The 72089-nt window shown below is 44.1% G+C and overlaps 3 protein-coding genes across 3 annotated transcripts in view; 2 read left to right on the top strand and 1 right to left on the bottom strand.

The window, feature by feature from the left end:
• The window catches only part of LOC149290412 (uncharacterized), a 17397-nt gene extending 2028 nt beyond the window's left edge, over positions 1–15369 (top strand). Inside the window, exons 2-3 of the mRNA XM_089489325.1 lie at positions 449–1655; positions 13729–15369. Coding sequence (XP_089345451.1) covers positions 449–1655; positions 13729–15016 — 2495 coding nt within the window. The 3' untranslated portion in view covers positions 15017–15369. The remainder of the gene's footprint in view (positions 1–448; positions 1656–13728) is intronic.
• A 32243-nt stretch (positions 15370–47612) lies between these two features.
• On the top strand, positions 47613–52450 carry LOC149290411 (uncharacterized). Its single transcript, XM_089489385.1, has 3 exons — positions 47613–48141; positions 48872–48992; positions 50907–52450. Exons 1-3 carry the CDS (start codon positions 48070–48072, stop codon positions 52142–52144), a joined length of 1431 nt encoding a protein of 476 aa, XP_089345511.1. The 5' UTR covers positions 47613–48069; the 3' UTR covers positions 52145–52450.
• A 14993-nt stretch (positions 52451–67443) lies between these two features.
• LOC149290410 (uncharacterized) overlaps positions 67444–72089 on the bottom strand; it is a 5181-nt gene continuing 535 nt past the window's right edge. The window contains exons 2-3 of the mRNA XM_089489202.1: positions 71310–71430; positions 67444–68842 (exon numbers count right to left, since the gene is read on the bottom strand). Coding sequence (XP_089345328.1) covers positions 68040–68842; positions 71310–71430 — 924 coding nt within the window. The 3' untranslated portion in view covers positions 67444–68039. The remainder of the gene's footprint in view (positions 68843–71309; positions 71431–72089) is intronic.

Below are 72089 nucleotides of genomic sequence, written 5' to 3'. Positions count from 1 at the left end.
CAAATATTTGCAAGCTCTCCTCTCCGACTTCCATCAATTTCACCATCTCTTGTACATACAACTCCAGTGCAATCCACACCAATCCACATGTGAGCTGCATACTGTATTGATTGTGAGTCATCTCCTGGTGCCAAACAGCATGAAGGAACCTCTGCAGTTAGCTTGCATCATGTCTTGGCTCTGACTCGGGACTCAATGGCAGTCTCACAGGATATGATGACACCTGTCAATCAAAGTATTTTTGCACATGGTTAATAGAATATTTTTGCAACAGTCCTTTGACTATCTGCTTCCACTGATTCCCTCAAGGCAGTCCCCATTCTTTGCTAGCTCCTATGAGTAAGAATACGATCAGTACATGGATTTAGGGGCATAAGCAGCAGGGTCATGCTTGGGTTACTTACAGCAACTTTCTTAATTTCATCTTTAATAAGGAGGGGTTAATGAGGGCTAAATTGTGGGGTAACACCCTCCTCTCTTAACTCTGATTTTCAGTCTTATCTGTCATTGTCGTTCTTTACAGAAAAACATTTGAATCATGAGAGAGTCCACACAGGAGAGAAGCCATACAAATGCCAGCATTGTGGGAAAAGGTTTTCTCGGAGGTCACACCTAGTGACACATCAGAGAGTCCACACAGGAGAAAAGCCATACAAATGCCAGCATTGTGGGAAATGTTTTCCTTGGAACTCAAGCCTAGTGACACATCAGAGAGTCCACACAGGAGAGAAGCCATACAAATGCCAGCATTGTGGGAAAAGGTTTTCTCGGAGGTCACACCTAGTGGCACATCAGAGAGTCCACACAGGAGAGAAGCCATACAAATGTCAGCATTGTGGGAAATGTTTTCCTTGGAACTCAAGCCTAGTGACACATCAGAGAGGCCACACAGGAGAGAAGCCACACAAATGCCAGCATTGTGGGAAAGGTTTTTCTTCAAAGTCAGACCTAGTGACACATCAGAGAGTCCACACAGGAGCGAAGCCATACAAATGCCAGCATTGTGGGAAAGGCTATTCTCGGAAGTCAATCCTAGTGACACATCAGAGAGGCCACACAGGAGAGAAGCCGTACAAATGCCAGCATTGTGGGAAATGTTTTTCTTGGAAGTCAATCCTAGTGAAGCATCAGAAAGTCCACACAGGAGAGAAGCCATACAAATGCCAGCATTGTGGGAAATGTTTTTCTTGGAAGTCAATCCTAGTGAAGCATCAGAAAGTCCACACAGGAGAGAAGCCATACAAATGCCAGCATTGTGGAAAATGTTTTTATTCGAAGTCAGACCTAGTTAAACATCAGAGAGTCCACACAGGAGAGAAGCCATACAAATGCCAGCATTGTGGGAATTGTTTTGCCTACAAGTCAGTCCTTTTCATGCATCAAAGAGTCCACAATGGAGAGAAGCCATACAAATGCCAGCATTGTGGGAAATGTTGTTCTCAGAAGCCAGACCTAATGAAACATCAGAGAGTCCACACAGGAGAGAAGCCATACAAATGCCAGCATTGTGGAAAATGTTTTTCTTGGAAGTCATACCTAGTGACACATCAGAGAGGCCACACAGGAGAGAAGCCATACAAATGCCAGCATTGTGGGAAATGTTTTTCTCAGAGGTCAAATCTAGTGAAGCATCAGAGAGTCCACACAGGAGAGAAGCCACACAAATCCCAACAGTGAACTAATATTCTTTTTGTCAATAAGGAATATAAAAAATATATTTTCATTCAAGTGGTGCTAAGGAAAGGCCTTTGTGATTTTGTTTGTAAGCTTTGTCTATCTATATGTCTATGTTTTAAGGTTGTATTTTGTTAAGTTTGGGTTTTTATTGGTAACAGTATATGTAGATAATTACTTTGGGTTGTAAATTGAGGGTCGTGGTATTGGTTAGGTAGTTGGGGGGCTGGGAGTTGTTATATGTGAGTTATGGGAATGATAGCTTTTGGAATTTGTGGGATGTTGGTTGAAGAAATTTGGAGTCCGGTATTAAAAGAAAGGGCTAGTTTGTGGGAATGGCAAAGGGGGCCTTGTTACCTGAGGGGCATAGACTGTGAGAATTGGAGGTGGGGGCTACATTTGGAAGAGTGTGATATTTTAGGTTTTGGGGTTTTAATATATTGTTTGGATTGGAGTGGGCAGTTCTGGATTAAAAACTGAATTTCTATGTTTTCTCAATAAAGTTCTTTGGTATTTCAACACACTGGACTCTTTGATGCACTGAAGTTCTGAATTTGCCCAAACTGAACCTTTCTTCTCTACTCAGTCCTCAGCTCCATTGCCCAGCAGAGGCAAATACACACACAAACATACAGGATACACAGAGAGAGCTATATTTCCAAATCAGAGCCTTCCTTTCCTGACTTTCCCTCCTGAGTCCAGCTCTGCACCTTGGGCTCCATTGCGGTCTCTTCAAAGGAAGAAAGGAGGGAAGGAAGGGGAGGCCGCTGACCCCCCGGCGCATACCTTCCTTTCCCGCAAAGGCCGCCAGCGGAATAAGTAACAGCAGCTTTGCCCTGGCAATCCCTGCGCATGCTGAGGAGGGGCCTTTGGGGGCATCTGTTCATGCGCAGTCTCAGCCCCTGAAGCCATTGCTGCCCTCACAATCTGTTCTGAGGGAGGGAGGAAAGTGGGGAGAACCCTTGTTGATTCAGAGGAATGGCTGGAGCATCTTCTGGGGGACACTTGGGGGTTATTAGAAGGAAGGAAGCCCCTCTTCTCCCTCCAAAGAAAGGCAGGGGTCCTGCCAGGCCTCCTCTCCCTCTTTCCTTCCCTGCCCCCTCCTCGGGAGATTCCTTAGGCCCCAGGTGTTTGGGGGGTTATTATGTTAAAAGGGGGCAGGGGGGACCCTTGGAGAGAGCTCCCTCCCTCCTGGAAATTGGGGCAGAGGAGAGACCTTTCTGATGCCTCATTTGGAGAAGGGTTTTGTGCCAAATAGAAAGCATCACACAGGATAGGGTTCAACAGCATTGGAAGCAACATTTTTTTGGGGGGGGGGGGAGAGAAGTTTTCTCTGGAGTCCTGGGGGACGGGGGTCTGGGGTGGGGGAGAAGAGCTAAAATCTAGGCCAAGGCCAAGAGAAGGGAGAGAGAAGATCTCAAAGCTCTGGCAATCCCCTGGCAACCTGGGAACTAGGTTTAGAGGCTCACAGGATCTGGATTGGGCACCCCCCCCCACATACTTACCTTTTCCTTCACAACAACCCTGCAGAGGAGGACCAAGAGAGAGACCCACAGCCCGAGAAACACCCCCCCCCCCGGTTCTGGGAGCATAGTGAAAGGGCATTAGAGCCCCTTGAAGGGATGTTGTTATTATTATTTATTTATATTCCGCCTTTTCTCAAAGGAATCAAAGCGGATTACAGTAATAAAATAACATACAATTTCAGAAATACAATTAAAATTCCAAAACTCCCAACCCTCCCCCCGATTATAAGAAGTATTAATCAACCCCTAAAAAGCTAATAAACAGCAAGAAAATGTAAAACATCCAAAACACAATACAGTAAAAAAGTTTTTTCGGGCAGGAAATGGGTCATTTTCTGAAGGTGAGAGGGGAAGGCAGGAACAACACATGAATAACAATTTCCATAATAGTAAAGATTGCAAGGGTAAGGGTCAGGGGGAGGGGGAGGCAAGTCAATAGATCTAATCTAGTCTGGAAAGGCCTGCCAGAAGAGATCCGTCTTCATAGCCTTCCTAAAGGCTTCCAAGGTGGAAATATGATGGACCTCATCCGGAGGTCGTTCCAGAGCCTGGGAGCGGCTGATGAGAAGGATCACTGCTGAAAGTCTGGTCTTCTTGAGTTGCAGCAGGTTCTTCCCAGAGGACCTGAGTCTGCGGTGGATTGTATGGGAGGAAGCTCTCCCGCAAGTAGTCAGGACTCAAGCCATGGAGAGCTTTACGGGTTAAAACCAATACCTTGTATCTTGTCAGGAAACTAATGGGCAGCCAGTGAGGGATTTAAGAACCGTTGTAATGTGGGCAGTTCTAGAAGTGCCCATAACCAACTTGGCTGCCATATTCTGTACCAATTGAAGTCTCTGAACTTGGCACAAGGGTAGTCCCATGTAGAGTGCGTTACAGAGGTCTAGCCGAGAGGTGACCAGTGCATGTACTACTGTTTCAAAGTCTCCCTGCTCCAGGAAGCGGCGCAGTTGGCATATCATCCAAAGCTGATAACAAGTGCTCCTGACCTTTGCATCCACCTGAGCTGTCAGATGAAGTGATGAACCCAGGAGCACTCCCAAACTGCAGACAGAGCCTTTCCAGTGTGACCCCATCCAGAACTGGCTGATATAACTCCATTCCCAGATTAAGGTCCCTCTTACAAGTACCTCCTGGATTCCATTTGACTATGTTGGGATAGCAGGGTGAATGGAAGGGGAGATAGATATTTGTCAGGCTCCTAATTGCAGTCCCTCTTCCAACACAAAAGGCAGTACTTTGAAAAAGGAACAGCTTGTATTGAAGATAAATGCAATAGAAGTGACTTTTTTGTCAGGAATGAAAGTATAAACATATCACTTTTATAACCATATCAATTAACCCCACCCCATTAACCAATAAAGCTAATTAATTGGATAGCCTGTTCCCGCGCAGTGTTCTCCCATCCAGGATTCATGATTAACTATATATATATATATATATATATATATATATATATATATATAATGAAACCCCATCAATCCCAATGTAATATGATACCATATGAAAATATAATAAGCACAAACCCATAACAACATAATACAATATAAAACTACTAATAACTCTCTATGTTATAACTATCCCATTGTGACTTCAGGCTGATGCTTCTTTCCCGAAAGACTGGGGATGGCTCATTGTGACCTCAGGCTGATTCTTGTTGCCTGAGAGATTGTGACTTCAGGCTGCTCCTTCCTTACCTGAACACATGAGACTGGCTCATTGCGATCTCAGACTGATGCTCCTTTTCTGAAAGACTGAGACTAACTCATTGTGACTTTGGGCTGATGTTCCTTCCCTGAAGGATTAAGATGGGCTTATTGACTTCAGGCAGGTGTTCCTTACCTGAAGGATTGAGCCTGGCCCATAGCGACCAAAGGGTTATGATCCTCGTCTGAAGCATTGAGGTTGTACCATTGTGATCTCAGCCTGAGGCACCTTTCCTGAAAGATTGTGATGGGACTATTATGAGTTCAGACTGATGCACCTTGCCTGAAGGATTGAGACTGGTCCACTGTGATCCTTACCTGAAGCATTGAGATTGTCACATTGTGATCTCAAAGCCATCCAGTCCAACCTCCTTCTGCCATGAAGGAAATCTCAATCAAAGCATATCTGACAGATGGCCATCCAGACTCTGTTTAAAGGCCTCCAAAGAAGGAGACTCCATCATTCTCTATTGAAGGAGTGTGTTCCACTGTCAAACAGCCCTTTCTGTCAGGAGGTCCCTCCTAATGTTGAGCTGGAATCTCTTTTCCTGGAGCTTGCATCCATTGTTCTGGGTTCTCTTCTCTGGAGCAGCAGAAAACAAGCTAGCTGCCTTCTCAGTATGACATCCCTTCAAAGATTTAAACAGGGCTGTCACATCACCTCTTAACCTTCTTTTCTCCAGGCTAAACATCCCCAGCTCACTAAGTCTCTCCATTTTGGTGGCTCTCCTCTGGACATACTCCAAACTTGTGAATGCTGATCCTGTCCTCTGGGGTATTAGCTACTCCTCCTAGTTTGGTGTCATCTGCACATTTGATAAACATGCCCTCTATTAAAGCAGGGCTGCACAAGTTGTGGCCCACCAAAGGATCAAAAGCGAACGACTCGACAGAACGGAAATACAGAGTAATCATATTAATTCCCCAATAACTAAAAAAGAGGTAGAAAGAGTAATACAAGATTTAAAAGGAATTAAATCTCCTGGCCCAGATGGATTTGCATCTATATTTTATAAAACCTTTAAAAATGAACTGAGTGAGCATATGACTAAAAATTACAATGAAATATTGGATAATAAAATAATCCCAGAAACACGGAAACTATCTGAAATTATATCAATACTTAAACCCAATAAAGATCCAGCCAATTCCGAATCTTATCGTCCGATCACATTAAGCAATCAAGATTATAAAATATTAATGAAAATCCTAGCCAATAGATTAAAAAGAATATTTACCTACTTTAATTAAAGAAGAACAATATGGATTTGTGGAAGGCAGATATGTTTATGAACCGATAAGGAATATATTTAATATACTACATCATGCCAAACAATACAAAAATAAATTAGCTTTGATAAAACTAGACATTTACAAAGCATTTGATTGAATAAATCATGAATATCTATATAAAATCTGTAGGGATTTTGGAATTGGGGAAAGGTTTAGTGAAACCATCAAAGAAATATATAATGATACAGAAGCACAAATCATGATAAATAGAGATAAATCAAGAAAATCTAAAATGAAAAGTGGAGTAAGTCAAGGTTGCCCTCTTTCCCCTTTATTACTTATATTAGCAATGGAAGCGTTTGCAAATATGATTCGGGATCAGAAGAGATAAAGGGACATGAAATAGATAAAGAAGAGATGAAGTTGGATTCATTTGCAGATGATGATCCTCTGATAATGACACAGAAACCGAATGAAGCTGTAATCAAGTTACTGGAAATATTTCAGACATTTAAAAACATTTCTCGGCTAAACTTTAATATGGATAAATCAGAGATAATGCTTAGGAATACAAATTGGCCAGAAGAAAAAGAAACCCAAATTGTGTCAGGATTGAAATTGGGGATTAAAAATATGAGATATTTAGGTGTAAATTTACCAATTAAGTTAGATAATATTCTACAAGGTAATTATAGTCAATTAAGGGGGAAATTAATAATCAGATTTCTAAATGGACAAGTAAAAATGGGGAAATGTTAACAAAAATCAGAGTGTTTAAAACGGTGGTATTACCAAAGATTTTATATTTATTTCAAAGGATCCCAGAAATAATCCCTAGTAAAGTTTTAAAGAAAAGGGAAAAGTCAATATGAAAATGGATATCAGGGAATAATAAAGACAGATTATCTAAGGCATTATTATATGAGGATCAAAGTAATGGAGGATGGGGAGCTCCATCCCTCGAATGATATTTTGAGGCGGTTCAATGGCTAAGAATGATAGAGGCAGAATAGAACCATGATATAAAGTGGGTTGAATTAGAAAGACAGAGCAATCAAATGGAAAATGTCTCTGTCTTTAAGGGGAAAATATGGGGGGGGGGAGGTTTGATATGAATTTTAAACATGAGGAGACTCTGAGGGGCTGCCATTGGCTGGAATCCCTGTCCCTCCCACCATCCCTGGCCCTGATTGGCTGGAATCCCTGTCACTCCCACCATCCCTGGCCCTGATTGGTTGGAATCCTTGTCCCTCCCACCATCCCTGGCCCTGAATGGCTGGAATCCCCGCCCCTCCCTCCATCCCTGGCCCTGATTGGCTGGAATCCCAGTCCCTCCCACAATCCCTGGCCCTGGTTGGCTGGAATCCCCGCCCCTCCCTCCATCCCTGGCCCTGATTGGCTGGAATCCCAGTCCCTCCCACCATCTCTGGCCCTGATTGGCTGGAATCCCCGCCCCTCCCTCCATCCCTGGCCCTGATTGGCTGGAATCCCAGTCCCTCCCTCCATCCCTGGACCTGATTGGCTGGAATCCCCGCCCCTACCTCCATCCCTGGCCCTGATTGTCTAGAATCCCTGTCCCTCCCACAATCCCTGGCCATTTTGTGTTCCAGTGGCCATTTTGTTCCAGAACCTTCTCTGAGTCTCAGTTGAACAGAGTCTTCTCTTTCTCTCCTGAGGCTCCAGAGTCAGAAGGAGGCCAGGCTCCTTGGGCCAAAAGGAAGGAAGTGTGTCTCTTTGTGTGTCTTTTGTGTCTCTTTTCTGAGAGGTTTTTCTTATTACACAGCTCTGCTCCTTCTGGGGAACATGGGTTTTAAAAGGGATCAGAAATGGGAGGATAGTTTTAATACAAGCCTTATTCTTATTCTTCACAAACATCAATCTTTGGCTTCTAAGAGGAGGCTAGTCCCCCAAAAGAGGCCAAAAATGGCTCCTTTGGGAGGTTTTAAAAGTCTCCCCAGTTTCCTTATTAATAGATTTTGAGGCAAGAAGTAAGGAGACAGACCAGAATAACCCATATTACCAAGAATGAAACAAACATACAAACAAACAACAACAACAACAAAGATAAGGATTAGAAACTAAAACAAACTACTTATTTTTTTAAAGGAAATCCATTATTAGGAGGGTAAAAAAAAGGATTGGATGCTTCTACCATTATAAAACCAGCTCACGCTGTATCTGCACTGCAGAAATAACCCAATTCGAAACCGCATTAACTCTCCTGGCTCCATCCTGTGGAATCCTGGGATTTGTAGTTCTTTGTGGCATGAGAGCTCTTTGGCAGAGAAGGCTAAGTGTCCCAAAGATAAAATCCCAGGATTCCATAGCACTGAGTATTTAAAGTGGTTTGAGAGTGCCTTGTTTCTATAGTGCGGATGCAGCCTTCTTGGGAAAGGGGCTGATGCTGGAGAAAATCACTGGAGACCTCTGGAGGTTTCAGCAGATGATTTATTTGTTTATTTGTTTATTTATGATGCACTCATTTCACATCTAGCTACAGGGACATAACAAGGGCCCTCTCCAATTCCCCATCCCCTAATCCCCCTCCACTCTAAGAAGGCATGGAGTATCTGTTGTGTAGGGGAGCTGCAGTGAATCTATGCTAGGTCCAGGGGGCTTTGTTTGGTGCAGAGGGAGGGAGGACGGGGATGCCCACCTCTGCATCGGCCCAAAGGAGGCATATGTCACCTGCGTATGTCACCAGCAGGATCCTGTTCTCTGTGTCTTTGAATGCTGCAGGGTTTCTTGCCAAGCCAATCCTAACCCTGGTCCCTTTTCTCAGGACCTTCATCTCGGCCTCCTTGTACACGGCTTTGGGCCTTTCTTTCTGGAAGTGACCAAGTGCAAGACCACCAGGACCCCCTCCCCACCTGATGGCCGACACAGAGGCCAAGCGGAGGGAGTTGGGCTCCAAGAGAAAGAGGTTTCCAAGGTACAACAGCTCTTTGGTAAGTTGCAATCCTGACTCTTAGTTTCATCTGTGTCTGGTCCAGCTCATGAAAGCAAGCGGAGAATATACTGTCCCAGTTTGGCAGAAAGAGTCCTGGTTTATCTTCTATCACCTCATTTTTTCAGGGGCTTAGAAAATGTCCTATTTCACTCTCCTCCTCCCACTTTCCCCCTTCGCCTCAGGTCAGTTCAGTGGCTGCAAAATGTATTCCATGTTCACAAGAGCGTGCATCCTATCCACTCAAAAGAGGGGAGGGGGGGGGAGATAGGGGGACAGGGTCTTGCCCTTGCCAGCAATCAGAGGCAAAAGCAAACATCTGGACCCTTCCTCGCTTGTGTGATCTTTAGCATTAACAAATTTGGCCTTCTTGATTCCCTTCTGGTGTTGCTTAGTCACATGTGTCTTGCTTTCCCAATCTGTGAAATGCTGGGGGATATGGAAGAATATCTCTGGACTTAAATTGAGGGTGGGCCCAGTGGCCCTGAAGCCCAGAGGACTCCCCAGAACTGGTTTTTAAAAATGAAATTTGCCTCTAAAATTAGGTGAGATATGGCTAAATGATTCATTGGTGACTAAATGTACTGTACATGTTGGGATAGTCAGTATCTTAATCAATCAATAATATTCCAGAAATGGCCGAATTTATATTGTTTATCATGTTAAATATTATATTGAAAGGATTCAAGACAAACTGGATCTCAAAGTCTGTAACTTTTTGCTTTCTTGCAGAATTTAAAGTTTATTTCCTGGAATGAATTCTAAAGTGTTGAAATAATATTTGCAATGCATTATGTGCTTTCCTCCCCTTTTGTTTAGTCACTCTCTGGATGAGGGCTGTTTTCTGTTGCAGGTGACCTTTGCGGATGTGGCAGTATATTTTACTGAGGAGGAATGGAAACTGTTAACAAAGAAGCAGAAACTTATGTACAGTTCCGTTATGATGGAGAATTATGACAGTGTGGCTTCTGTAGGTAAGGAACCTGAATCCATTGCCCTTCCTGTTAAGACTGAGGGCCCTTTCATAATTCACTGTCAGAGCACTTTGATTTCACTTTAGAATTATATAATCAAAGAGTTGAAATAGACCACAAGGACCATTCGGTTCAATCTTCTGCCATGCAGGAATAGACTTTCAAAGCACCCCCGAGAGATGGCTATCCAGCCTCTGTTTAAAGACCTCCAAAGAAAGAGACTCCACCAAACTCTGAGGGAGTATATTGCACTGTTGAAGAGCTCTTACTCTCAGGAAGTTCCTCCTAAAGCTTAAGTGGAATCTCTTGTCCTTGTGGCTTGCATCCGTTGTTTCATGTCCTTTTCTCTGGAGTAGCAGAAAGCAAGCTTGCTTCATCCTGAATATGACATCTCTTCAAATATTTGAACAGGGCTGTCATATCCATTCTTAACCTTCTCTTCTCCAACCTAAACATACCCAGCTTCCTAAGTCATTCCTCAGAGAGCATGGTTTACAAACCGTTCACCATTTTGGTTTTCCTCCTCTGGACATGCTCCAGCTTCTCAATATCTGTTTGAATTGTGGTGCCCAGAACTGGACACAGGATTATTGCAAGTGAGCCCTGACCAAAACAGAATAGAGTGGCACTATTACTTCCCTTTAACTTGACACTGCACTCCTATTGATACAGCCTAGGATCACATTGGCCTTTTTAGCCGCTGCATCACACTGTTGACACATGTTCATCTTTTGCTCTACTACGATTCCTAGTTCCCTTTCACATGTGATTTAAATCTCATAACAACTTCCTGTGGAATCTTGTAATTTCTAGTTTTAGTGAGGCACTATTGTTCTCCACTTTGCAAGGATTCTAAATATCCAATCCTAAACTGCCAATTCTGGAATTTTGTGGGAAGGAGCCATGGAGATTAATGCTTTTTGCCTCTAAATGGTCCTCAGCCCTTCCCTGAGCAAGTTTCCTGGCTTTTGTGGCCCCTCTTCCAGCCTTTTGAGGCTCTGCAGAGGCTTTGTGGGAAAAGGCATCACTTGGCTCTGCACTGGTTCAAAGGTAGTCCAACAGTGGCAAAACAGCCCCCACCTCCGCTCTGAGAACACCTGGGGCCCAATATGCCCTCCCCCCCAAACCCCAACAGTAATCCATCCCAGTCTTGGAGATGTCTTAAAGCTGTTTTAAGGTGGACCCTGGCACTTGACCCGCACTAATATCAAAAACCAGGTACCAGACCCCTTGTTCTGCCTTTCCTAATGCATTAGTTGTATATTGATGGCTCTGCCTTTCTCAAGAAATGAGCCTCAAAGTGTCCCTTTATGCATCACACTCTGGATATGTGTCTGTGATAGAGCGATGGAGGCAATGTGAAAAACAGAAAGGCAGGAAAGAGATGCTGAAGGTGAAATGGTAAAGCAGTGCAGATGGGCAAGAGGGAAGGTTGGAGAGCGAATGGAGAAAGGGAAGGGGATCTGGCCTCTGGGAGCCAGGAGGGGAAGGCAGGAGCAAAGCCAGGATCGCCTAGCTCTGTGCGGAGAGGAAGGGACCTCTGGGAAGGGCCAGGAGAGGGGCCTTGGGGATTAGGAGGCAGCCACCAACCGGACAGATAATAATAATAGGTTTTATTTGTAGTTACCTGTAAAATAGCCACAAAACAACAATAGCATCCAATTTACACACAGTAAAAAAACAAGTTGCTTAAAACTCAGTTCGAGACAAATAAAAACATCGTATAAAATGCACAATTGCGATCAGAAGTGGGATTTTTCCTTAAGTTCTTTACAAGAGGTCGGGTGGGTAAGCCTGCCGGAAGGGATACGTTTTAAGTGCTTTCTTGAAAGCATCCAAGGTGGTGTTAAGATGGATCTCCTGCGGCAACTTGTTCCATAACTTGGGGGCCATGGCTGTGTATGCTCTGTGAGAAGTTGTTCTTAGCCTGACCTTTGGGTAATCTAATAGATTCTTCCCAGATGTTCTGAGAGTGTGGGGCGGATTGTGTAGGGAGAGGCATTCCCTCAAGTAGCTCAGGCCCAAACCATGTAGGGCTTTAAAGGTAATAACCAACACTTTGTATTGCGCCCAGAAGCTAATTGGCAGCCAATGTAGAGATTTTAGAACTGGTGTTATATGGTCTGACCTAGATGTTCCAGTGAGCAATTTGGTGCTGCGTTTTGAACTAACTGAAGCTTCCGAACTTGGTACAAAGATAGCCCCATGTAGAGCACTGAACTTAAGAAATGAACTTCAAACCAGGCCCTTGTTTCATACATATTAAGTGTTCCATTTAGCCGTTATGAGCTATGCATTTAGGGGAATTTCATACTTAGCTCAAAGGAGAGACTGAGGCAACAGTGACCTCGGGATTCACCCCAACTATACCAGGCCCAGAAGCACACAGAACTCCAGAGGCATTTCAGATAGGTTTTTGTGTTTTATTTAGGGAGAAAGCAAAATACACGCATACACAGACATATACACATATAGGTGTTCACGCATACACACAAGAACTGAGTAACAAAGGTGGGAGTGGCGAATACTGTGAGGCTTTGCAAATGGTAATACATTACCTAGATGGATCTTGATTCCAATTGCTGAAGGTCCAGAAAGGGGAGAGAAGTTAGTAAGTCCTGTGGCAAGTGGGGCTGGCGAGTGTAGTGAGATGTACACCAATGGACTGTCTGTCTGCAACTGGACTGAAACTAAAGAACAGCCAGTTGGGGCTGATATTTATACTGAAGTTGTTGCTTGGGGGCAGAAACCGAGCATTCAAAAAGGTTTAAATTGTTTTAGGATGTTTCCTGGGTGGGGAAAAAATTGTCTGAAACTGAAATAAGTGCAATGGGTGCTTGGTGAAATACTTCAGCCAAACAGGATTGCCACACTGGCTCTTAGGTCCTTCTTGGATCTGAATTCTGATCCGATTCACAAGCCAGTGTATAGCACAGTCTGAAGGCGACACTCCCAGAGCTCAACAATAACATAGCAGAGTACAGAAGCAAATCTCCAGATATAGGCATTGGCAATGCACAAACCACTTTCCACACTTAAAAATAACTCACAGACACAGTTGATTTCCTCCAAGTCCTTAGAGGTTCTTTATCTTGAGTTGCAACATAAAACAAATATTTACCAACTCTCCTCTCTGACTTCTATCCATTTCACAATCTCTTACACACCCAACTCCAACCCACACCAATCCGCATGTGAGCTATATACTGTATTGGCTGTGAGTCACATCCTGGTGCCAAACAGCGTGAAGCATCCTCTGCAGTTAGCTTCCATCATGCCTTGGATTCTGACTCAGCACTCTATGGCAGTCTCACAGGAAATGATGCCACTTTTCAATTGAAATAGTTTTATATACATTTAATGGAATATTTTTTAACTGCCTGACTATCTCCTTCCCTGATTTCTTCATGGCAGTTCCCCTTCAATCACTTCTTTGGTAGCACCTATGAGTAAGAATACAGTCATTATATGGATTTGGGGGCATCTAGAACAGGGTCATGCTCAGGTCATTCACACCAATTCTATTAATTTAATCTCAAATAGAGAGGGGTGAACGTGGGGCTAAATCTTGGGGTAACCCTTTCCTCTCTTAACACTGATATTCAGTTTTGCCTGTCATTGTCCTCCTTTACAGAAGAATTTGTCAGTCATGAGAAAGTCCACACAAGAAAGAAGCCACATAAATGCCAGCACTGTGGGAAATATTTTGCTTACATGTCAGTCCTAGTCATGCATCGGAGAGTCCACATAGGAGAGAAGCCATACAAATGCCAGCGTTGTGAGAAATGTTTTTCTTCGAAGTCGCACCTAGTGACACATCAGAGAGTCCACACAGGAGAGAAGCCATACAAATGCCAGCACTGTGGGAAGTGTTTTTATTCGAAGTCACACCTAGTGACACATCAGAGTGTCCACACAGGAGAAAAGCCTTACAAATGCCAGCGTTGTGGGAAAGGTTTTTCTTCAAAGTCAAACCTATTGGCACATCAGAGAGTCCACACAGGAGAAAAGCCTTACAAATGCCAGTGTTGTGGGAAATGTTTTTCTTCAAAGTCATACCTATTGGCACATCAGAGAGTCCACACAGGAGAGAAGCCATACAAATGCCAGCATTGTGGGAAATGTTTTTCTTCAAAGTCATACCTATTGGCACATCAGAGAGTCCACACAGGAGAGAAGCCATACAAATGCCAGCGTTGTGGGAAATGTTTTTCTCGGAAGTCAATCCTAATGATACATCAGAGAGTCCACACAGGAGAGAACCCATACAAATGCCAGCATTGTGGGAAATGTTTTTATTCAAAGTCAGACCTAGTGAAACATCAGAGAGTCCACACAGGAGAGAAGCCATACAAATGCCAGAATTGTGGGAAATGTTTTTCTTCAAAGTCATATCTATTGGCACATCAGAGAGTCCACACAGGAGAGAATCCATACAAATGCCAGCGTTGTGGGAAAGGTTTTTCTTCAAAGTCAAACCTATTGGCACATCAGAGAGTCCACACAGGAGAGAAGCCTTACAAATGCCAGCATTGTGGGAAATGTTTTTCTTCAAAGTCATATCTATTGGCACATCAGAGAGTCCACACAGGAGAGAACCCAAACAAATGCCAGCATTGTGGGAAATGTTTTTCTTCCAAGACATATCTATTGGCACATCAGAGAGTCCACACAGGAGAGAACCCAAACAAATGCCAGCATTGTGGGAAATGTTTTTCTTCCAAGACATATCTATTGGCACATCAGAGAGTCCACACAGGAGAGAACCCAAACAAATGCCAGCATTGTGGGAAATGTTTTTCTTCCAAGACATATCTATTGGCACATCAGAGAGTCCACACAGGAGAGAATCCATACAAATGCCAGCATTGTGGGAGATGTTTTTCATCGAAATCAAGCCTAGTGAGACATCAGAGAGTCCAAACAGGAACGAAGCCACACAAATCCCAGAAATGAACTAACATTATATTTGTCAATAAGCAATACTAAAGAATATATTTTAAATCCTGTGGTGATAAGAAAAGGCCCTTGTGATTTCGTGTGTTAGGTTTGTGTGTCCATATGTCTCTTTATGTTTTTCAGTTATATTTTGTGGAGTTGAGGTTTTAATTTCCATTAGTATAGATTATTGCTTTAGTTTATAAATTTGAGTGGGGATTATGGGTGGTGGAATAGGTTAGTTAAACAGAGGGGTGAGATTGGCTCCAGCTGGTTAGAACAGTTATTGGAATGATAGCATTTGGAATTTGTGGGATGTTGGCTGAAGAAAGTTTGGGACAGGCATTAACAGAAAGGGCTATTTTCTGGGAAGGGCAAAGGGGGCCTTGTTATCTGTGGGGCATAGACTGTGGGAATTGGAGGGGGGGGCTAGGTTTGGAAGAGGGTGATGTTTTAGGTTTTGGGGTTTTAATGTTTGGTTTGGGGAGGGCAGCTCTGATTTAAGCGCTGAATTTCTGATTATGTGTTTGCAATAAAGTTTGTGTTGTTTCAACACACTGGACTCATTGGTGTACAGAAATTCTGCATTTGCACAAAATGTACCCTTTCTTCTCTCCTCAGCCCTCAGCTCCTTTCCCAGTCATAAAAACAGAGGCAAACACACACACACACACACACACACACACACACACTCTCTCTCAGAGAGACAGAGCTATATGTACAAAGCAGAGCCTTCCCAGCCTTTCCCTCCTGAGTCCACCTCTGCAGCTTGGGCTCCATTCTGGAAGGAAGGAAAAAAGGCCATAGTCCTTCCCTTCTTCCAAAGGCCGCCAGAGGAATAAGCAGCAGCAGCAGCAAAGGCCTTACGATCCCTGCGCATGCTGAGAAGGGGTCTTTGGGGCATCTGCGCATGCAGACTCTCAGCCCCTGAAGCTGCTCTGAGGGCGGGAAGTGGGGAGAGCCCTCATTCATTTGGGGGAATCTCATGGTTCTGGGATCACGCTGAAAGGGCCTTGGACCCCCTTGAAGCAATGTATGTTAAAAGAGGAGAAGGAAGGAATAAAGGAATGAAAGTGCCAAGGGAAGAGAAGCATAAAGGGACTGCTGAAGTCGGGGAGGAGGGGGGGTTGGATCTGGGACCTGTTTCAGGCACCTTCCTCCCAGAACCCATTATTAGAGCCTTCCACAGCTCACTATGATACTTTAAATGACTATTTCACAGATAAAATCTCTCAGATAAGAGCCAAATTGGACATCAGCATTATTGCAGAGGCTATAAGTGAGGTGTCCATGAGTAAGATCATACTGGATCAATTTGAATCTGAGTACTGAGGATGTGGACAAGCTCCTTTTAAGTGTGAAGAGGAGAACTCGCCCTCCCGACCCTTGCCCTTTTTATATCACCTGAGATATATCATAGATGCATCTCTTAGTTAGGACTATTTTCCATCATGCTTAAAAGAAGCGGTGCTACGGCCCTTTCTGGAAAAGCCCTCCCTAGATCCCTTGGAGATGAACAATTACAGACCGGTCTCCCATCTTCCATTTCTAACCAACATAATTTTGAGGATAGTTGCTCTTCATCTCCAAGTGGTCTTGGATGAAACAGATTATCTGGACCCATTTCAAACTGGCCTCAGGATGGGATACGGAGTCGAAACTGTTATGGTTGCCTTAGTAAATGATCTTTGCTTCAAGGTGGGATGTAACTTACCAAACTTTAAGCTGTATTATTATGCAGCTTGTTTCAAATGGTTAGAAGAATGGTTCAAATTAGAAAACAAGAATTTATTGAATATAGAAAAAGCTAACCTGAATCTTGGTATACATGCATATATGTGGTATACAAAAGCAAAAGATAATGATACTTTTAACCATCATGTTATAAGAAGATCATTGCTTAAAGTATGGAATAAAATGAGACATCAATTTTGGGTGTCACTGCAAGAAGCCTATTACAATAGAACAAAGGACAAAGATACTTCATGGCTAAGATATGGAGATTTAATGAACAAAACACCAGAAGGAAAATACAATATGAAATCTACGGAAGAAGTTAACGAAAGAGGAAACATGAAGGATTGGTTTTTATACAACTAATTAAACAATCGTTTTAAGGCAGATAATAAAGCTCCTGAGTTAACGATGGATAACAATGAAATAGATAAAATTATGATGGACCCAAAAGGTAAACACATATCCAAATGTTATAAACTATTAAAAGAAAGAGATCTAGAAGATGAAATTATTAAACACAGCATGGTAAGATGGGCACATGATATAAATAAATCTATAACTATAGAGGAATGGGAAAATCATGGAAAGGAACAAATAAACAGGGCCAAGTGGGAATGGGGCCTTTGTGAAGGTGGGGGGACTGGCCTTCCTGGTGCTGGACCTCCAGGTGAGCAATGCATTGGGCAAGGAGTCCCTCTCGCTCATTGCCTGCAGCCTCTGGTTCCGCTGGAGGCAGGGCCTCTTCTCCAGCATCACCTGGAACAACGAACCAGAACAATGGACAACAATAGATGGATGTGTGCATATATGTATATATGTGGAGGCATCTCTATCTAAGTGCACTCAGACTTATACCTTAATCTGAACACCTACTGGCTGCAGAAATGAGCTCCAGTGCCTGAAGGCAACTCATAACCGTTGCAAGTCTCTAAACATAAATCTTGCATAGAACATGTCTTTGCATACATAACCATAGATATCTGTCTGAACGTGTGCATCTTCACACACACGTACTTACGTACATATGTGTATGTATATATAATTATATTTTATATATACATAAATGTGTGTGTATAGATATATATATCATATATGTATATATATTAACTCTGTGTGTGTGTGTGTGTGTGTATACATATATATACAGTGGACCCTTGTTATATGCTGGGGTTTGGTTCCAAGATCCACCGTGTATAACAAAATCCGTGTATGCTCAAATCCGATTAAATATAATGGCAGAACAAAATGGTGTCCCTTATAAAAAGTGGAAAATCAAGGTTTGATATTTGAAATTTATACTTTTTTGGAACATTTTCAAACTGTGTATGCTTGAATCCGTGTATAATAAATCCATGTATAAGGAGGGCTGACTGTATATATTCATAAGCCAACCTTCAGGGTGATGGCGTGGACTCCCATTGTCTTCCTCCTCCGGGCGAGGTGGACTCCGCATGGCCGCCCTGTGTCGCCTCCGCAGGTGTTCTGTGTGGAGGAAAGAGGAACAGGAGACACAAGTGCAGAAATGAGCTCAGGTGCCTCAAGACAACCAATCATAGCACCCCAGTACAGGAAATGTCAACAAGCAAGACTCACCCGCAATGGCATTGAGGTCCAATATAGGATGCCCAGCCAGCATCCAGAGATGCCACATCTCATAAAAAACCGGAGCTTTGTGTCATGTTGCGCAGCTGTTGCCATGCTCACGCATTGCAAGATAGAAGGCTGTCCTCATCACCTTCACTTTGGAGGCCACCTGCTTCTGTGACCTCTCAGACCCCTTCTCCTCATCTTCCTGGCAGTCTTTGAGTAGTTTGCCCTCTTAGGGTGGGATGTGGACCCCATTATGAGGTCCAGGTCCACATTCCTCTCCAGACAGTGATAGAGGTACTGGGCCTCCCCATCTGTCCAGCGATTCCACTCTCTGGGCATTGTCTCTGGGCAGAGTAAAGCAAAGAACACTACCAATACTCCCAGCCTTAGGACCCAAAACTCACCTCAGGAGTTTGGGCCTGTGATGGCAACCTTTCTATTGTGGCAGGTGTTTGGGACTTTTGTTATCCCACCACTGCCACCAAAATATGTGTGAGGCACACCAAAGATTTTAAACTATAGGTAGCATTGCTGTTTTTAACCTCACTATGAGTAGGGTTGCCATAACCCTCCTGCCGGCGGGACATTCCCGGTTTTTCACCACTAGGGGGCGTCCCTGCACGGTTTCCTCCTTGACTCCCGGTCTGTTGCCAATCTGGTGACTTTCACACCAAAATGGGTACTTTTCAGAGCCTTTGGTGTGATTTTGGTGCTTGGTTTTAATGGTAATTTTGAGAGTTGAAATAAGTTCCAATTATTTTTATTCAATTAGGGCTACGGTTTATTGCCATATTAACATTACAGGGACTTTTCAGGGATTTTGACTGAATATTTGGTGAGATATGGGGGGGGGATTTGGTGAGTTTTGGCCAAACGTTTGGGGAATTATCTTCGAGGCTTGTTGGAGGTTGCCAGACTCAGGAAGAGGAGCTCCTCCTCTGTTTGGTCCCAGCAAGGCAGCAGTTCGGAGAGGGCCATTTCCTTTGGCACCGAGGTGAGGATGATGAGGAGGAGGAGGAAGAGAAGGAGGAGGAGGAGGAGGAGGAGGAAGTGCATGGCCATTTTCAATATTTATGTTGCCCCTGTGTATTTTTTCTAACTTTGACTGCCAGGGCTCAATGCTCTGGAAATCTGGTGTCTGTGAGGCATTTTTAGCCTTCTCTGTTGGAGAGCTCTGGTGCCACAATAAACTACAATTCCCAGGATTCCATAGCACTGAGCCCTGGCAGTCAAAGCAATGTGTTTTGGACACAGATATCCTCCTTTTGTGAGTTAATGAATGAATCCAGTCCCTAGCCTTTCTATCTCTCTCACACACTGCAGGAGTAATAACTCACTTTGAGACTGCTTTAACTCAATGCTAGGGAATCCTGGGAATGCTAGTGTTTGGGAGACATTGAGACTTCTCTGTCAGAGATGGCTCTGAGGCCACAATAGACTCCAATTCCCAGGATTCCCAGCACTGAACAGTCTCAAACTGGACCATTTCTTCAGTGTGTGGATGCACCTGGTGAGGAATTCTGGGCACTGCAGTTCAACTACGTTTGGAGGGTTATGGGACTTCCTGTCAGAGATAGCTCTGGGGCCACAGTGTACTACAATTCCCAGCATTCCCAGCACTAACCCAGGACAGTTAATTCACTCTCAAACTGGATTATTTCCTCAGTGTGGCTGCAGCTTTGGTGAGGAACTCTGGGCATTTCAGTCCAGCATTGTTTTATTTCGGCAGTGTATTTTGGACCAGAGACAAGGTGACCAGGCATCCTCCTCCTTTTCCAGGACATGTCCTCTTCTGTCAAATTTCAAAAGGTCCTCCATTTTGATCATGCCTAAGAAACATGCATTTATATTAACATTTTTTAAAAAGCATCAATTTTTTCGCCTGTCCTCCATTTATTAAAACTGTGTCCTACATTTGAAAATGTTGTCCTACATTTGTCCCGGTTTGGAGGTCCTGGCTTATGGCAACCCTAACTACGAGCCAAGTGATGTTTAAAATAAAAACGAAGGCTTATTGTAATGCAGGATGGAATAAATATAACTCCTTTCAAAGCTTGTTCAATATGAATAAATAATTAGTGCTACCAAATTCCCTTCTAGGGCCCAAGCCCCATAGACTATAGACACAGTTAAGGTACGCAACCCATCCCTCTCTTTCGTAGAGTCTGTTTGCGACCCAAGTCCTTCCCTTTGGACTCAAGGAAAACCCCGTTTCCAGTCCCTCGGGAGGACTGCTAACAACCCAAGCCCTCACACTGCCTTGGCTAGAGCCTTCCCCTCAGAGTCCAAAGTCCCAACTGGACTCTTCTCCAACTGTCAGCCACCAGTTGGTTTTCCCCTCTTCTCAGCCAGCACCTGATTGGCTGAGCTCTAGCTGCCTTTTCATTGGTCAGCTTGAGGCTCTATTCGCCACAGGGCCTTCCCACGAAAACCTTTTGCTGGACAGCAGATGGCGCTGTAGGAGGCTTTTGCGCATGTGCCAAAAACTCCATGCTTGCTGGAAAAACTATTGATGGGTTTTAACGTGAAATATAGATATAGATATATGGATTATATATGATGATAATACACACACACACACACACACACACACAGTGGACCCTTGTTGTAGGCCGGGGTTTGGTTCCAAGATCCCCATTGCATAACAAATTACGTGGATGCTCAAGTCCCACTGACTATAATGAGAGAGCAAAATGGAGTCCGTAATAAAAACTGGAAAGTCAAGGTTTGATATTTTATATTTATACTGTTGTGGAACTTTTTCTGGCCGTGGATGCTATAAAAAATCCATGTTTAAGAAGGGCAGACTGTATAAGTATAATATATAGAAGAATATATAAGTACATATAATATTATCAAAGTCAGTCCTAGTTAGGCATCAGAGAGTCCACACGGGAGAGAAGCCATACAAATGCCAGCATTGTGGGAAATGTGTTTCATTGAAATCAAACCTAGTGAAACATCAGAGAGTCCACACAGGAGAGAAGCCATACAAATGCCAGCATTGTGGAAAATGTTTTTCTATGAAGTCAAGCTCCGTCATCTCCCTTGATCTTTTTAGGAAGGAATTAAAGACCTTTCTCTTCCGACAAGCTTTGGCCCATGTGCCCTGATTACATGCTGTTCTCCCCTGATATGCAATGGTTCTAACTAGCTAGTTTGTCTTCTTTGGTTTTAATGCTTGTTGTAGATTTTATAGTGTTTTAAAGTATTGGGTTATTTTTATGATGTTTTTATACTGTATGTTTTTATATTGCATATTGTGCTACATTTTTTTCCTTTGCTGTACCCCGCTTTGATCTATTTTTGGAAAAGTGGGTTATAAATAAACATTATTATTATTATTATTATCATTATCATTATTAGTGACACATCAGAGAGTCCAGACAGGAGAGAAGCCACAAAAATCCCAGTAGTGAACTAGCATTATTTTTGTCAGTAAGGAATGCAAAAATTATATTTCCAATCCAGTGGTGCTAAGAAAAGGCCCTTGAGATTTTGCTTTTATGGTTTGTCTGTCCATATGTCTGTTTATGTTTTAAAGTTATATTTTGTTAAGATTAGGTTTTAATTACTAATAGTAAAGATAATGGCTTTGGGTTGTAAATTTGGCTGGGGATTGTGGGTCATGGTATGGGTTAGGTAGATGAGGGTTGGGATTTGTTGCAGCTGGCTAGAATAAACACACACATTTATATATACTCTTCTACTTGCATACAATTTAAACATAAGCAAATGCATGGAGAAATATGGAGGTACATATGAATGCACATGGATGCACCTGCGCATGTATACACCCCCCATGTTCTGGTCAACATCAGGATGTATATATAATCATAACTGTGTATATGTTTACTTCCGGTCATAACAGCATAACTGCCCTGCGATTACTGTAATTGGAAATTTATACTTTGTGATGTTTTTATGATATGTATTTTTCACATGAATGCCTCCTGAGGACACTCTGAGGACTGCCATTGGCTGGAATCCCCTCCCTCCCACCATCCCTGGCCCTGATTGGCTGGAATCCAATTTTGTGTTCCGGCAGCCATTTTGTGCTGCTTGTGACTGTGGGGAATAATGTTCCGGAACCTTCTCTGAGGCCTCAGTTGTGTGAGACTTGGGATTGTTCTGACCAATAATCCACAACAAACTTCAAGTAAATCAGAAAGTTTATTGAAAAAGATAAGGTAGAAACATTCCTGGTCACGTTATTGAAGAATCTGAGCACACAAAGGGGAAGCCTTAATTTAAAACGACTTGTGACCCCCCTTTTTCCTTTCCCTCTCAGATGTCCTCCCCAAATCACCCCCCCTCTCAGCGGAGGCTTGGATCCCTACATCAAAGCAACCCAATGCGAGCATCATTTGGTCTCCGGACATCCTCTGTCTTGGGAAAGCTATTGATGCTTAATTGATGACTTGCATCTGTGGAACCTCTCTCAGTTGTAAATCTTTCTCAGGGTGTGAAAGGTTCTTTGTCCTGTTAGCCTATGTTTTGCTTACGTGACACATTCGATTACAAATTATGGCCGCAGATGGGCATTTCCCACAATGCTTATTCAATTGAGTCCTACATATACATACTTATATTTAATCCCTATATATATTGCTAGGACACTAAGATCTATATTTATACATAAGCATACACTGCTACCTCGGGTTACGAAATTAATTCGTTCCGCAATTCCTTTCGTAAGCCGAAAATTTCGTAACCCGAAACACATTTTCCATTGAAAATAACTAATGCGTTCTATGACCTCAGACTGAACCTGCAAGTCAAAACAAAGGCACAATAGAGGCCTATTAAGCTAAGTACCCTACAATACAAGTTGCCTGAGGCACTAAAGAGCTTAACAATGACTGGCAGGTCCATTCTAAACTTTCTAATGATCTTAACAATGACTGGCAGGTCCATTCTAAACTTTCTAAGGATCTTAACAATGACTGGCAGGTCCATTCTAAACTTTCTAAGGATCTTAACAATGACTGGCAGGTCCATTCTAAACTTTCTAAGGATCTTAACAATGACTGGCAGGTCCATTCTAAACTTTCTAATGATCTTAACAATGACTGGCAGGTCCATTCTAAACTTTCTAAACTTTCTAAAGGATAAAGAAAAAAAGTTTTTTTCTTATCTTTGATGGTTCTGGCATCTCAGAGTGAGGCAGGAGGAGGAGGAGGAGCTCTCAAATCATCACACCCATGACCAAAGCAACCCCATGGTCACACTCTCTGGCCCACATCAAATCAAGGCCAAACATGCAAAACCCACACCCCACACTCTCAAATCATCACACCCATGACCAAACCACCCCAGAACCCAAACTCAAAGGCCAGAAACCCCAAATCTAAAAAAGCAACCCCATGGTCACACTCTATGGCCCACATCAAATCAAGGCCAAACATGCAAAACTCACATCCCACACTCTCAAATCATCACAGCCATGACCAAACCACCCCAGAACCCAAACTCAAAGGCCAGAAACCCCAAATCTAAAAATGCAACCCCATGGTCACACTCTCTGGCCCACATCAAATCAAGGCCAAACATGCAAAACTCACATCCCACACTCTCAAATCATCACACCCATGACCATACCACCCCAGAACTCAAACCCAAAGGCCAGAAACCCCAAATCTGAACATGCAACCCCATGGTCAGGCCCATTCTAAAGGATAAAGAAAAAAAGTGTTTTTCTTATCTTTGCTGGTCTTGGCATCAGAGTGAGGCAGGAGAAGGAGGAGGAGGAGCTCTCAAATCATCATAGCCATGACCAAAGCAACCCCAAATCTAAAAAAGCAACCCCATGGTCACACTCTATGGCCCACATCAAATCAAGGCCAGACTTGCAAAACTCACAGCCCACACCCCACACTCTCAAATCATCACACCCATGACCAAACCACCCCAGAACCCAAACTCAAAGGCCAGAAACCCCAAATCTAAAAAAGCAACCCCATGGTCACACTCTCTGGCCCACATCAAATCAAGGCCAAACATGCAAAACCCACACCCCACACTCTCAAATCATCACACCCATGACCAAACCACCCCAGAACCCAAACTCAAAGGCCAGAAACCCCAAATCTAAAAATGCAACCCCATGGTCACACTCTCTGGCCCGCATCAAATCAAGGCCAGACTTGCAAAACTCACAGCCCACACCCCACACTCTCAAATCATCACACCCATGACCATACAAAAGTGTTTTTCTTATCTTTGCTGGCTGGTCTTGGCATCTGGTCCTGGCATCTCGGAGTGAGGCAGGAGGAGGAGGAGGAGGAGAGGGGCAGCCCAAAAAGCCAAATTTAAACCAATTCAAGCAATTTAACCACTTCAGCCAATTCAAGCAATTTAACCACTTCAGCCAATTTATCCAATTCAAGCAATTTAACCAATTCAGCCAATTTAGCCAATGCCACCAATTTAACAAAGTTAACCATTTTTTAAAAAAGAATTTGGTGTTTTTTTTAAGGGTCACCTTTTTTTTAAGGGTCACCTTTTGCCTTCTTGGATGACGGTTCTCCCTCTCTAGTGAAGAACTGGTCCAAGGATGTCTGCTTTTGCCGGCCCTTAAGCAGGTTCTTAAAATGGCTAAGGCAGACATTATCAAAATGGGCAATGGCATGGCTGGTGAGCACCTTCTCAGGGTGGTGCTTCTCCACATATGAAGCCACATTGTGGAATTGCCGCAAAATGTCTTTAATTTCTGCCGTTGGCAAAGATGCCCCCGCAGCCTCCTCCTCCTGGCCCCTGTCGAAATGGAGCACGTCCTCATCCACGGCCGAGTGTTGCATCGCCGCCAAGGCCTTCAGGTCCTCTGTTGTCAGGTCCTCGTTGTGCTCCTCGATGAGTTCCTCCACGTCCTCGTTGTCCACGTCGAGTCCCAGGGACCTTGCGATGGAGACGATCTCGTGCACCTCTTCCTCTTCACCTGGCTCAGCACCCTCGGACTGTGACCCTTCCAAGGAAGAAGCATCAGGCCACAGCTTCCTCCACGCAGCAATCAGGTTGCGCCTGGTGATCTCCTGCCAGGCCAAGTCCACCATCTTCAAGCACACCACGATATCAAAATGCTGCTTCCAGAACTCTCGAAGGGTCAGCTGTGTGCTCTCCGTCACATCGAAGCAACGCTTGAACATGTGCTTGGTGTAGATCTTCTTGAAGTTGGCGATCACCTGCTGGTCCATGGGTTGCAAGAGGGAGGTCGTGTTGGGTGGCAGAAACTGGACCTTGATGAAGGAGAACTCCGCGAGGATGTCCTTCTCCAGGCCATGCGGGTGCGCAGGAGCATTGTCCAAGAGGAGGAGGCACTTCAAGGGCAAATCTTCTTCCTCCAGGTACCGCTTCACTGTCGGGGCGAAGACACTGTTGATCCACTCGACGAAAAGGAGGCGTGTGACCCATGCGCGGCCATTGGAGCGCCACATCACTGGCAACCTGTCCTTCTGGATGTTGTGTGCCTTGAAGGCCCTTGGATTTTCGGAGTGGTACACCAACAGGGGCTTGACCTTACAGTCCCCGCTGGCATTGGCACACAACGCAAGTGTGAAGCGGTCCTTCATAGGCTTGTGGCCTGGCTGTCTCCTCTCCTCCTGGGTGATGTAGGTGCGGCGAGGCATCTTCTTCCAGAAGAGGCCCGTCTCGTCGCAATTGAAGACTTGCTGCGGGACGTAGCCTTCCTCCTCCACCATGGCCTTGAACTCGACGACGAATGCTTCGGCGGCCTGGTGGTCTGCGCTGGACGCCTCGCCGTGACGGACGACAGAGTGGATCCCGGTCCTCCTCTTGAACTTCTCGAACCAGCCACGTGATGCTTTGAAGTCCGGGGTGGCTGGCTCCTCCTGCGAAGAAGTTCCTTCATCTGCCTCCCTGCTGGCCAGGTCTTCGAAAATGGTGGTGGCCTTCTCGCAGATGACCGAGGTGGTCACAGTGTCCCCGACTCGCTCCTTTTCCTTGATCCAGAGGAGAAGCAGGCGCTCCATCTCCTCGTGCTTCGGTGTCCTCTGCTTGGCAATCGTCGTCACGCCTTTCGCTGGAGCCACAACAGCTCTGATGGCCTCCTTCTGCTTGAGGACAGTGCCAATTGTCGAAGGGTTTCGTCCATACTCCTTGGCAATGTCCACCAAGCGCACGCCCCTCTCGTGCTTGGCGATGATGTCCTTCTTGTCCTCCAAGGACAAGGGAGCCCTCTTCTTTTTCTCACCGCTTGGCTTGGGAGCCATAGCTCAAGCCTAAAAAGGACAAAAGGCACAGGCACTGAGCAAAAGCCACAATTGGAAACCACCCCCACCCCCATGGTCACACTCTCTGGCCCAAACTTGCAAAAGTCCCACCCCACACTCTCAAATCATCACAGCCATGGCCAAAGCACACAAGAACACAAGCCCATAGGCCAGAAACCCAAAATCTGAAAATGCCACCCTATGGTGGGACTCTCTGGCCCACATGGGACCATGGCCAAAGTTTCAAAACCCACACTCCACACTTTGAAAACAGAAAAAAAAAAACCCCAGCATGTCAAGCCCATAATCCACACATCTGAACATGCCACCCTAAAAGGAAAAAAAGCCAAAAAAGGCAAGCCAGCATGTCAAGCCCATAATCCACACATCTGAACATGCCACCCTAAAAGGAAAAAAAGCCGAAAAAGGCAAGCCAGCATGTCAAGCCCATAATCCACACATCTGAACATGCCACCCTAAAAGGAAAAAAAGCCGAAAAAGGCAAGCCAGCATGTCAAGCCCATAATCCACACATCTGAACATGCCACCCTAAAAGGAAAAAAAGCCGAAAAAGGCAAGCCAGCATGTGAAGCCCATAATCCACACATCTGAACATGCCACCCTAAAAGGAAAAAAGCCAAAAAAGGCAAGCCAGCATGTCAAGCCCATAATCCACACATCTGAACATGCCACCCTAAAAGGAAAAAAAGCCAAAAAAGGCAAGCCAGCATGTCAAGCCCATAATCCACACATCTGAACATGCCACCCTAAAAGGAAAAAAAGCCGAAAAAGGCAAGCCAGCATGTCAAGCCCATAATCCACACATCTGAACATGCCACCCTAAAAGGAAAAAAAGCCGAAAAAGGCAAGCCAGCATGTCAAGCCCATAATCCACACATCTGAACATGCCACCCTAAAAGGAAAAAAAGCCGAAAAAGGCAAGCCAGCATGTCAAGCCCATAATCCACACATCTGAACATGCCACCCTAAAAGGAAAAAAAGCCGAAAAAGGCAAGCCAGCATGTCAAGCCCATAATCCACACATCTGAACATGCCACCCTAAAAGGAAAAAAAGCCGAAAAAGGCAAGCCAGCATGTCAAGCCCATAATCCACACATCTGAACATGCCACCCTAAAAGGGAAAAAAGCCGAAAAAGGCAAGCCAGCATGTCAAGCCCATAATCCACACATCTGAACATGCCACCCTAAAAGGAAAAAAAGCCGAAAAAGGCAAGCCAGCATGTCAAGCCCATAATCCACACATCTGAACATGCCACCCTAAAAGGAAAAAAAGCCAAAAAAGGCAAGCTAGCACCCCAAGCCCATAATCCACACATCTGAACATGCCACCCTAAAAGGAAAAAAAGCCAAAAAAGGCAAGCTAGCACCCCAAGCCCATAATCCACACATCTGAACATGCCAGTAGCAAAACCCACAATCCACACTTTGAAAACACAAAAAAAAAAAAAAAAAAAAAAAACCCAGCACCCCACAGCAAAAGCATGGTCACACTGTCTCACCCCACCCCACCCCACAAGAAGAAGGTAAAAATCCATCAACCTACCTGTAGAGAAATTCCCGATGGCCGGTCTTGATCCGAAGATACACCTGGCAAAGCCAGAAAAAGTCCAAAGGCAGAAATCCAGGAAAAGTCCGAACCTCAAGTGGAACCAAGAGTCAGAGCTCAGAATATCAACTCTTCCTCACACAGTCCACAGGGCCAGACAAAGAAGGCAGATCAATGGAAGCCGGCTTTTGTTTCTCAAGGCAAGCCACCCCCCTAATTTCGTTAGCCAATACAGTTGATCAGCTTGATTTCGCAAGCCAATCACTGCTGCTAACGAAATTCAAAACTCGCGCCAAAGCTAACCCCTAACCCAGCCCCCTTAGGTTTCCGTTAGCCCTGGAAATCCCTGGAAAGCCTGTAGCTGCACTTTGCATCATTTGAATTTCGCGCCGAAATGAATTTCGTAACCCGAAAATATTTCGTAACCCGAAACAGTTTTTGCCAATCCAACTTTTTCATATCCCGAAAATTTCGTAACCCGATCATTTCGTATCCCGAGGCACCAGTGTTATATATATGTGTGTGTGTGTGTGTGTGTGTGTGTGGGCATATATATATATATATATATATATATATATATATATATATATATTGTTCACTACTAAATATGATCAACAACCTTAACTAGTCTGCCTTCAAACATTCCAACACGTCATACAACAAGGTGAAGGTTGTATGTACCTATCATCAATGTGCATGTTACTAATTACTAACTTAGATGACTTAAGCTAAACTCTTTATATCATCATGACAGAACCCCGAATGAATAAATGAATGAAGGGGGATGACTTAATCTAAACTCTTTATATCATCATGACAGAACCCCGAATGAATAAATGAATGAAGGGGTTCTGACATTCTGCCCCCCCAAGACACACTCCCCAACTTAACAGAGATGAATAATGACTAAAGAACAACCTAGAGTTATGTCCATCACTAAACTAGAATTCCGCATTAGAAAGATCCCCTAAACTTAAATCATCGCTATTGTATAGGTTTAACAAGGCAATTTGAGTCACCTTGCCATTCGCACTGGCAGACAGTGGTTCTCTCTAAGCATTCTTGTTGGAGTTTATGCAAAACTTGATCAAAATCTATACAATTTATATCAGAACGTGTGTGAATCACAGTTTTAAATGCATCAAAAATCTTCCCTAGCGTTCCGACTAGAAATGCGACTTTATGCTCATCATTTAGGTTAAAGTCACAAAGAGACATTCTTTCAAACAAATCATTTATCTTTGCAATATGATGTTCACAGTTCTGCTTGGAGTTCAACTTAAGATTCATCAACTCATCCATAACATAAACAAGTGTCTTATTTGTCTTCTTTCCATAGTTATTCACAAGTGTTCAAAGCATATCCTTTACATTATTATAGTCCCGAACTAAACATAACATTTCTGAAGATAAGCTCTCTAACACGATATGCATTGCCACTCCATTGTCTTTCATCCATTTTCGTCTCTGTCCTGCATCATCATTAGGCATTTCTGATTCTAAACAATGAGATACATCATGTGCTTGCAGAAAAATTTCCAATCTTTTCCTCCATTCTGAGTAGTTGTAAGGAGTCAGCCTCCGCTTTGTAACAAGGCAAGCTAACAAGTATTACATCCAAATCTCTCACCTTTTGTTTTGTGGTTTTGTTTTGTGTGTGTGTTTTTTTTTTTACATCAATAGTTAATCAAGTCGAATCGCCCTCTCCTGCATCACCATTTTGTCTTTTATAGTATCATATACATCGTTATAAAGGTCTATCTAAATTTGACAGAAAGGGCCATAAAAATATAACACACAGTCTTGTCTAGAGTTAAACATTAAATCTGCATATAAAAAACAACCCAAACAATTTAAACCCAATTCCAGCCCCAACTGCAACCTCCATCCCGTTTATTAAACTCCAATCATCCATAAGCCAAGGTGGGATTGGTCAAATGTGCTTCCTCATCCAAGCTGCCCTTGTAACACCTTCTTTTTGTAGTTTCAAAGTGTTTGTGCTTAAGTGGGTAGACAGTGTCTTGTGCCAAAGTCGATAAAACCCCTAGCCCTTTGTCCCCCACTTGGCATGTCATCCCCTTCCCCCCGAGAGACCATCTTTTGAGCCAAGGGAATGGTTGTTCAAGCTGCCCCTCTTCCATCCACAATTGAAATCTTTTGGCATGGGGCAAGTTGTGAACTCTTAGCTCCTTAAACCCCCACCCCCCGAGTGTATCTATTGGCCGACCAGGCCAACCCCCTCCGTGGTGGACAGAAGCTCTTTTCGGGTCTGTAGCCATGTCCTCCATTCGAGCGAGGGCAGGCTGCCATTGATCCAATACTCCTCCAGGGGTCAGCTTGCTTGGAGTCTCCCTGTAGAGCCCGATCCCTTGGCCCACCAACTCAAAAGCAGTCATGGAATCACCATTTATATTGGATCCAACCTCCTGGGTTAGAGCCTCTGTTCGCAGATATAGACCTGTGTGAAACCTCTCCAGTCCCCACTGATCTCGGGAACTCTCCGCAGCAACTTTTTGGTCCACATCAAAAGTTTTGCCCATCACCCCAGTCTTGGGTGGCGGTTTGGGTCTCCCTTCCCCCGTGGGATCCTTTGCAAACCCTCTCTTTTCCGTGTCAGCCCTCCTGTCTAGGTAGTCCCTGTCTATTATCTTAGTGTGCGCTGTTGTTGACTCTTGGGGGTCGAGGGTTACATGTAAGCCCTTGTAGTCCAAGTTACGTAGCTCAAACGACCTCCCAGGTTGAATTCTTTGGTTCTCTTTAGTCCTGGCCCCCGGTTTCTCACAAAAGCTTGGTCCCGGATCACTCCCACTTGTGCCCCTAAAGCGGGGTTGGTGGATTTTTGGAACCTCACCATCACACACACTGGGAGTAGTAGTCCCTTGGGCCATCAGGAAAGCCTCTGTAGCTGGATGGGGGGTCGTGTTCTCCGTGCAGGGGATTTGGCCCTCCTCCTCACCTTGGCCCTTTCCTGTTCCTGCATGGCCAGGCCTTTTCTCACAGTTTTTTAGGTTGTTGCCCATTTTGCCTGGAGGGGAGTCTGCGGTGTGTGTAAAGGCTTGAGCGAGAATCGTTGGAGAGCTGCCTCCGCCGCTCACTGTCTGCGCTGCACTAGTACTGCCTCTCCAGCTTAGTTGACAACCTTGAGAGCTGTTTGTTGTCATGTTCGCTAAATCTCTCCCCCCTTCTGGCAAAGCTGGTCCGTCCCCCAGAGCTCTCAGTGGTTCTAAAGGTTGCCACTGCTGCAGGGATCCCCAGGGAGCCTCTGACGAGTCTGGCCCCAGTGTCAGCGTGGGAAGCCTCTCTGTGGGTTTGCTCCTCACCTTTTGGTCCTTCCCCACATCAGCCTGTCTCCCCCTCTCGGGCCCTAAAGGCAAGGTGAGCTGGTTAACCGGAGATCCCTGAGTCTCATTATAAGATCTCTCATTCAGCTTCTGTTTATCAGGGGTCTTGGTGTCGGGGTGTTGGCAGAGCTCCTCGGCTGTGGAACTGTTGCCTGTGTCCCTTGCTTGATTCTGGGTTCCATTCCCCCACCCTTGGCCCCGTGGCCGGGTAGGAGCTGCCCCCTGGGTTCCCACAAAGGTATTGGTATTGCTCACCCTGGTGGAAGGTCCATTCTCCGACCTGTGTCGCTGAAGCCCTTGGTCCTTTAAAGGTGTACTCTCTGCTTCTGCTATGGCCTTCTGGGCTGGCATCAGGGTGCCTGGGCATATTCCACCAGGGCTCTGGAGCTGTGGCTTTGGAACCTTTGCTGTAGGTTCCACTGCAGCCTGGAGGCTTTGGCCCCCCCTTCTACCTGGTGTATTTGAGTCTGTGTTTGTCGTTTGGGCACTTGCCTCCCATTCCCAACCACCTTGCCCTGGCTCAGCCTCTTTATCCTTCCCATCCAGTTCGAGCTCTGTTGTCGCCCAGAGTTCACATCCACCTTCCCACTCAGGAGAAGTTGGTTCCATTGTCAAAGGCACCATCCGCCCAAGAGGTCTTTCATTGTCTTGCTCTGCATCCTCCGCTTCCTCCTCCACCAAGTTGGTGGCCTGGAGCCTCGGGGTGGTTTCCGCCTCCCTTGCCCCTTGCCTTGCTTCCATTTCTTTCTCCCTCAGTCTTGTTGCGATCAGGCCAGCAAACATCGCTTTCAATTCTCGCAAGTCCTCCTTGAGACTGGCCACGTCCTCCGAAAGGGTCCCCCTTCTCTGCCTCCAGAACATGTCCTCCCTCTCGCACTGTAGTTCCCCCAGTCCCATCGGATCTATTCTGGGACCCTGGATCCCCCAGGCTTCCGTGTTCGGTCGCCCTCCACCGCGGTTGCTCCTTACCTTCCGGGTGATGTACCCAGCCCTCTGAGTTTGGGCATTCTCCCCCGTTGGCTGGGAGTATTCTACCCCTCGGCAGTTTCCCCTCACCCCAACCAGGGTGGAGTCTTCTGTTTTCTCCCAAGTGTCTTTTTGTTGAGATGCAGGGATCTCCCCCCCTTGTAGTTGCCTTTCCTCAGACCACCGCTCCCATCTGGAGACCTCTTGGCTTGTGTAGCCTGCTCTGTAGCTCCTTGCGATATTCTTTGAAGGAACGCATAATTTTACCACTACCCTGTTTTGGGGGTCCTCTCTGGCCTTCCGTGTCCTCCGAGGTGCAACTTGGGGCGCCTTCTCCATCCCTTCATTCCAAGGGATCCAGGGAGCTTCGGGAGGTTCCCATCGGTTCAGGTGGGAGCCATTCCTCCTGGGGGCCCCCTTCTCTAACCTTTTCCGCTGGCCTCTCTGGGCTTCCCTCAGGGCCCCAGCATCATCTTCAAACTTAGTCCTGTAGTGAGCGTCACCTTTTGGCCTGACTTGGAGGGCCTGCTCTGGCTCTGGCAACATTCTGGGCCTCCACTCCTCCTCTGCCTTTAGGTGCTGGTCCTCCGTTTCTCGCCAAAGGTGTGATGCAAGGCTCCACATCAGTGGGTCGCCATCCTCCGATGTCTCCATGTCAGTATCTGTCCCTCTGGGTGTCTGCTCTCCCTCTGCCTCGAGGGACTGGTCCTCCTTTTCTTGCCGAAAGGGCGATGCACGGTTCCACATCCATGGGTCGTCGTCCTCCGGCAACTCCCAGTCGTCCTCCGACATCTCCGTGTCTGTGTCTTCCTCACTGGGTGTTTGCTCTCCCTCTGTCCTGAGGGACTGGTCCTCCGTTCCTCGCCAGAAATATTGTGCGAGGCTCCACATCCTTGGGTCATTGTCCTCCGACTCCTCCGCGTCGTCCTCCGACTCCTCCGTGTTGTCCTCCGACTTCTCCGTGTCGGTGTCTTCCTCGTTGGGTGCTTGTTCTCCCTCTGCCTCGAGGGACTGGCCCTCCATTCCTCGCCAGAAATACTGCGCGAAACTCCACATCCTTGGATCGGCGTCCTCCGCCCTCTCCGTGTCGTCCTCTGGCATCTCGGTGTCACTCCATGAATCCTCCATCCCCTGGCACTGGCTTGGTTGCCGTCACAGTAAGATGTAAGTAGTTGAGGTCAGAACAAGGCACTCAGGAATTCTCCTGGCTTGCCTAAATGGTTCTAAGCCTCAATAGTGAGATTCTTCAAACTGTGAGACTTGGGATTGTTCTGACCAATAATCCACAACAAACTTCAAGTAAAGTTGAAAGTTTATTGAAAAAGATAAAGTAGAAACATTCCTGGTCACGTTATTGAAGAATCTGAGCACACAAAGGGGAAGCCCTAATTTAAAATGACTTGTGCCCCCCCTTTTTTCCTGCCCTCTCAGATGTCCTCCCCAAATCCCCCCCCCCCACTTTCAGCGGAGGCTTGGATCCCTACATCAAAGCAACCCAATGCGAGCATCATTTGGTCTCCGGACATCCTCTGTCTTGGGAAAGCTATTGATGCTTAATTGATGACTTGCATCTGTGGAACCTCTCTCAGTTGTAAATCTTTCTCAGGGTGTGAAAGATTCTTTGTCCTGTTACCCTATGGTTTGCTACGTGACACCTTCGATTACAAATCATGGCCGCAGATGGGCATTTCCCACAATGCTTATTCAATTGAGTCCTACAGATACATACTTATATTTAATCCCTATATATATTGCTAGGACACTAAGATCTATATTTCTACATAAGCATATATATGTGTGTGTGTGTGTGTGTGGCCATATATATATATATATATATATATATATATATAGTTCACTACTAAATATGATCAGCAGCTTTAACTAGTCTGTCTTCAAACATTCCAACACGTCAGACAACAAGGTGAAGGTTGTATGTACCTATCATCAATGTGCATGTTACTAATTACTAACTTAGATGACTTAATCTAAACTCTTTATATCATCATGACAGAACCCCAAATGAATAAATGAATGAAGGGGTTCTGACATACGCAGGTGACATATGCCTCCTTTGGGCCAATGCAGAGGTGGGCATCCCCTTCCTCCCTCTGCACCAAATAAAGCCCCCTGGACCTAGGATAGATTCACTGCAGCTCCCCTACACAACAGATACTCCATGCCTTCTTAGTGTGGTGGGGGATTAGAGGATGGGGAATTGGAGAGGGCCCTGGTTATGTCCCCGTAGCTAGATGTGAAATGAGGGCATCACAAATAAACAAACAAATAAATAACCTGCTGAAACCTCCAGAGTTCCCCAGTGCTTTTCCCCATCATCAGCCCCTTTCCCAAGAAGGCTGCATCTGCACTATAGAAATAAGTCACTTTGAAACTGCTTTAACCACTCAGTGCTATGGAATCCTGGGATTCTACCTTTGGGACAATTAGCCTTCTCTGCCAGAGAGCTCTCATGCCATAACAAACTAAAATTCCCAGGATTCCACAGGACGGAGCCAGGAGAGTTAAAGTGGTTTCAAACCAGATTATTTCTGTAGAGCAGATACAGCCTAAATCGGTTGTAAAAGGATAGAAGCACCCAAGTCTTGTTTTTACTCTCCAAATAATGGTTTTCCTTTTAAAAAATAAGTCGTTTGTTTTAGTCTGTAATCCTTATTTTTGTTGTTCTTGTTTGTTTCTATTTTTATTTGGTCATTTGAGATGGCTTCCTTCTTGAGTGAAAATCTCTTAATAAGAAACTGGGGAGACTTTTAAAACCTCCCAAAGGAGCTACTTTTGACCTCTTTGGGGACAAGCCTCCTCTTAGAAGCCAAAGCCCAATGTTTGTGAAGAATAATAATAAGGCTTGTATTAAAACTATCCTCCCCATTTGTAATCCCTTTTAAAACCCATGATCCCCAGAAGGAGCAGAGCTGTGTAATATAAAAACCCTCTCTGAAAAGAGACACAAAAGACACACAAAGAGACACACTTCCTTCCTTTTGGTCCAAGGAGCCTGTCCTCCTTCTGACTCTGGAGCCTTAGGAGAGAAAGAGAAGCCTCTGTTCAACTGAGGCCTCAGAGAAGGTTCTGGAACATTATTCCCCACAGTCACAAGCAGCACAAAATGGCTGCCAGAACACAAAATGGCTGCCTCTGGCTCAGCGCTTGGCAGTTGGCAGTTTGAGGCCTTCAGGGACCCCAAAATGGAGGATGAAAGGGCCCCAAAATCGGAAGGGACCCCAAATAGGATTTCCAGACCTTAACAACAGCTAAAATCTTTGCTGATACTATAATACAGAGACTCACTGAGATACTAGAACATGGCCACATAGCCTGAAAAATCCACAAAAAACTATCACTGAGATACTGTTTATAAATATTTTATGTCTTTATAAATAAATAAAATTTAATAAGAATAAGAATAAGAATAAGAAGAAGAAGAAGTTACAACCAGGAGCTAGTTCTCCCTGTGGCTTTCCCCCCAGGAGCCCCTTCTCCCTCTCCTTCTTCCCCTGAAGAATCCTCAGAGGCCTCTCTGCTCCTCCTCCTCCTCAGGCCCTTCCTCTATGCCTTCCTCCTCCTCCTAGGACTGCAATCCTGGCCCCACTTTCTGGGAGTTAAGTCCCAGTGAATTCTGATTAAAACACACTGCTGGGATGATGATGATGATGATGATGATGAGTCTCTTCCTTCAAAAGCACAAAGCCTTGTGGAAGCTCAAAGGCTAATAGAAGTCCAAATTACACGGCAGAAATAACCCTCTTTCAGATAGCTTTCACTGCCTTTGCTCAGTGCTAGGGAATCCTGGGGATTGTAGTTTATTGTGGCACCTCAGCTCTCTGACAGAGAAGGCTAAATGTCTCACAAAACTACAGTTCCCAGAATTCCCTAGCATTGAGCCAGGGTAGTTAAAGCAGTCTCAAACTGGACGATTTATGCAGTGCATTTTGGATCTCTGTTAGTCTTTGAGTTTTCACAAGGTTCTGTGGTTTTGGGAACCAGAAACTAATTATCATAATTGTTGTTGATGCTGATAATAATAATAATAATATCCCATTCCCCCTCATAAAGGGACACAACTTAAATTACAAGTTTAAGAACATTGAATTATAACATACAAAAGTATACATGAAAATAAAAGTTAAAAGAATTAAACAAATTCAGCTCCCCCTCTGGAAAGTGGGAGAGACCTGGAAGGGACATGAAATGGGAAGGAAGAAAAAGGGAGGAGATGCTGAGGTGGGTGTCTCTTCTCCTGGAGTTTACATCCATTGCTCCGTCTCCCGGTCTCCTCCGCTGGGAGGAAGGGAGCGTGTGGAATTCTGGGAAAGGCTGGCAGTGGCTTGGAGCCTGAATAGGGTTCTAGAAGGCTGGTGGCTTTGACTGTTGGCTGCTTAGGAAGAAGGATTCATCTGGATTTCCCTGGCAGTGAAGGAAAGATGGGTGCCTCAATGAGGAGCTCCCAAATTTGGTTCCTATGTGATAATGATGAATGAGAGTGAAAGGCCTCCAGGTTGGAGTCAATGATGGGGGGCTGGAGGGTCTTCTGTAGGGAGGCAGCCTTGGGGGCTGGAAGCAAAGAAGCCTCCTCCTCCTCCTCCCTCTGAAAAAGGCCTCAAGGCTCTTCCGGCTGCCAGGCCTCCTCTCCTCTCTTCGGAGTTTCTGTGGGGCCATGATATTTTGGAGAGGAATCCCAAAGGGAGTCTGTGACCAAGGAACATCAGAATATGACCAAGATTGCAAGGTTCTTCCTGAGGAAGGAGAAGCAAACTAGGAGAGGCTGCAGCTGTTTACTTTTGCCTGAGCCTCTGGGAAGGGCCCCTCTTCTCCTTTGTCCTCAGTTGTCTTCTTGGAGGGCAGACTGCCTTTACGCTTTGGACTCAGTTTGCAGCAATGGCAATGAGCTCAAGAGAAGGGAGAAATGGCAGGAGGAGAAAGAAGAAACCAGCTGAGAAGGTGGGAGGGCAGAGGATGAATCAGGGGAAATGTCCCTTCCAAACTGGGAGAGTTGGAGGGCATGCAGAAGGAGCTGGGCCTGGAAATGGAGGAGGAGAAGGGGGCTTGCAAAATGACCTCCATGGATGAGAAAGTTGGGCCTAGTCCATGAAATGTAATGGCCCAGTGAAATGGAGTCCATAATATAGGAGCCAATGTGGCATATTGGTTTGAGCATAGCTGAACTATGTCTCTGGAGATCAGATTTGGAATCCCAGCTCCGCCATGGAAAACCATTGGGTGACCTTGGGCAAGTCACACTCTCTCAGCCTCAGGGAAAGGCAATAGGAAAGCTATTCTGAAGATATTTACCAAGGAAACCCTGTGATAAGTCTGCCTTAAATTCAAAACAACTTGGAGATACACAATAATAACAACAACAAAAGCAACGTCTATTATGTAAAATGGCAAAACCAAGAATTGCTCTTGCAATTTACATTATTTTACTATATTTTCAAGCCTTGAATGGTTCAATCCATAGATAAAGAAATGTGTAGATACAGAGGGCTATCGTCATCATCATCATCATCATAATCATGAAAAAGTAGAGGGTCTTATTTATCAAATTTGTACCAGGAGGGCGACTAAAATGGTGAAGCGTCTGGAAACCAAGACCTTTGGCTTAACAAGGCTACAGGCCTCTTCCTCCACAAAAAAAAATGCACCCCTGAAAGGAGCTCCTCCCTCTCACTTCTTCTTTTTGTGGAGAGCCCCTTCTCCCCCCCAATGTCCCTCTCTCTTTTCCTCACAACCACAATCACAACAACAACCCTGTGAGGTTGTTCTGCCAGGCAAGAGAGACCAGTCCCTCCATGGTCTCCTTCTGGGTCAGAGGAGGGGGAAGGAGGGAAGGCCTTGGCAGTCATTGCTTTGTGTGTGTGTGTGGGGGGGGGGGGGGAAGGCAATTGCCTCCATGCCATAGACCAATACCTCCCCCAAAAGAGAGTATTCATTGAGGCCTTTCCTCCTTCTCCCCATGGCCACCTTTCCCTCCTCCTTCTAGGCCTGCCCCCCACAATCACCTTTCCTCTCCTGGCAATGGGGGCTCTAAGACTTTTCCTGTCCCCCTTTGAGAAGCAGCTCCCCTACACAACAGATACTCCATGCCTTCTTAGAGTGGTGGGGGATTAGGGGATGGGGAATTGGAGAGGACCCTGGTTATGTCCCTATAGCTGGAAGAGAAATGAGTGCATCATAAATGAATAAATAAACAAATAATCTGCAGAAACCTCCAGACGTCCCCAATGCTTTTCCTCATCATCGGCCCATTTCCCAAGAAGGTGTCCTCCACACAACAGAAATAAGGCACTTTGACACCAGTTTAACCGCTCAGTGCTATGGAATTCTGGGATTTTTCCTTTGGACACTTAGCCTTCCCTGCCAGAGAGCTCTCATGCCACAACAATCTAAAAATCCCAGGATTCCATAGGATGTAGTCAGAAGAGTTAACACACTTTAGAACAGGATTATTTCTGTAGTGCAGATACAGCCTGAGTAGGTTGTAAAAGGGTAGAAGCACCAAAGTTGATTTTTTATCCTGTTAAAAATGGTTTTGCTTTTTACAAATATAAGCAGTTTGTTTTTCTGTCTAATCCTTATTCTTGTTGTTGTTGTTTGTTTGTTTGTATGTTTATTTGTTTCTTTCTTGGTAATATGAGCTATTCTGGTCTGTCTCCTTCCTTCTTGTCTGAAAATCTCTTAATAAGGAAACTGGGGAGACTTTTAAAACCTCCCAAAGGAGCCACTTTTGGTCTTTTTGGGGGACAAGCATCCTCTTAGGAGCCAAAGCCCAATGTTTGTGAAGAAGAAGAATAAGGCTTCTATTAAAACTATCCTCCCCATTTCTGATCCCTTTTAAAACCCATGTTCCCCAGAAGGAGCAGAGTTGTGTAATAAGAAAACCCTCTCAGAAAAGAGACACAAAAGACACACAAAGAGACACACTTCCTTCCTTTTGGCCCAAGGAGCCTGGCCTCCTTCTGACTCTGGAGCCTCAGGAGAGAAAGAGGAGCCTCTGTTCAACTGAGGCTCAGAGAAGGTTCTGGAACATTATTCCCCACAGTCACAAGCAGCACAAAATGGCCACTGGAATACAAAATGGAATTCTGGGAAATGTAGTTTTGTGAGACATTGAGCCTTCTCTGTCAGAGAGCTCTGGTGCCACAATAAACTCCATTTCCCATGATTCCCTAGCACTGGGCCAGGGCAGTTAAAGCGCTCTCAAAATGGACTATTGCTGCCGTGTGTTTTGGACCTTTCTTGGCCGTAAATTGTCCAAAGCCTGCAATGCATCTCCTAATTCTGTTGGCAGTCCCTCCCTCCCAACACTTTCTCATTTCCCCCCAAAACCAGCACAAAGCTGGCAGATGGAAAGAGGTTTTAAAGCAGCATTTAAATCTGCAATATTTGTTTTTGAACAACTAAATATCCCTATTATCAGTTTTGTAGCTATTATTACAGAAAGACATAAGTATAAACTCCTCAAGTACCTTTATTTTCTGGAGTGAGATGTGCTTTTCCAACTGACTCACGGGGATGATCTCCGGTGGTCCAAGCAGCCAAACTGTGGCCCTGTAATGATGATGATGATGATGATGATGATGATGATGATGATGATGATAATTGTATACCCCTCTCTTCAGCCAAAAGGCTATCAGAGTGGATTACAAATTGTTAATGAGACATTCAGACATTATGGCTCTTAGCCCAGCAGACCCTTAACTTCCTTAAATCTATCTGCCTCCATCCAGTGAATTATAAGAGTGTTTCCCTTAAACTACACTGGAAGCAGTTAAGGAACCTTATTTCTCTTCTTTACTGATCTTCCCAAGCATCAACTGAGCCAAGACACGTGTAAAAGGAGCGTCGAGTAGTAGATACTCCAATGAGGTATTTATTATAGCTAACAAAATATAACTGAAATATAAGTCATGCAAGATATTAAGAATCTTGCAGGTACAATATTTGTAAGTATATAATATTCAATTCATACAAGCTATTAAAGAAATACAGCTAAGCGTCCAATTCTGAGACTAACTTCCAAGATCCGCTCTTTAACTCTCTCTCTCTCGGTCTCCAACCGACACAATTCCCCCAACTGTCTCTTGGTCTCTCAGGCCTTATATCTCCTTCTCACGGAAGCTTCCAGAAGAACCTTCATCTTGCTTTCTGATTGGTCAAGAGAGGCTTCCATAGCAGTGATGCCATTCTGCATTTGCATAAACCTCCCTTTACTGCCTGAAGATCTCCATTGACTGGAGCCCTGTTATTACAACAACAACAACAACAACAACAACAGCAACAACCCCTCTTTTCCTTGATTCACAACTATCCCTTCTTTCCTGGCTGGGAAGAATAGGAGATTCCAGAGGCTCCCATTTCCACTAAGATTAGGCGCTCTCAAATTCCCATGGAAGAGGTTTCCTAAGGCATGTGCCAGGACAGAGCGGGGAACGGGCTCCTCATGGGTGAATGGCCGTTTGTCAGCTGAAATTGAGGCTCAGGGTCCCTAAGAATGGGAGGTGCCCAGGCCCCCCAGAATCCCCTCTGAGCCTCCAGGAGAGCAAGGCTCAGGGAAGGGAGAGTCTGCAATGGGCTGAGAGCCGTTTGGACTAAACCTTGAGGGCACTTTCCCAAAAGCTGGCCAGGATTGATTTCACGGTCTGGCATTTTCCTCTCAGAGGACCATCAGGATCTCAAAGACCACTCCCCATTTTGGATTTTGTTTTTTCACTCTGCTGCCCTCAGTGACGACTTGCTTACTCCTAAGGTGCCATAGAGATGAGCATGGAACATATAGGGAAGATGGCTTTTGCAGTCTTTTCCACCATTGAGTGTACCTTATGTTGTCTTCAAGCCTGTCAAAAGAGAGCAGGAAAGTAATCAGGGGGAGAAAGCAAAGTCCCACATTTGCTCCCATAAGCTCCCCCTGAAGCTTTTCCCAGCATGCCCTAGTCCTCAGTCTCCTTCCCAGGCTCCACCGTTTCCTAGAGAGATGGAAGCCTTCAATGGAGAGTCCTTGGGGGTCAAGCCAAGCTCTCCTCTGCTTCCCCAAGTCCTCCTTCTCCATCCACTTGCTGGTCTTTGGAAGGGAGACATAGACTGCTCTTGGGAAAGTTACTTTTGGAGGAACAGGGACTCCCAAAACCTCCCAATCTGACTCTAACATCAAGTACGTCAAATATCTGCAATGAACTGGGCCAGGTCTTACGCCAGGAGTAAGAATCCTGTGGCCCTCGCTCCGTATCCCCATAATGAAAAAGACTGAATCTCCATGACTGGTGCTATGTTTCATACTCTTGGGATGGGCAGCCAGGAAAACAGAATGCTTGAAAGAATTCAAAGGTTTATTGGATGGAGATAGAAATGTAAGATGCTTTAAAATCATATGTTCTGAATCAAAGACAGCATGAAAGGGGGCTCTAATAGTTTTACAGGACAGAATCTGGAAAGACACTTCCTTCAAACAAAAAGTATTGCACACTTCCACTTTCTCTCCTTTCTGGAAATGCTGATGCCTCAAGGGCTGGATCCTAAGCAAAACAAGAGATAAGGTTTGAACTGCAATCCACAGGTCAAGGTTTGTATGTGGTTTTGAATATAATTTACTATTTTCAAGGTGTAATTGTATAAATGGTTTAATTTTTAAAAATTGTTATAATTTTAATGCCTTTGCATTGTTTTGAATTTGTACTGTATTAAATTTATTGTTAGCCACCCTGAGTCCCTATATTGGGAGAAAGGATGGATGTATATAAATAAAATAAATAAACTGGAGATCCCTTGAAGATCCATGGGTTTCTTGGTGTAAATAGCCCTCCATCAATAGAGACAGAGACTGAATGAGTCTGTCCAGAATTGCTATGGGTAATTTTTGGCACCTGGGTTGTATCTCCATTGCCCAAACCTAGCACTTAGATACCATGAAACTTAAAGGACTCTGTCCAACAGAATCCTGGGGTTTCTTATTTCATGAAGTACTTAAAATTATATAGCAACTCTCATGAAGGACTGCACTGGGGTTCTCTACCAAGCATCCAATTCTAAACACCCATTCCCAGGTTTCTGTACGATGGATCCACAGCCGTTAACATGGCACCAAACTGGTACAATTGGATAATATGTACAGGACTTTGGTTGCCTACTTTCTGGTGTCCCTCCATCTCTCTTGTAGGGTTGTGAATTCAGGTCCTGAGGTTTGTGAGCTAAAACCTAGGACCTGGGGCAGGGCCTCTAGAGATCTCATTCAACCTAATGCATAAATTACAAACCACAGTTGCTCACAGTTTGTCATTCAAATCTACTCAATATACTTTCCTGTGTAGAAATGAAGAGAGAAAATTTTAAAGGTCTGTTCCCAGATCAAGGGGAAATGAGAGCATTATTCTTTCTCACTTGCTTGGAGAGACAGGATAAAAAGCGTGAAGTCGAAGGCTTTCACGGCCGGCTTCCATAGCTTTTTGTGGGATTTTCAGGCTATGTGGCCACGTTCTAGAAGAGTTTCTTCTGATGTTCATCTTCAGAGATGCCAGCCACAGATGCTGACGAAACGTAAGGAAGAAACTCTTCTAGAACATGGCCACATAGCCCAAAAAATCCACAAAAAACTAAGGATAAAAAGCATTTAATTTAGCCTCCTTCTTTCTAGCCAGATGGCGAATGCAGAGTAGGTATAGTAGTCAGCCCTTGTACCACCACAACTGAGAGAAAGCAAGAAACTAAACCAATCCATAGACCCCTGCAATTTTTCTAGTTATATCAAGCTACTGCTCTCACATCTGATCTGGATGTTTGCACAGAGCCCTTTCCTCTTTCCTGGAATCAGGCTCCCTCCAAAATGGAGAAGAGGCAGCCTCATCTCCTGTCTGAAGATCATGCATGAAAACTGGAAGCTCAGTGCCAGGCCCTGATGTACTGTATCTTTACTGCCAAGTGTAAAAAGGGCAAGGAAAAATACCTGTTACAGGAGAAGAAAGCAAATAAAACCTGATCCTTTCTGGTCCAGGTTTAGGTCCTGGGCAAAAGAAGGGAAACCAGGATTTGAGTTGGGAGTGAGCAAATATTGTGTGCCCTGCCTGACCGGGGGCCTCCCTGGGGACCAAATCCATCACCCTTCTCTTCCCCCTCAGTCAGCATTCTCACAAAGGAACCAAATTTAGGGGTCTCCCATCGGCATCTAGAGGCACCCACCTTTCCTTTCCTTTCCTGCCAAGGAAACCCAGAAGGAGCCCTTCTTCCTAAGCAGCCAACGACCAAACCCACCAGCCTTCTAGAACCCTATTCAGGCTCCAAGCCAACCGCTAACTATGGTCCAAGTTCAGGGTTGCTTTAACTGTCTGGCTGAATGCTAGGGAATTCTGGGAACTGTAGTTTTGTGAGATATTTAGTCTTCTCTGTCAGACAACTCAGATGCCATAATAAACTAAAATTCCCAGGATTCCCGAGTACTGAAACAGGGCAGTTGAAGTGGTTTATTTCTGCAAACTGTATTATTTCTGCAATGTGTTTTTGACCTCGGTTATTATTTGAGCGTCCACAAGGCTCTGTGGGTTTGAAGGGAAGATTCATCATCATCATCATCATCATCATCATCATCATCATCATCATCATCATAATTTCTGCAGTGTTTTTGAACCAGATCTGGGAGAGACCTGCAGCCTGGATCTGCCCAAATCCCAAATATTGCCCTCTCAGCAAAGCCTGGAGATATTAACCTTTAAGGACCAGAACTCCTCAAAGGCTGACTTTCCCAATCTCTCCTGAGAGACCCTCCTGGGCCTAGAGCAGCCTCAAAGGAAGGGGTCCCATTGAATGGGGGGGCCATGTCTTTCTGAGTCTGTGGGTCCAGAGGAAGAGGACTGTTTTCCAGGACCCTCTTCCTAACCTCACAAGGCAGCTCTTAGCATTTGCCCCAAACTGCTCTTGAACATGCAAAGATCAGGCAAGTAAGATCTGCTTTGCTGTTTGCAAAAAAAGATGGAAAAACAATGGGCCCTTGGTATCTTTTGGGATTTGGTTTGGATAGCAAAATCCATGGGTCCTCAAGACCCATTATATAAAATGGGTGACCTTGGGTAAGTCACACTCTCTCAGCCTCAGAGGAAGACCAATGGCCAACTGGAAGGCGGACAACACACACACACAAACACACATCTACATGATGAAAATGGCATTCATTCTGGGCCATGAAACCCACTGCGGGGGAACCTTGGGCAGCAGACACTCTCTCAGCCTCAGAGGAAGACAAAGGGCAAAGTGGAAGGCAAACTTGAAGGCAAAGAAAGCCTGGGAATAGGGTCACTAGACACGAGTTCAAGGCACGCAGCACACCGCCAGCCCCCAAACCACACTCTCTCAGCCTCAAATGATGACAATGGTAAACACCCTTCAACAAAACCTACAAAGAGACTCCTGTGACAGTATTGCCTTAGGATCCCCAGAAAGGAATTGAAGGCACACAATTCTCCCCCAAAGTCTGGGAGGAAAAGAGGAGGAAGGCTTAGAGGAAGGGCTGGAGGAGGAGGAAGGCTTAGAGGAGGAGGAGGATGAACAGGAAGGTTTAGAGGAAGGGCTGGAGGAGGATGAAGGCTTAGAGGAAGAGGAGGATGAACAGGAAGGTTTAGAGGAAGGGCCTGAGGAGGAGGAGGAGGAGGAGGAAGGGTTTACAGGAAGGGCCTGAGGAAGAGGAGGAGGAAAGCTTAGAAGAAGGACCTGAGGAGGAAGAGGAGGAGGAGGAGGAGGAGGAAGGCTTAGAGGAAGAGCCTAAGGAGGAGGAGGAAGAGCAGAGAGACCTCTGGAGGATTCTGCAGAGGAAGAAGAAGGAGAAGAAGAAGGGGCTCCTGAGCATACGCAGAGGCCCCTGGGGGAGAAGCCCCAGGGAGAAATCTCCTGGTTGTAACTTATTATTACTATTATTAGTAGCAGCATTAGTATTATTAAATTTTATTTATTTATAAAGACATGGAAAGACGTATTTATAAAGAGTATCTCAGTGAGTCTCTATATTATAGCATCAGGAAAGATTTTAGGTGGTGTTAAGGTTTGGAAATGATGTTCAGGATCCCATCTGACTTTGGAGCCCTTTCATCCTCCACTTTGGGTTCCCTGAAGGCCTCAAGCTGCCAAGTGCCAAGCGCTGAGGCAGAGGCAGCCATTTTGTGTTCTGGCGGCCATTTTGTGCTGCTTGTGACTGTGGGAAATAATGTTCCAGAACCTTCTCTGAGGCCTCAGTTGAACAGAGGCTCCTCTTTCTCTCCTGAGGCTCCAGAGTGAGAAGGAGGCCAGGCTCCTTGGGCCAAAAGGAAGGAAGTGTGTCCTTTGTGTGTCTTTTGTGTCTCTTTTCTGAGAGGGTTTTGTTATTACACAGCTCTGCTCTTTCTGGGGAACAAGGGTTTTAAAAGGGATCAGAAATGGGGAGGATAGTTTTAATACAAGCCTTATTATTATTCTTCACAAACATTGGGCTTTGGCTTCTAAGAGGAGGCTTCTCCCCAAAAAAGGCCAAAAGTGGCTCCTTTGGGAGGTTTTAAAAGTCTCCCCAGTTTCCTAATTAATAGATTTTCAGACAAGAAGGAAGGAGACAGACCAGAATAACTCATATTACCAAGAATGAAACAAACAAACATACAAACAAACAAGAACAACAAAAATAAGGATTAGACAGAAAAGCAAACTGCTTTTATTTAAAAAAGCAAAACCATTTTTAACAGGAGAAAAGTATGAATTGGGTTCTTCTATCCTTTATAACCGACTGAGGCTGTGTCTGAACTACAGAAATAATCTGGTTGGAAACCACTTTTTTTCTTTTGTAATTTATTTATAAACAATCCTTTACAAACAAAAAGGAAAAAAAATACCAAGACATTTGCATAACAAATACAGCTACAACAACAAAAAAGTACAAATACCAATAACAAACTCAGATCCATTTCACAATAACTATGAGACACAAGGAAGGAAATCAGAAAAGACCTAGAAAAATGGGGGAAATTACACTTATTGCTATTAGGAAAAATGTCACTGATCCACATGAGTTTCCTTCCTGAAATACTGTTTCTGTTCCAAGCGATACCCATCATCCAGAATGAAAAACCATTGAATCAATGGCAAAAGGAAATCTCAAAATTTATTTGGAATTAAAAAAGAGCCAGGATAAAAACGAAAATACTTTGTGATGACAAAAGTAGAGGAGGGCTGGGTTTTCCAAACTTAAAACTTTATGATGATGCTTGTTGTTTAGTTTGGATTAGAGAATGGTTTGTGTTAGAGAATGAACAGTTGTTATGTCTGGAGGGTGAACATTTAAGATTTGGGTGGAATGGATACCTAATTTACGGTAAAGAGAAAGTTCATAAAGAAACCTGATATCATTTCGTAAGAAAAGCTCTATTGAAGATCTGGGGAAAAAGAAGTGTAGAATATGTCCAAAAATACCTTTATGGTTTTTGCCGCATGAGGCTCTTTTCGGGAGGAAAAGTATCCAGAAAACTAAATGGTTAAGATACAAGGATGTCCTGAAAGAATCGCAAGGAAAACTAGAGATCAAAACACAAGAAGAACCTAAAGAATCTGGCCTAGATTGTCACTGGTATCTTTATCTTCAAATGAGGGAGAGGTTTAAAATAGAGGTGAAATTAGAAGGAATACAAAATGCAAAATGGGAATTGTGGAAGCCATGCTCCATGGTCATTCCATGCCTGATGAGAGTGTTGGGTGCGAGGCATTGGAGAAGCATCCAGCTGTGTTTCTCTGGCCAGAAGCCAAAGGAAGGCATTCTCCTCTGAGGGCCACTGGGGAGGTCAGGAGGTTTCAGCAGATGATGTGCTCATTTCACATCTGGCTACAGGGACATAGCCAGGGTCCTCTCCAATTCCCCATCCCCTGACCCCCCTCCACTCTCACAAGGCATGGAGTGTCAGGACCATGGTGAACAGGTCTGAGGAAATGACATGCATGTGGCCACTAGATGAAGCTGTTGTGGAAGTCATTGACAGCTCTAGTGGCAGTTAGATGTGTCAGCATTAAAACAGTGCATCATTGGAATGTTGATGCAACTGTCAACTGTCATTCTCAACTGTCACTGAGGAAGAGTCAGACAGTGTGTGCCTCAGAGTGGGTTGTTACTGGTGTGGATGGTGGAGGGTGTCGATGTATATAGTGTTGTACACAGTGGAAATTCTTATAGGAATACAAGCCTCATCTGAGAGAAGATTACAGTGTCTCTTTGCTCATTGAGAAAGCGACAGGTGTTTCTTCAGCTCACAATCTACTGACTACAGTCAAGGTGGAGAATCTGATGCCATACGTTAACGTGTTGCATTTTAACATGGAGTATCTGTTGTGTAAGGGAGTTGCAGTGAATCTATGCTAGCTCCATGGGGCTTTGTTTGGTGCAAACAAACAAAGAGGGAGGAAAGAGATACACACCTCTGCATTGGCCCAAAGGAGGCATATATCACCTGTGTATCTCACTAGCACCATGCTGTTCTCTGTGTCTATGAGTGATGCAGGATTTCTTGACAAATCAAGCCTAACCCTAGTCTCTTTTCTCAGGAACTTCATCTTGGCCTCTTTGTACACAGTTTTGGGCCATATTTTGCTGGAAGAGACCCAAGTGCACAGCCACCAGGATCCCCCCCCCCTTTCCACCTAATGGCCAACACAGAGGCCAAGCAGAGGGAGTTGGGCTCCAAGAGAAAGAGGCTGTTGAAGTACAACTCTTTGGTGAGTCGCCATCCTGACTATTAGTTTCATTTGTGTCACTGCTGGGGCAGCTCATGAAAGCAAGTGGAGAACATCTTGTCCCACTTTGGCAGAGAAAGTCCTGGTTAATCCTCTGTCACCCCACTTTTTCAGTGGCTTTCAAAAATGTCCCGGTTTCTCTCTCCTCCTCCCACTTTCCCCCTTCTCCTCATCTCTTTTGGGTTGCTGCAAAGTGACTTCCAAGGGGTTTGCACCCCATCAACTCAAAAAGGGGGAGAGGAGAGAAGTTGCGAGGGTCTTCCCTTGCCAGGAGGCTGTGGCAAAAGCAAACTGTTGTGCCCTTCCTAGCTTGTGTGATCTTCCTCCTAAACAACCTTGGCCATACTCACCACCTTCTGGTGTTGCTTGTCCACATGTGTCTTGCTTTTCCATCTGTGAAATGTAGAGGATATGGGAGACCACCTCTGGATCTAAATTGGGGGTGGGCCCAGTGTCCCTCAAGTCCAGAGTGCTCCCCAGAACTGTATCCCAGCCATGGCCTAAATTATATTTTTTATTATATTGTATATTATATTGAAAGTATTGAAGACAATCTGATCTCAAAGGCAGTAGCTTTTTGTTTGCTAACAGAATTTAAAGTTTATTTCCTGGAATGAAATCTGAAGTGATGAAATAATATTTGGGATACATCATGTGCTTTCCTCCCCTTTCGTTTAGTCACTCTCTGGATGAGGACTATTTTCTATTTCAGGTGACCTTTGCAGATGTGGCAGTATATTTTTCTGAGGATGAATGGAATCTGTTGACGAAGAAACAGAAACATTTGTACAATTATGTAATGATGGACAATTATGAGAATGTGGCTTCTGTAGGTAAGGAACCTGAATCCATTGCTCTTTCTACAAAGACTGAGGTCCCTTTCATACTATATTATCATGTCACTATGGTTCCACTAGAATTATAGAATCATAGAGTTGGAATAGACCACAAGGGCCATCTAATTCAACCCCTACTGCCATGCAGGAATACACATTCAAATCACCCACAAGAGATGGCCACCCAGCCTCTCTTTAAAGACCTCCACCAAACTCTAAGGGAGTATATTCCACTGTCAAAGAGCTCTCACTGTCATGAAGTTCCTCCTAATGTTTAGGTGGAACCTCTCTCCCTGTGGCTTGCATCCATTGTGGTGTCTCCTTTTCTCTGTAGCAACAAAAAGCAAGGCTGCTCCTTGTACAACATGACAACCTTTCAAATATTTAAACATGGATATCATATCCACTCTTTATCTTCTTTTCTCCAGGCTAAACATAACCACCTCTCTAAACTGCTCCTCATAGAGCTTGATGGTTTCCATACCCTTTACCACTTTGGTTGCCCTCCTTTGGACATGCTCCAATTGGTCAACATCCTTTTTGAATTGTGGGGCCCAGAACTGGACCCAGGATTATTCCAAGTGAGGCCTGACCAAAGCAGTATAGAGTGGCACTATTACTTCCCTTGATCTAGAAACTATTCTTGCATAGATGCAGCCTAGAATCACATGGGCCTTTGTAGCTGCTGCATCACACTGTTGGCCCATGTTCAACTTGCAGTCTACAAGGTGTTGGTCGTTACCTATAAAGCCCTAAATGGCTTGGGCCCAGGGTACCTGATGGACCGCCTCTCCCCATACAATCCGCCCCGCACTCTCAGATCATCTGGACAGCAACTCCTAAGAGTTCCGGAGGCTAGGTTAGTTTCTACCTCCAGGAGGGCCTTTACGATCTCGGCCCCCAGCCTCTGGAACCCGCTGCCCACAGAGCTTCGCGCAGCCACCTCTCTACCCCAATTTAAGAAGGGGTTAAAAACCCATTTATTCGAGCAGGCTTACCCCTGAATATCTCCCCCCTGACTATTTACTCTCCCCCCTTCTCTCCGCCAGCACTGTAGACTGGCATGAGGCTGTAATGTTTTAAAATGTTTAGCGTTTTACTGTAATATGGTTTTTGTATATTGTATCTGTTTGGTGATTATTGTATTATATAATTTTGCTGTGCACCGCCCTGATTTGAAGAAGGGCGGTATAAAAATAAAACTATTATTATTATTATTATTATTATTATTATTATTCTAGGAGTCCTAGATCCCTTTCAAGCCTAGTTTAATTGTGATAGCAACATTCTGTAGAATATTTGAATCTGTAGTTCAGTGAAGCACTATTGCTCTCCAGTTTCTAAGGATTGTAAATACCCCATCTTAAACTGCCAATTCTAGGATTTTATGGGAAGTAGCCATGGAGATTAATGCATTTCACACCCAAATGGTACTCAGCACATTCCTGAGCAGGTTTCCTACCTTTTTTGGCCCCTCTTCAATCCTTTTAAGGGGGAAAGACCTCCCTTGGCCCTGCAATGGCACAGAGAGGGCAAAACAGTGGCAAAATGGTCTCCACTTCCCCAAAGGGATGCTGTTGGATGTTGGGGGCAAAATATTATTTCATTTCTCCCCCCCCCCCCCTTCCAGGCAATACAATGTGCGGTTGCCCCTGAGATCTCCTCCAAACCCCATCAGTACTCCATGCCTGTCTTATAGATGTTTTAAGGTTGCTCCCTGGCACTTGACCCTCATCAAAATTGGAGTCCAGGTCCCAGCCCCATTATTCTGCCTTTGGCAATGAGTTATTGGGATCTGACTCCAACTTAATTTAATATCAAATAGGGGGGAGTAAACATAGGGCTAAATCTTGGGCTAACACTTTCCTCTCTTTGATATTCAGTACTATCTGTCATTATCCTTCTTTACAGAAGAACTTGTCCGTCATGAGAGAGTCCACACAGGAGAGAAGCCATACAAATGCCAGCATTGTGGGAAATGTTTTTCTTGGCAGTCAAGCCTAATGACACACCAGAGAATCCACACAGGAGAGAAGCCATACAAATGCCAGCATTGTGGGAAAGGTTTTTCTTGGAAGTCAGACCTATTGAAACATCAGAGAATCCACACAGGAGAGAAGCCATACAAATGCCAGCATTGTGGGAAATGTTTTTCTCAGCAGTCAAGCCTAATGACACACCAGAGAATCCACACAGGAGAGAAGCCATACAAATGCCAGCATTGTGGGAAAGGTTTTTCTTGGAAGTCAGTCCTATTGAAACATCAGAGAATCCACACAGGAGAGAAGCCATACAAATGCCAGCATTGTGGGAAAGGTTTTTCTCGGCAGTCAAGCCTAATGACACACCAGAGAATCCACACAGGAGAGAAGCCATACAAATGCCAGCATTGTGGGAAAGGTTTTTCTTGGAAGTCAGTCCTATTGAAACATCAGAGAATCCACACAGGAGAGAAGCCATACAAATGCCAGCATTGTGGGAAAGGTTTTTCTCGGCAGTCAAGCCTAATGACACACCAGAGAATCCACACAGGAGAGAAGCCATACAAATGCCAGCATTGTGCGAAATGTTTTTCTTTCAAGTCAAACCTATTGAAACACCAGAGAATCCACACAGGAGAGAAACCATACAAATGCCAGCATTGTGGGAAAGGTTTTTCTTGGAAGTTAAGCCTAATGACACACCAGAGAATACACACAGGAGAGAAGCCATATAAATGCCAGCATTGTGGGAAATGTTTTTCTCGGCAGTCAAGCCTAATGACACACCAGAGAATCCACTCAGGAGAGAAGCCATACAAATGCCAGCATTGTGGGAAAGGTTTTTCTTGGAAGTTAAGCCTAATGACACATCAGAGAATCCACACTGGAGAGAAGCCATACAAATGCCAGCATTGTGGGAAATGTTTTTCTTGGAGGTCAGGCCTATTCAATCACCAGAGAGGCTACACAGGAGAGGAGCCATACAAATGCCAGCACTGTGGGAAATGTTTTTCTCAGCAGCCAAGCCTAGTGACACACCAGAGAATCCACACAGGAGAGAAGCCATACAAATGCCAGCATTGTGGGAAATGTTTTTCTTGGAGGTCAGGCCTATTCAATCACCAGAGAGGCTACACAGGAGAGGAGCCACACACATCCAAGCAGTGAAGGAACATTATTTTTGTTTTTTAATAATCTTTATTAAATTTTACAATAAAAAGTACAGAAATCAAGAAGATTGACAAAATTTCAAATAAAGTTTTAAAGTTATGGTTTGTTAAGTTTAGGTTTTAATTGCTACTAGTACTGGTTTAAGTTAGTTAGAGGGGGGCTGGGATTTGTTGCAGCTATCTAGAATAGCAATGATAGCATTTGGAATTTGTGGGATTTTCGCCAAAGAAAGTTGGGGACCGGTAGTAACAGAAAGGGAGCTAGTTTCTTCAAATGTCTGGGGCAGGGAGAGATTGTGTGTGTGTGAAGGATGGCAAAGTGGGGCTCATAGTGGGGGATAGATGATGGGAATTGTAGGTGGGGGCTAGGTTTGGTAGAAGGTGGAGTTTTAGGTTTTGGGGTTTCAATATATTCTAGGCAGTTCTGGCTTAAACATATTTCTGATATGTGTTTTCAATAAAGGTCTTTGCTGTTGCAACACACTGGATTCTTTGATGCACAGAATTTGTGAATATGCACAAAACTGACACTTTCTTCTCTCCTCAATCCTCAGCTCCATTCCTAGCTGTAAGAACAGCAGAGAGAAACACACATCTATCTACCTATCTATCTATCTATGTGTGTGTGTGTGTGTGTGTGTATATACAGTATACACAGAGAGACTATTTCCAAAGCAAAGCCTTCCTTTCCTGCCTTTCCTGGGCTCCATTGCAGCCTCTTCAAAATCTCCTCAAAAGAAGGAAGGAAGGAACAAAGGGAGGGAGGGAGAGAGGGGAGGCTGCTGGACCCCAGTACACTCCTTCCCTTCCCTCAAAGGCCGCCAGTGGAATAACAGCAGCAGCAGTAAGGCCCTGGTGATCCCTGCACATGATCAGAAGGGGCCTTTGGATGTATGCGCGCATGCGCAGTCTCAGACCTGAAGCCATTGCTGCCCTCACAGTCTGTTCTGAGGGATGGAAATGGGGGACAACCCTCGTTCCTTTAGAACAATGGCTTGAGGATCTTTTGGGGGGGGGGGCTTCGGGATAACAAGAAGGAAGGAAGCCCCTTTTTCCTCAAAGAAAGGCAGGGGGGATGCCAGGCCTCCTCTCTCTCTTTCCATCCCTGCCTCCTCGGAGGAGGACTCCTTGGGGCCCAGGTACTTAGGGGGTTATTATGAGAAAAGAGGGTGGAGGTCCCTTAGAGAGAGACATGGCCATGGAGGGGATCATGATCCAAATATACAAAGGTCTTTGAGGAGCACCCTCCCTCCTGGAAAGTGTAGCAGAGGAAAGACCCTGGAATAATGTGTCCAGTTCTGGGCACCATAATTTAAAAAGGATGTGGAGAAAGTGGAGCATGTCCAAAGGAGTGTGACTAAAATGGTGAAGGGTCTGGAAACCATGACCTATGAAGAACACCTTAGCAAACTGGGGGTGTTCAGCCTGGAGAAGAGATGGTTAAGAGGTGATATGATAGCCCTGTTTCTTGAAGGGATGTAATCTTGAGAAGGGAGGAAGCTTGTTTTCTAATGCTCCAGAGACTTGGACCCGGAACAATGGATGCAAGCTCCAGGAAAAGAGATTTCACCTCAACATTAGGAAGAAGGAACTGACAGTAAGAGCTGTTCGACACTGGAACACACTCCTTCCTCAGAGTGCAGTCGAGTCTCCTTCCTCAGAGGTCTTTAAACAGAGGCTGGATGGCCATCTGTCGGGGATGCATTGATTGAGATTTCCTGCATGGCATAATAGGGTTGGACTGGATGGCCCTTGGGGACTCTTCCAACTCTATGATTCTATGAGTGTATACAGAATAGCCCCCAGAATTCCAAAGCATGGAGCCATCAATCTGCATTAATCCTACAGTGTAGGTGCAGCCTTTATTATCTGTCTTTTATTGCCCTTTGTCCATAAAAGCAAGAAGGGGAATGGCCTCTGCCTGCATTGAGAACCTTCACTATCATCTTAACTGAGAAGCTCTACAGACCACCCCTAAGGGACAGCCTGCAGTCACCCCTTTTTGCGATGGATCAGGGCTGCGGCAGGCTCACCCTGTGGCCCTGATCTGGCCTGTCAAGGGTGCAAAAAGGAGCCACAAAAAGCAGCTCCTTTTTGCGCCCTCAAAAGGGCACCATAGCCACATGGCCACAGCTATGCAGCACTTCTTTGGGGCTGCGTCATGTGGAGCAGCACATGGCATCAGAGCGTCCTGGGAAGCAGAGTTGGGCATGCATCGTGAGGACACTATGCCCTGACACTGCCCCCATGCCGGCCTTAATGGCCGGTGTGTACAGGGCCTGAGTAGCATCAGAGGCAGCATGTAGGCCTGTGGCTCCATCACAGAGTGGTTTGAGCGCTGGTTTATGACTAGGGACCAGGGTTCGAATTGTAGCCCAACCATGAAAGCCACTGAGTGACCGTAGTCAGGCTACACTCTCTCAGCCTCAGAGGATGATCAAGGCAAAGCCCCTCTGAAGAAATGTGACAAGAAACCTCCTGATAGGGTTGCCATAAGTCAGAAATGACTTGAAGGCACACAACAACAGTTATTTATTCGTTTATTGTAACCTAAAACATAACATAAACATGACATGACATACAAAATGACATAAAATATATAATAAGAATTCCTTTCATTCTTTCTCTCCTTCCTAAGATATCTATGCTTGGTGTTCATACATATTTTTGGTAATGTTCCTTCCTTATATACACATGATAATAGATAATAATAAAGGCTGCACCTACAATGTAGAATCAATGCTGTTACTTATATACAAATGATTTTTGGATCTATCTTAAATATATGGATCATCCCAAATTCTGAATACAACAGCTTCTCTTACTTAATCCTGAAAACCAAGAATTGACATTTCTCCCAACATGTTACTTAAATATTTTATTACCATTTCCCAAATACTGACAAGTTTCCCCAGGGTTTTGGGTTTCATGGCTTTTATATGGCGTAGATGTATTAGATAATGTGTTTTCACTTTTGTATGTTTTTAACCTTAATTTTATAACGTTTTAATGGTCTTATTTTAATTTTTTAAAATTGTTTTAAAGGCATTTTATCTTGAGAGCCGCCTTGGGAGAAAGACGGTGTATAAATAAATAAGCAAATGCATGAGACATATCCATTTGTCTCTTTCAGCCATTTCCAATAGTTTTAATGACCAATCTTGCACCGAAAGGATTGAACTCTCTTTCCATTTCGATGCTATTAAGATTCTGGCTACCAATGTCACATAAGTCAATATCTTAGCATCTCTGCCGGACGAAGAAGCCAGTGAAGCTTTGAAAGTTTGCACGATGCAACTTTTTCCCCATTTTGGGAGGCCAATAAAGTTATATTTTGTATTGTGGACAAGTCTTGGTTTCCAAATCTTTGATCATCTTCACTCGTCCTTCCCTGGAGACATTATTCCAGCTTGTCCACATCTTCTTGAATCCTGGTGTCCAGAACTGGACACAGGATTCCAGGGGAGGCTTGACCAGAGTAGAATACAGTGGCACTATTACTTCCTATGATCTAGAGTCCTGCTGATTCAGCCTGGAATCATACTAGCTCTTCTGGTTGCTGCTCCACACTGTTGACACGTTTAGCCTGGTGTCTACTAAGACCCCGAGATCTGTTTCACAAGTGCCCCTTTCAAGCAAGGTGTCACCCATCCTAAGCTGAGCCTGTCATACTTTGGACATGCCACGAGAAGACCTGAATCACTAGAAAAAGACAACAAAGCTTGGCAAGGTAGACCACGGGAGCCAGGGTGCAGTAGTGGACTCCTCCTGCCCTTCCTCTGGCCTCCAGTTGTGGACGATGGATCTGGAGACCAGGGTTCAAATCCCCGCTTGGCCATGTAAACCCACTGGGTGATCTTGGGCAAGTCATATGCTCTCAACCTCAAGGGAAAGCCATGGCAAACCTCCTCTAAACAAATATCACAAGAAACCCCCATGATAGGTTCACCTTGGGGTCACCATGACATCCTGCATTTTGCATTGCCTTGGCCTCCTTTGCGGTGATGGCAAACATTTCTAGGTCCGCGTGCTGGGGGCGGGGCTTCTGCCTTCTGTGGGTGAGACTTCTGCCATCCATGGGCAGGGCTTCCACTATCGGAGGCGGGGCTTCCAGGGCAGGAAGAGACAGCTAGAAGCCGGGGGAAATTAGGCGGTGATGGGCACATGGTGTTGCTCCTGCTCCTCCTGCCCTTCCTCTGGCTTCCAGCTGTCTCTCAGCTGGGGGAGAGTAGGGGCCCATGGTGGGGAGGAGCAATGGGCCTGTGCCTCTGCTGCCCTCCGCGAGGCTTTGCCAGTCCTGAGGTGTACTTCCAGGGACCATTGGATTAGATTCACATTTCTGCATGTCTTTCGCTTCAAATGGTTTTAAAAGGCTGCTGGCTCTTCTCTTTTAATTTGCCATATTTTAAAATACAGATTAAGCCCACTTAAATCACTCTTGTCTTAAATTGCATTGCCATCTTGTGGCACCTGTGAGACTAACTGAGCAACAGAAGTTGAAGCATAAACTTTTGTAGACTTGGTCTCCGTCCTCAGATGCACGGAGTCAACAGGTGCCCAAGAAAGACCTTAGATCCTTCCGGAGCACCCTCTCACTCCTTGCATCTGCCGAAGGAGATCAAGTCTACAAAAGCTGATGCTAAAACTTATTTCGAAGGCAAAAGACCTGGTCCAGCTCCTCTTGGCTTCTCCACTAGGTTTTTGGCACAACTGGCCTCACTTTTATCTTTCACACAATCCTTTTTCTCCTCCATTTCTGGACTAATTTCAGCAGGTAGTGAACTCGGGCTTGGAGCTGCTTCTCCTGTGGCCTTTTGTATCTCTCAACTAACATGACCTTTGGATGGGAAAATGAAAAACAAAAAGAAAAGAAAATCTCACCTAGTTTTTAATTAAAATTCCCTGCCGGAGCAGGAGAAGCAAGAGTTGGAAGGCGAGATTCTGGACCTGATGTGAACATTGTTTTCTGGGGGAAGGTTGTAGGTGACACATCTGGTTCACATGGTCATCAGGGTATTACTGGTTGCTCTTTTGTAATTGGAAAACAACAATGCATGCTCTTTGATTGCAGTTTTTCTCCTTCTCATTCTGTATTAATAAACATAATAAATAAATCTGACTTGCTTCATAAAATTCATTGAACGGCTCTCACTAAAGACAAAGGTCTGTGTCCCATTATGTCTAAGCCCCTTAGTGGCTTCCATCATAGTGGGACAGTGAATCCATGTTGGTTTTAATCTTGACTGTCCAAGGCATTGAATTTATTGGGGGGTAGAGAGTTCATTAAAAAGTTTGGGGTGGATTTAATGTTCCCCTGTCTGACCTCCGTTACTTTAAGGATAAATTCTCAGTGGGGAGGAATAACTAACTCTCTTTCCAAGACAGCCAGATGCGAACACGCTGCCCAACTCTAAAACACATGGAAAGTGCATGAGGCTTCTTCTGTTCCTTGTCAGTTTGTTCCAGGTCATCCTCTGATTCTATGAGATCCATGTTTCTGTAGCCATGCCAGTAAGATCCCAGCGGCAAATGTGGGTCATCCTCCAATCTGCATTCAACATCCAAATGGGCTGCTTTGACTCCGTAGGTCAGAGAAAACCTGTCCATTTGAACAAAGAGTAGAAAGATGAGCTGGTGCCCCTTTCCATATTGGGGCTTTTCTCCTAAGGCCAAGAACCTATTGCATAAAAGTGTCCCAGACTCACTTGGCTCCCTTCCTCTGGGTCAGAAAGAATTGTCTGGTTCAGGATCGCCGTCTCTTCTTCATTTCGCATGATGCCTTTGTCATTCATCTTAAGGCCAGACAATTTTGTGGAGGGACCTTTCTTCTTTCCCAGTCCTTTGTCTGGAGAAGATATATATATATATATATATATATATATATATATATATATATATGAACAGTCTAACAAATAAATAAAATTTTACCTCAGCAAATTAAGTGAAACTCAGGAGACGCATCATAGGATATATCAGGCAGAACTCTCTTCATCATATAACCTTTTAACAGGTTCGCTAGTGGTCAAGTTGAAGGCAGTTCTTCATTAGTCTGTGTTCAAAGGAGGTTTGTCATAGGCCACCTCCACCATAAAACTGTGGATGAAAAGCCCACCAGCCTCTATGCCTAGAAAAGAAATTGAGGGCACCTTCCTGGTAGGATTTTTCTTGAACTGCCTCCCAAATAATATGTCTTCTGTGAAAGATTACAAGCCTTGTGTTTTTTAAGGAGCAAAGCTGTGTCTAAGCATGGCCATGAAAGAGGTCCATACATTTCTAAATGGGGTTGAGAAAGTGGAAGGAGACACAGTTTTCTCCTTCTCTCTTCTTGCTTGATCTTGGGGTCATTTAGTGGAGATGGGAAATTCAGGACAGACAACAGCAAAACAAAAACCACATTTCACACAGTTCATGTAAACTTTGTCAGACTTTGACTTCCATATTATTGGGGCATTGAATTTCCTCCAGGTTTTCATCCATGGGGCTGGAGCCCATTTCCAAGATAGAGTCAGCACCAGAGAGAGCTCAGACTGAAAGACAGAGCAGATTCACCAACCCACTAACATGGAAGTCTCCATTCACTACTCTCTATGTGATATAACTCCAAGCCATTGTCCTCCAATGTCCTCTTTCCCTCCCGGTTAACATTTGTAGATTATCCTTTGCAGATCTTGGAGAATGAACTTCCAACCGAAGGAATAGCAGTATCCTTATTTTACTAGCATCTGTTCTTTTTTAAGAAATGCTTTTGTTCATTCTACATTTTGTATTCTAAGCCACCTTGAGACCCACCCATGGGAGAAAGGTGGGATGAAATGTAATAAGTAACACAACCATACAGTTCAAAGAAGGTACAATAGGAATGAATGAATAAGAAGGATGCTTTCAGGTGAGATCAACCAGTCCAACTTGTGATGCCTTCACAAAGCAGGAGTAGGTTCCACTGTAAGAAAGACAGTACTCAAAACACTAACATATAATAGGAAACAGGCAAACTAACCCAGAGAAATGCTCTTGTCCTGAGGTCTCTCCTCCTTCTCTCAGCCTCAACTGACTCAACTTCCACCTTGGCCAAGATTCCCAGTTCTTTCCAGGGAAACCAACCAAAGAAACACATTCTCCTTGGTCCCATCTGACCACTTCTCCATGAGTCCAATTACATGGGTTACATTTCTCTTAATAGGATGATTTCAACTGCTTTTTAACATTTCACAGTCATCTCTCAGGATCCACAGATTCTGCATCTCAATATATCCCCCAAAAGCCAACCTTGATTTTGCCATTTTATGTGAGGCACATCATACTACAACCCCATTATTTGTAATAGGACTTGAACATCCATGGATTTTGGTTACTAAGTGGGGTCCTGGAACCAAACCTCAGCAGATACTGAGGTCAAACTATAAATAATGTTCAAATTCTTTTTATTTTCAGAATAAACAGCCATACAATCAATAAAATTACAATTCAAACATACATCACACTTGTTCTTATTTTTGTTCTTATTATTACCATCTAAATCTTGCTCCTTCCTACCGCCTTTATTCTTTAAACCGCATGTGAAGACTAGATTGGGTGGAGAGGCTGAGGGAATAATTTCTATCTATGAAAGGTAGCCGGGGTATCGGTATCAATAACTGTGTCGGTGACAGTGAAAAGCCCTAATCTGGAAAGGCCTGCCAAAAGAGATCCATTTTAACAGCCTTTTAAAAGGCTTCTAAGGTGGTGATGTGATGGATCTCTTCCAGCAGGTCATTCCAAAGCCTAGGAGTGGCAGAAGAAAAGGTCCTCTGGGTTGTTGTATCCCAGGGGTAGGCAACCTTTTTGAGCCAGGGGCCGGGTTGCTGTCCCTCAGAAAACTAGGGAGCCAAAGCCAAATAAATAAATAAATAAATAAATAAATAAATAATTTTTTTAAAAAAAATAATTAAATAAATAAACTGGGACAAATGTAGGACAAAATTTTCAAATGGAGGATGCTTTTTTAAAATGGAGGACACGCAAAAAAATTGCTGATTTTTAAAAAAATGTTAATATACATTTATGTTTCGGAGGCTTCTATAGACAATTGCCCTCCTTGCCCACCGCTTGCCCCCCTTGCCTGACGCTTGCCCCTCCTTGCCCACCTCCTCCTGATAGGCCAAAGGCCCCACGCCCTCACGCGAGAGGCCAAAGGCTCTGGTGGCAATCGGCAGTGGGACCAGGTGGGGGCCGGTCCCAAGGCCTTGCCGGGCCGCATCTGTCCCGTGGGCCGCAGGTTGCCTACCCCTGTTGTAGTCAATCTAGCCTTCTTGGGCTTCAGGAGACTTTTTCCAGTGCGAAAGGATTGTGTGGAAGAAGGCACTCCTGCAAGTAGTCAGGACCCAAGCTATGAAGGGCTTTAAAGGTTACAACCAAAGCGTTCGATTCTGTTAGGTGGGATTTTATGTTTTGCTTACTAAAAATTATGAACATGGGAAATAACTTTGTGAGGAATGTGGAGGAAATATATTCCAAACAAACGGCAAGATTAATATTAAATGGGGAACAATCAGAAGATTTTGATATTAAGAGAGGAACAAGGCAAGGCTGCCCCCTCTCCCCCCTCCTGTTTATTATAATACTGCAATATTTGTTAAATAATATTAGGAGAAATAAAGAAATCAGAAGATTTAGAGTAAAAGGAAGAGAACTTAAAATACAAGCGTTTGCGGACAACTTGTTGGTTATAGTGGAGGAACCCCTCCATCATGTGGAAAGTTTGATGAAGGAAATAAATGTGTTTGGCAGGTTATCTGGCATTAATATAAATAGAGAAAAGTCTAAAATAATCACTAAAAATATGACTAATATTGAGAAAGAAATATTGCATAAAAAACAGGATGTGAAGTGACTAAAAAGGTCAGATATATGGGAATATATATTTCGGATAATAATATGAATCTATACGATAATAATTACAAAGACATGTGGAGTAACATCAAGGGAAAATTAAATAAATGGAAGTATCTAAATCTATCGTTACTGGGAAGAATTAACGCCATCAAAATGTCAGTCCTACCTAAGATTCTGTATCTTTTTTCAAATTGACCAATTAATATTAATAATAAAACGTTAGATCAATGGAATAAAGATTTAAAGAACTTCATTTGGAAGGGGGGCAAAGCCAGAATTAAATGGAACTGTTTGAAGGAAAGGAAAGAAAATGGAGGATGTGCGCTCCCTGATCTTAAACTGTATAAACAAGCCTGGAATCTGAGCTGGTTGGAGGAGTGGATTAGACTAAAAGATAAAGATATATTAAATTGGGAGGGTGCGGATCTTAGGTATGGCTGGCACGGATATCTTTGGTATGGTTAATAAAGACTTCTATAATAATCCGATAAGGAGGGCCCTGATGAACACATGGAAACTAATCAAAAATAAGTTTTATATAAATGTGCCGGCATGGGTTTCAACTCAGGAAGCCTTCGCTAACAGATGGGATAAGCAAGATGAATGGATAACATATAAGGACCTGCTTGATGTTAAAGATGGTAAGGAAATATGTATCAAAACTAGGGATGTGCTTTCAGGAGAAGGGAAAAATCTAAATTGGTTTAGTTATTACCAAATAAAAATGAGATTTGATAATGATAAGAAAGTAATAGGAATTGAGACAAAATTATCAGAATTAGATAAACTTCTTTTGGAAAATGAGGGGAAAAAGATAACTAAATATTATAATATTTTAAGGCAAAGAGACTTAGGCCTGTTCCAGACTGCCAAAATAAAGCTGCTTGGGGTCTCTTTGGAGGTATGCTATTTAAATGATGCTTGGGTCCTAAGAGTCCAGAGGTCGTGCCAAAGCCACACTCCATTCCTAAGCACAGGAGTGCAGCTTTGATGCAGCTTCCAGATTCTTTGGATGCATGCATCATTTAAACAGCATACCTCCAAAGAGACCCCAAGCAGCTTTATTTTGGCAGTCTGTAACAGGCCTTAGAGATGGAACCGATCAATCAATACATGGTGGATTGGGCCAGGGACTTTGGAAGAGAAATCCCCATGAAGGCATGGGAAATGGCGTGGAAAAGGACAAATGGTTTCACAAAATGTTTGGATTATAAGGAGAACTTCATTAAGATCAGTCACAGATGGTATTAAACCCCTGCAAGATTGAAAAGAATGTTTAAATTAGAGAGTGATAAATGTTGGCGATGTCAAAAGGAAAAGGGGTCAATGGGGCATATGTGGTGGGGATGTGAAAAGATAAAGCCTTTCTGGAACAATATACATGATATAATCCAACAGGTATTTAATATTAGTTATAAAAAGAAACTGGAGATTTATTTACTAAATATGACTTATTTTGTGAAAAGAGAAGATGAAAGAAGATATTGGAAAATAATTTTATATATGATAACGTCAGCAAGATTAATCATAGCTAAACATTGGAAAGACTCCGAAGAGCTGCAAATTGAGGAATGGTTGTCAAAATTAAATAACATCAAGCAGTTAGATTTGATCTCATATAGACTTGACGAGGATAAAAAAGAGAAAATGCAACTGGAATGGGAAAAATTAATGTTATTTTTGCAAAAAAGATGGGGTTAGGAGGAAAGACTGGTCGAATGGATAATATAAATGGATGTAGGTCACTATTAAAGAAATATTTGTGTGTGAAGTGGAAAACGAAATATTTATGACCAGGGAAATATAAAGCTCTTTTGGTTTTTCTTAACAAGGCTACAGATAGTTAAAGATGTTGGGAGAATACATAAAAGACTATGCAACACAAATTGTTTGGCTTCTTTTTATTTTTCACCTCTTTAAGGGTTGTATATAAGATTAGCAAGAAGGTATATAGAAAGATGTTAGTAGTATAAAGAAGATTTGCAAAGACAGGAAGTTATTAAAAAGGTTTTTTTTGTTTGATGTGAAACAGTAAATAGATACTGTGTAATATTGAAGTATTGCTACAATGTAATATTGTTCAATATGGTTTATTGTGTAATAATATGCTATGTAGTATTTTTTCTATGTAAAATTAATAAAAAAATAATTAAAACAAATAAATAAAGGTTACAACCAACACCTTGTATCTTGCCTGGAAACTAATGGGAAGCCAGTGGAGGGATTTAAGATCCGGTGTAATGTGGGCAGTTCTAGAAACTACAGACTACAAATTCCATGATTTCACTGGATGTAGCTATAAAAATTGAATTCGGACCAGTGTTGCATGCAATGTAGTGTTCTAGAGCACTTGCCCCCATTCTATAGGAAGGGCGATGTGTCCTTACCCACAGAGGACACATTTTCATAGGTTTCCATCATCACCTCGTTGTACAGAAATTCCTGCTTTGGACTCAAGAGTGGCCATTCCTCCTCTGAGAAGAACACTGCCTCATCTCAAAAGGTGATCTGCAATAGAAAATAGCCTTCGCTGAAAGACAGAGGATTGTAAATAACAGCCCCATTGCTTCCTAGTCAGTCAAAGTCCCAATGGCTCCACCACAAAAAAGGAGGTCTGGACACTAACCTTTCCGGAGGTCTTCTTTCCTCCAGTTTCTTCCACAAAGGAGGAATTGAGGGTCCTTTATCTTCTCTCCCTTCCTTTGGAAGCATCTTGGTTCTTTCCACACCTGCAGAAAATACAAAGTGTTTTTATGTGCACATATTTATTGCAATCTTTCACGGACCACTGAAAATACAATTCAACAGTGCTAAGGACAAATCAAACCTGAACCTTCCCTAAAATTCAAAATAAATCCATTGGAAAGCAGGATATAAATTAGTGATTATAATATTATTATTATTATTATTATTATTATTATTATTATTATTATTATTATTAGTCTCGTCTCCAAACCCTCAGAGAGAGAATCTAGTGAATGCTGAAATACTAAGACAGTTCACTGGGCCTTTCGGGGCGTAGAGACCAGCATCATTAGCCGGCATGAGGGCGAAGATGGCGTCTGCACAGCACACTCCCTGGCTCTTCCCGCATGCTGGTTTGACGCTGCACACTGCACCACATTGCAGGTGACGACACAGTGTTCCTCTGGCGCTACATCCAGATGACGCAGTGCCAAAGGAGTGCAGAAAAGTCACACCATTGGTGAATATGGCACTTTCCCCCCGGCACAGAAAGGGGCTCCTTTTTGCACCACGGAAAGGCTACATCAGGGCCACAGCGTAGCCTTATCATAATGCAAAAAGGAGTTGCAAAAAGCAGCATGTTTGCCCTGGCCCTGATCTGGCGCTAAAAGGGGCAGCTTGTACATCCCCTTAATTTCCAGAAAATGGGGCTAGGATTGGAGTCCTAGGGTTGGCCCCAGCCTTCATCACTCCCAAAGAGGTCAATAGGAGGAGGGCTGGGTAGGGCTCATGTGTCTGATTGATTTTAATGGGTCTATTTTTTATTTTTTTCTTAAAATAAGCTACATAAAATCATACTGTATAGATAGACAGCAATAACAACAACAACCCAATAAGAACCATAGCAATCACAATATTAAATGTCTATATTTAATGTTTCCCATTGCCTTCTTCTAAGGCTGAGAGAGTGTGACCCAGTCATCCAGTGAGTTTCTGTGTTGGAGCTGAGATTCAAACCCTGATCTCCAAAGTCATAGTTCCACTATGCTCAAACCACTAGGTGACATTGGCTCCTACAACATGGACATCGTTTCACTGGGCCATTGTATGTCATGGACTTGGCCCAGCTTCCTCATCCATGGAGGTCAGCCTGAGATCACAATGGGATAGTCTCAATGCTTCAGGCAAAGAGCATCAGACTGAAGTCACAATGGGAGAGTCCCAATGCTTCAGGCAAGGAGCATCAGCTGCCCTCGGTTCGCCTCTCACATCTTCCTCCTCCGTATCTTTAACTTGGGCACCATCCACTTCATAAGGTCCTTTAATTCCTTTATGTCTTCCTCCATTCGATAAACGTCTACCTGGGGTTCTTCTGTCCTAGGGCGGCTATCAAGCGACTCCCCCACTGCCAGGTCCCAGGCTGTCACTCTGCCCCCGATGGCCTTCCTTTCCCCAGTCTGGGGCCGGAAACCCAAATCCTCCAGTGGTGGCCTGGATGGTGTGAGCTTCAGGAGGTTTCCCAGTCTTGGGCTTGGCCCCTAGTTCCTCTGAAGAAGCCACCACCAGACTCTCCAGAACCACCGGGTTCTCCAAGGACTCTTCTTGTTCCTGGGTCTCCATTGGAGTTAAAAGTGTGATACTTTGCAATCGGTGAGATCTGGAGTCAGTCCTGTGCTCAAAAATAAATCTCATTTGAAACAAAAGAATCTTTATTGATGAATCCAGGCAGAAACATCCATTAACACCTTTTTGCAAAGTCTGAAGTCCAAAGGAACTTGCTCCCTTCTTAACCCACTCAACCCCTCCCTAAGCCAGCCCCCAATTCCCAAGCTAAAGCAACACAAGCGGAGGTTGCATAGATACCAAGGTTGTCTATACTTCCCTTCCCTTCTCCCAGACAGCCTCATCTTGCAGAGTGGTCTTCCCAAGCCAGCTTCACTCCTCCTTGAGAACCATCTACAGCTGCAACCCCATCCCTCTCTCCTTCATCTAAAAGCCACTACATCTGTCCTTCTATCATTTTCCATGATGTGCTTTCTATAACCCATCACTCTACACTACCTACTATGAACTACAACTATAACTCCTACTTTAATAACCAAACTCTAATATTTTTACTCTTTATGACAGAACTCTTATACACTAATTCTGACACACAATGGGCCAGTCTTAATCCTTCAGGTATACAGCACCAGTCTGAAGTGACAATTCTCCTGTCTCAATCTTTCAGGCAAGGAACATCAGCCTGAGGTTGCAATGGGCCAGTCTTAATCCTTCAGGTAAAGAGCACCACCCTGAAGTCACAATATTACCGTCTCAATTCTTCAGGCAAGGAAACTCAGGCTGAGATCAGAACTAACGGCGCGCGCCTCTGCCAGCCTTCTGTAGAATTTAAAGTTGAGACTCCTCCCAGCAGTGACTCCCAGAATGCAATAATTCAAAGTATAAGGTTTGTGCTTATTATATTTTCATATGGTATCATATTATGTGGAGATTGATAGGGTTTTATATTATAGATAGCTATCTATATAGTTAAGCCATAATGTTAATGAAAACCGTTGTGTGGCTGAGTTCTGTGGTCCAAGGCCACAGGTGCAGTGGTTGAGAAAAGGCACATGAGAGCTTAATTGCTTTTAGAAAAGTGCCAGAATCCCAGATGGGAGGACACTGCGCAGAAAAGGGTGGGAGAACGCTGTGCGGGAAAGGGCTATCCAGTCAATTAGCTTTATTGGTGAATGGAGTGCGGTGGATTCATATGGTTATAAAAGGGATATGTTGATACTTTCATTCCTAAAAAAAACCTCACTTCCATTAGTACTGCCTTTTGTGTTGCAAGAGGGGCTGCAATTAAGACCCTGACAGATATATCTCTCCCCATCCATTCACCCTGCTATTCCAAAAGGGCTGGAGAGCATACCAAACCAACCACAGAACCTTTCCCTGCTCTTGTGTAACTCCAGGTCATTAAAAAATACAACGCAGATAGTCCAGGATTTCCTACTGGTCGAAGAGGCTGACCTGGCTTGTTTCACGGAGACCTGGCTGGGTGATGACAACTCAGCCACCTGGGCTCAGGCCCTTCCAGCCGGGTTCTCCATCAATGAGCAGGTAAGGGGACGTCGCTTTGGTCCATGAAGACAATCTTGCTTTGGCCAAGATCCCTATCCGTAAGATGGACCACATCGAATGTATTTGCCTCAGCTTAAAGACTAGGGAAAGTCTGGGGATTCTGTTGGTTTAATGTCCACCCTGTTCCTTAACAGACTCCCTAGCCAAGCTGAGACAACTAGTCACTGAGCTGCTGCTGGAGTCACCTAGGCTTTTGGTCTTGGGCGATCGCAACATCTCCTCGATGCCCCTCCTCAGCATGCACAGGGATTGCCAGGGCCTAGGTACTGCTGCTGCTTATTCAGCTAAGGCCTTTGTGGGAAAAGAAGGTATGCGTTGGGGGTTCAGCGGCCTCCTCTTCCTTCCCTCCTTTCCTCCTTTGAAGAGACCGCAATAGAGCTCAAGGTGCAGAGGGAAAGGCAGGAAAGGAAGGCTCTGCTTTGGAAATCAAGCTCTCTCTATGTATCTTCTATTTCTGTGTATGTGTTTGCCTCTGCTGTTCTTATGGCTGGGAATGGAGCTGAGGACTGAAGAGAGAAGAAAGTGTCCATTTTGAGCAAATTCAGACCTTCTGTGCATCAAAGAGTCCAGTGTGTTGAAATAGCAAAGAACTTTATTGAGAACCCTTAGGAATTCAGTGTTTGAGCCAGAACTGCCCATTCCAAGCAAATACATTAAAACTTCAAAACCTAAAACTCCACCCTCTTCCAAACCTAGCCCCCACCTCCAATTCCCATAATCTATGCCCCAAAGGTAACAAGCCCCTCTTTGCCATTCCCAGAAACTAGACCCCTTTCTGTTAATACCGGCCTCCAACTTTCTTCAGCCAACATCCCAAACATTGCAAAAGCTATCATTGCTATAACTATTCTAGATAGCTGCAACAAATCCCAGCCCCCCAACTAGCAAACCTATACCATGACCCACAATCCCCAGCCAAATTTGTAACCCAAAGAAACGATCTATACTATTAGCAAATAAAACCTAAACTTATCGAAATACAACTTTAAAATACAAACAGACATATGGACAGACAAACCTTACAAACAAAATCACAAGGGCCTTTTCGTAGCACCTCTGAATTAAAAATATATTTTTTTGTATTCCTTATTGGTAAAAATAATGTTAGTTCACTGCTGGGATTTGTGTTGCTTCTCTCCTGTATGGCCTCTCTGATGTGTCACTAGGTTTGACTTCCGAGAAAAACATTTCCCACAATGCTGGCATTTCTATGGCTTCTCTCCTGTATGGCCTCTCTGATGTCTCACTAGGATTGATTTACGAGAAAAGCATTTCCAACAATGCTGGCATTTGTATGGCTTCGCTCCTGTGTGGACTCTCTGATGTGTCACTAGGTGTGACTTCTGAGAGAAAGATTTCCCACAATGCTGGCATTTGTATGGCTTCTCTCCTGTGTGGCCTCTCTGATGTGTCACTAGGATTGATTTACGAGAAAAGCATTTCCAACAATGCTGGCATTTGTATGGCTTCGCTCCTGTGTGGACTCTCTGATGTCTCACTAGGTTTGACTTCCGAGAAAAACATTTCCCACAATGCTGGCATTTGTATGGCTTCGCTCCTGTGTGGACTCTCTGATGTGTCTCTAGGTTTGACTTCCGAGAAAAACATTTCCCACAATGCTGGCATTTGTATGGCTTCTCACCTGTGTGGACTCTCTGATGTCTCACTAAGTCTGCCTTCAAAGAAAAACATTTCTCACAATGCTGGCATTTGTATGGCTTCGCTCCTGTGTGGACTCTCTGATGTGTCACTAGATGTGACTTCTGAGAAAAACATTTCCCACAATGCTGACATTTGTATGGCTTCGCTCCTGTGTGGACTCTCTGATGTCTCACTAGGTCTGACTTCAGAGAAAAACATTTCCCACAATGCTGACATTTGTATGGCTTCTCTCCTGTGTGGACTCTCTGATGTCTCACTAGGTCTGACTTCAGAGAAAAACATTTCCCACAATGCTGGCATTTGTATGGCTTCTCTCCTGTGTGGACTCTTTCATGACTGACAAGTTCTTCTGTAAACAAGGAAAATGAGAGACAAGACAATCTCAGCGTTAAGAGAGGAAGATGTTACCCATACATTCAGCTCCACGTTCACCCCTCCCTATTTCAGATTAAATTAATAAACTTGGTGTGAGTGACCCTGTTCTGGATACCCCCAAATCCATATAATGATTGTATCCTTACCCATAGGAGCTAGCAAAGAAGAGATTGAGGGAACTTTCATGAGAAAATAACTGGAATCAGAGAGTTAGGCTGGTGAAACATATTCCATTAAATATATGTAAAGATATTTTGATTAAAAAGTGGCATCATATCCTGTGAGACTGCCATAGAGTACAGAGTCAGAGCCCAAGGGATGATGCGACCTAACTGCAGAGGACACTTCATGCTGTTTGGCTCCAGGAGGTGACTCCCAACCAATACAGTATACAGCTCACATGCGGATTGGTGTAGATTGGACCAGAGTTGTATGTACAAGAGATGGTGAAGTTGATGGAAGTCAGAGAGGAGAGCTGGCAAATATTTGTATTATTTTGCAACTCAAAATAGAGAACCTACAAGTATTTCGATGAAATCAACTGCGTTTGTGTCTTATTTTTAAGTGAAAAGTGGCCAGTGCTTTGCCAATATCTATATCTGGACATCTGTTTCCATACTCTGCTATGTTATTCTTGGCTGCATCTGGGAGCATTACCCTCAGATTGTGCTGTATATCGGCTTGTGAATGTGATCAGAATTCAGAGCCAAGAAGGACCAAGATCCAGTGTGCTAATCCTTTTTGTCTGAGATTATTATTATCAAGCACCCATTACATTCAATTTGGTTTCAAACCATTCTCTCCCCCAGGAATCTTTCTAAAGCAATTTAAACGTTTTTGAACACTCGGTTTCTGACCCCAAGAAACAATCACAGTATAAATATCTACCCAGACTGGCTGTTCTTTTACGTCAGTCCAATTACAGACAGACAGTCTGTCAGTTTACATTGCTAAACACCTCAATGCACTCACCAGCCCCACTTGCCTTTGGAGTTACTGACTTCTCTCCCCTTTCTGGACCCTCAGCAATTGCAATCAAGATCCATCTAGGTAAAGTTTTACCATTAGCAAAGCCTCACACTATTCACCACTCCCACCTTTGTTACCTAGTTCGGGTGTGTATGTGTGTGTGTGTGTGTGTGTGAACACTTATATCTGTATGTGCGTGTATATGTGTATATATTGCTTTTCCCCTAAATAAAACATAAAAACCTATTTCAAATGCCTTTGAAGTTCTCTGTGCTTCCAGGCCTGGTATAGTTGGGCTGAATTCCAAGGTCGCTCTTGCCCCAACCAAATTATATGTCTGCTTTCAGCTAAGTACCAAATTCTCCCTAAAAGCATAGCACTTGCGGGTGTCTTCCCCAGACTTCAGCATTCTGGGTAACAAAGGGCCTCTGTAATCAACCATGGAACTAAGCAAGCTCAGGTAGGAAAAGAATCCTAAGAGAAAAATGTAGGTTTTGTGTCCCTCTTTCCTCCCTTCATAGGTATCACTCATAATTGCTAAATGCAACCCCTAAATATGTCTGAAAACAAAGATTTGAACCAATTCTCAGAGGTTCTCTCAAACCAGTTCATAAAATCTGTCAGGTTTGTGGCTGGCTCCCAATCCCCAAGACCCCTCTCCTTTGGTGTCTCTCCAATAGTGCCTCACTAAACTTTGCATTCAGATATTCTACAGGATGTTGCTATCACAATTAAACTACGCTTGAACGGGATATAGGACTCCTAGTAGACCACCAGTTGAACATCGGCCAACAGTGTGATGCGGCAGCTAAAAAGGCCCATGTGATTCTAGGCTGCATCAATACGAGTATAGTTTCTAGATCAAGGGAAGTAATAGTGCCACTCTATTCTGCTTTGGTCAGGCCTCACTTAGAATAATCCTGTGTCCAGTTCTGGGCCCCACAATTCAAAAAGGATGTTGACAATTGGAACATGTCCAGAGGAGAGCAACCAAAGTGGTGAAGGATTTGGAAACCATCAAGCCCTATGTGGAGCGACTTAGACAGCTGGGAATGCTTACCCTGGAGAAAAGAAAGTTAAGAGTGGATATGATATCCTTGTTTAAATATCGGAAAGAGTCGTATTGAGGATGGAGCAAGCATACTTTCTGCTGCTACAGAAAAAAGGAGACACCACAATGGATGCAAGCCAGAGGGAAAGAGGTTCCACCGAAATATTAGAAGGAACTTTGGGACAGTAAGAGCTCTTCGACAGTGGAATATACTCCCTTAGAGTTTGGCAGAGTCCTCTTCTTTGGAGGTCTTTAAACAGAGGCTTGGAATGTGTATTCCTGCATGGCAGAAGGGGGTTGAACAGGATGGCCCTTGTGGTCTATTTCAACTCTAGTTCTAGTGGAATCATAGCAACATGATAATTAAGCATAAAGGCGACTTCAGTCTTCATAGAAAAGACAATGGATTCCAGTTCCTTACCCACAGAGGCCACATTTTCATAATTCTCCATCATCACATAACTGTACATCAGTCTCTGCTTGTTTGTTAACAGTTTCCATTCCTCCTCAGTGAAATATACAGCCACATCTGCAAAGGTCACCTGCAACAGAAAATAGCCCTTATCCAGAAACTGACTAAGGAAAAGGGGAGGAAAGCACATGGTGCATCCAAATATTATTTCATCACTTCACAATTCAGTCCAGGAAATAAACTTTAAATTCTATCAGCAATAAAGAAGCTACTGCCTTTGAGAACCAGTTTGTCTCGAATTCTTTCAATATAATATACAATATAATAAACAATGTAATTTAGGCCATGGCTGGGATATTGAGGATGGATTAGGACACTAACTATCCCAAAATATATAGTATATTTAGCCACAAAAGAATTATGGGGCATTTAGCCATTTCTTGCCAAATCTCAGAGGCAAATGTTATTTTTAATAAGGGCCACTGGGCCCACCCCCAATTTAGATCCAGAGACATTCTCCCATATCCCCAATATTTCACAGATTGGAAAAGCAAGTCACATGTGGACAAGCAATCCAGAAGGTGGTGAGGATGGTCAAAGTTGTTTATGAGGAAGATCACACAAGCTAGGAAGGGCACAGCAGTTTGCTTTTGCTTCAGCCTCCTGGGAAGGGCAATATCCTGCCTCCTTCTTTCCTCTCCTCTCCCCACTTTTGAGTTGATGGGATGCAAACTGAATGGCTCTCGGGATTTGAAGTGAGCTGAGAAGGGGGAAAGTGGGAGGAGGAGG

The sequence above is a fragment of the Sceloporus occidentalis genome, unplaced genomic scaffold, assembly GCF_023333645.1.
Source record: "Sceloporus occidentalis isolate IW3139 unplaced genomic scaffold, rSceOcc1.0.p SCAF_39, whole genome shotgun sequence".
Classification (NCBI taxonomy): Eukaryota; Metazoa; Chordata; class Lepidosauria; order Squamata; family Phrynosomatidae; genus Sceloporus; species Sceloporus occidentalis.
This window is presented reverse-complemented; position numbering and strand designations above follow the sequence as displayed.

Coding starts and splice junctions, on each gene's coding strand:
- LOC149290411 (XM_089489385.1), top strand. CDS start 48,070: ATGGCCAACACAGAGGCCAAGCAGAGGGAGTTGGGCTCCAAGAGAAAG. Junction 48,142..48,871: donor TGTTGAAGTACAACTCTTTG/GTGAGTCGCCAT, acceptor TTTCTATTTCAG/GTGACCTTTGCAGATGTGGC. Junction 48,993..50,906: donor TGAGAATGTGGCTTCTGTAG/GTAAGGAACCTG, acceptor CCTTCTTTACAG/AAGAACTTGTCCGTCATGAG.